Below are 53,317 nucleotides of genomic sequence, written 5' to 3'. Positions count from 1 at the left end.
GCTGATGCTTCCTGATGCCTGTCTCTGGATGAGTCTGATTCCGCCGTTCACCTAAACCTGGGACCCACCAGCTGAATGGGGATTGCAGAGCCACGTGGCCTGGGATGGCAGAGAAAAATCCCTCCATCTATCCACCTCTGTCCTTCTCCATCGTTAATTATTTAACGCAACATGTATTATTATAATAATGTCTTTTATTTTTTCTTAAAACCCATAGATAAGTGAGACTATTCTCTCTCTGTGTGTGACTTATTTCACTCAGCATAATAGTTTCCATGTCCATCTATGTGTAGGAAAATGATAACGACTTCATCTCTCTTGAGAGCTGCATAATATTCCATTGTGTATATATACCAGAGTTCCTTTAGCCATTCATCTATATAAGGGCTTCTGGGTTGTTTCCAGATATTGTAAATAGCACTTCAATGAATATAGGTGTGCAGAAGGCATTTTAGTGTTGCCTTTCTGAATTCCTAGGTTATATCCCTAGGATTGGTATAGCTGGATCATATGGGAGCTCAATTTTCAGTTTTTTGAGGAATTTTCATATTGTTTTCCATAAAGGCTGGACTGGATGGCATTCCCACCAACATGAATAAGTTCCTTTCTCTCCACATTCCCACCACCCTTGATTGTTCTTGTTCTTTGTGTTGTGTGCCAGTACCTATTCTTGCCTCTTTCTCAAAGTTTAATTGCTTGTATGTCTGGGGTCATTCTTTGAATATTCAAGTCTATTCCATTGATCTGAGGGTCTGTCTTTATTCAAATACCATGCTGTTTTTAATGGCTTTTGCTTTATAGTAAAACTTAAAGTTTAGGAAAGTGATGGCTTTCATCTTCTTTTTCCTAAGGATTGCTTTAGGTATTCATGAGCATTTATTTTTCCAAATTAATTTCAGGAGTGTTAGATCCACTTCTTTGAAAAATGTCATAGAGGGGGCTGGAGAGATAGCATGAAGGTAAGGCATTTGCCTTGCATGCAGAAGATTGGTGGTTTGAATCCCGGCATCCCTATGGTCCCCATGCTGCCAGGAGTGATTTCTGAGCATAGAGCCAGGAGTAACTCCTGAGCGCTGCGGGTGTGGCCCAAAAACCAAAGAAAAATATCATAGATATGCTTATAGGGGTCACATTAAATCTGTACAATGCTTTGGGGAGTATTGCCATTTTAATGATGTAAATCCTCCCAATCCTTGAGCAGGGTAGATGTTTCCATTTCCTTGTGACCTCTTTTTTTTTTCTTGAAGCATTTTCTTTTTGAGTTTCTTTTATATAGGTTTGTTTTTGTTTGTTTGTTTGTTTGTTTGTTTTGTATAGGTCTTTCACCTCTTTTGCTTTCTTTTTTTATTTTTTGGGGGGGTATTGGGTCACACCCTGCAGCGCTCAAGGGTTACTCCTGGCTCTACACTCAGAAATCACTCCTAGCAGGCTGGGGAACCATATGGGATGCCAGGATTCGAACCACCATCTTTCTGCATGCAAGGCAAATACCCTAACTCCATGCTATCTCTCCAGCCCTAGTCTTTCACCTCTTTAAGTTGTCTCCAAGGTATTTAATTTTCTGTGGCACAATTGTGAATGGAATTGCTTGCTTAATATTTAATTTTTTTCTCTTTCATTATTTTTATATAAAGCTTAGCAATGGATTTTTAATTTTGTAGCCTGCCACTTTACTATACAAATCTATTTTTTCTAGAAGCTTTTTGGAGTGGGACTTTCTGAATATATTAGCATGTAGTATACGAACAATAAGAGCTTGACTTCTTCTTTTCCTATCTGAGTGCCCTTGATATCTTTCTTAGTTATTCTCTTTCTTTCTTTTTCTTTTGTTTTTTTCTCTTTCGTTTTTTTTCTTTTTTTTTTCTTTTTTCTTCCTTTTTCTTTCTTTTTCTTCTTCCTTCTTTTTCTTTCTTTCTTTTCTTTTTTCTTTCTCTCTCTTTCTTCTTTCTCTCTCTTTTCTTTCTCTTTCTTTTCTTTCTTTCTTTCTTTCTTTCTTTCTCTTTCTTTCTTTCTTTCTTTCTTCTTTCTTTCTTTCTTTCTTTCTTTCTTTTTTTTCTTTCTTTCTTTTTCTTTCTTTCTTTCTTTCTTTCTTTCTTTCTTTCTTTTTTCTTTCTTTCTTTCTTTTTTCTTTCTTTCTTTCTTCTTAGCACCACTTCACTTTGTTATTGCTTCAGTCCTCTGCTGTGTTTTCTGCTGTTAAGCTTCATGAATAGGAAAAACACTTATTTTTTTTTATCTTCCTTTATGACTTTATGACATTATGTTTACATTTTTGTTGATCTTGTCAAGAGCTCCAAATCTTTTGAGAAATAAATTTTTTCTTTCTTTCTTTTTTTTTTTTTTTTTTTTTGCTTTTTGGGCCATACCCAGTGATGCTCAGGGGCTACTCCTAGCTATATGCTCAGAAATTGCTCCTGGCTTGGGGGGGACCATATGGGACACCGGCGGATCGAACCACAGTCCATCCTAGGTTAGGGCGTCCAAGGCAAACACCTTACTGCTTGTGCCACCACTCAGGCTCCAAGAAATAAGTTTCTTGACTATGTCCCAAGAGTCCATGTTATCCTTAGACCTACGCTGTCCACACATGGGAGTCAATTATTAAATTTTTAGGGATTTTGTGAGCTGACTATTCAAAGGTCAATAGAAATTAAATTGTGTAAATCTCTAACTTTTAATTAATTCTTTAAAAGTGTGGGTGAGGGTAGTGGCACAGGGAATATCATAGTGATTAATGGTGTCTGATATTGATTTTTACAGCCAGCACTGCAAAGCATACACCAAACATCCCTGGGGTGACCCTGGTGGCGGACCTTGGAACCACAAACCCATCTTTGTGTCCTCAGATCCTAGCAAAGAATTATGTACCCTTGCTGATTGAATATTGCAGAAAGATTTCCCCCAAAGAGACAAAAAGTGAATTATAGTTAATAATTCTGTGTTGCATTTCTGAAAATGGCTATAAAAATAAATCTTAAAAGTCTTTATTATTGGGGCCGGGCGGTGGCGCTGGAGGTAAGGTGCCTGCCTTGCCTGCGCTAGCCTAGGACGGACGGCGGTTCGATCCCCCGGCATCCCATATGGTCCCCCAAGAAGCCAGGAGCAACTTCTGAGCGCATAGCCAGGAGTAACCCCTGAGCGTCACAGGGTGTGGCCCAAAAACCAAAAAAAAAAAAAAAAAAGTTTTTATTACAAAAAAATTTCCTGTAATTCTATATGGCTATGGATAATAACTGAATTAACTGTAATGATTATTTTGCAATCATATATAGTCATTTTGTTATATGCCCCCAAACTAATTACAACTAATATAATGTTATTTTTGATTTTATATCAATAAAAACAAACAAAATCAAGAACAAAGGTAACCAAAATTGATAAATTGATTATTTGTAACTTATTTTACTGAAGTTTTTTTTATAATCTATAACCTTGAGGTTATTTATATCTATTGTATGGTAAAAGTCATAGAGGATGCTACGGAATACTATAGAAATGTATAGAATATCGATGCCAGAGTAGTGGCACAAGTGGTAGGGCTTTTGCTTTGCACATCTCTAACCTAAGACATACCGTGGTTCCTCCAGCATCCCATATGGTCCCTCAAACCAGGAGCAATTTCTTAGAGCATAGCCTGAGTGTCACAGGGTGTGGATCCTTCCAAAAACAAACAAAAAAACAAAGAAATGTATAGAAAACAGTAGAGATACTACAGAATAATGCTTTTAGTTTTTGATTTTGTGGTCACACTTGTGCTCAGAACATTCCTCTGGCTATGCACTCAGAGATCACTCCTGGTGATGCTCAGATGACCATTAATAAGAAAATTATGAGAAGGACAGAGAGATAGCATGGAGGTAGGGCATTTGCCTTGCTTGCAGAAGGTGGTGGTTGGATCCTGGCATCCCATATGGTCCTCCGAGTCTGCCAGGAGCAATTTCTAAGCGCAGAGCCAGGAGGAACCCCTGAGCACTGCCAGGTGTGACACAAAAACCAAAAATAAAATAAAATATGAGAAACATTACTATTGAAGATTAAAATGAAGTCTTCTTTTTACAGTTACATTATACATTGCTTAAAAGTCTTCTAGTATTAAGTATTAGTCTTCTAGTATTTAAAACTATCATTCAATTATACAGAAAAGTCATTTGTATGTCACAGACAAATGATTAAAGTCCTAACTTTTTTTTTACTGTTCTTTCTTATTATTGAAAATAAAGTATTAACAAATAATCTTATTAGAATTAAATATATACCATCAGTGGCAGAAATAACTATTTGTAACCATGCATATTAATCATGCATTTTTTTCTTTTTAAATAAAATCTTTATTTAAGCACCATAATTACAAGCATGATTGTAGTTGGGTTTTAGTCATAAACAGAACACCCCCCTTCACCAGTACAACATTCCCACCACCTAAGATATCCTCCCTTCTCTCCCACCCCTCTCTGTACTCAAGACAAGCATTCTTTTTCATTGCTGTTTTGTCAAAACATGGTTGAATGGCAGTTGTGAGTTAGCAATTAATACAAGAAATTTGCAAATATAAGCAAAAGGGGTGCTCAAGGGATAGAACAGTGGGTAAGGTGCTCTTGCTCACAGATGACCTGGGTTTGATCCCAATTACAATGATCCCCTAATGTAAGTCCTTAGTATTGCTGGGTATAGCCCCTAAGCAAAAAAATAAAAAAAAATATATAAGCAAATGACATTTTGGAAAATTAATTTTCTATATAATTTACAATAAAATATATTATATTATTAATAATATATTATATTATTAATTACAAATGTGCTGCATATCCCCTCATAGTTGTATATTATTATATTTAAACAATTCCTCTATGATATATAATACATGATCATAATATAAAATATTGTATATTACTCATGGATATTTTTCCTGGATTGTTTATTGTTAAACATTTGTTCACATGCCACTGATAATATGCTTAATACTTATTAACGTGGTTCAGATAGTACTAAAAATGCTTCTTTCATAACCAAAGTTGTACTTCAGAGAAATTATACTGTGAAAAACATCATATGCTACACTTAATTTCAAAGCCATCAAGTAGAGATCAAGTAGAGCTTATCATATCTGGGAAACAGGGTGGAGAGTTTAGGTGAGGACCCTGATGGAGGGCATTTTGTTGGAGCTATGTATACATCAAACTCTATTATTGATCATCCTGTAAATAATGGTACCTGAAATTAAAATTTTAATGTAATGCATCAATATACCAGAAGGTGTCACTGTGGTTTTAGGGTCACAGTCATAAGGTCTTTGAGGTTCCAGAGTATTATTGGAGCTGAATGCTTCCAATTGAGTTCTGCACTGAAGTAGGTTGTTTTGGAAGGACATGTCTTGTCCAGGTTTTTTGAGAACAGAAAACAGATGCATAAGATTTGGTTCTTTTAGTTATATCCTTTTGTATTTTTAACTGCTCTTATGCTGATGTTCATGGCCTAAAGTACCTTCTGTTAAGTAAAACTATTATAGTCCAGTTATACAAAGTGTGGTTCTTAGATCACTATCACAATCATTGCCAGGGACATTTAAAAAATGCAGGATCTGGGCCCGGAGAGATAGCACAGCGGCGTTTGCCTTGCAAGCAGCTGATCCAGGACCAAAGGTGGTTGGTTCGAATCCTGGTGTCCCATATGGTCCCCGTGCCTGCCAGGAGCTATTTCTGAGCAGACAGCCAGGAGCAACCCCTGAGCAATGCTCGGTGTGACCCAAGAAAACCAAAAAAAAAAAAAAAAAATGCAGGATCTTGAACTAGCATGAGTTCAGGAGTAGAACACTTACTTACCTTGTATGTAGGTGAAACTAGGTTTGAGCCCCAACACTTAAAAAAAAAAAGAAGGAAGAAAGTAAGGAAGGAAAGAAAGAAAGAAAGAAAGAAAGAAAGAAAGAAAGAAAGAAAGAAAGAAAGAAAGAAAGAAGAAAGAAAGAAAAGAAGAAAGAAAGAAAGAAAGAAAAAAGAAAGAAAGAAAGAAAGAAAGAAAGAAAGAAAGAAAGAAAGAAAAGAAAGAAAGAAGAAAGAAAGAAAGAAGAAAGAAAGAAAGAAAGAAAGAAAGAAAGAAAGAAAGAAAGAAAAGAAAGAAAGAAAGAAGAAGAAAGAAAGAAAGAAAGAAAGAAAGAAAGAAAGAAAGAAAGAAAAGAAAGAAGAAAGAAAAGAAAGAAAGAAAGAAAGAAAGAAAGAAAGAAGAAAGAAAGAAGAAAGAAGAAAGAAAGAAGAAAGAAAGAAAGAAAGAAAGAAAGAAAGAAAGAAAGAAAGAAAGAAAAAGAAAGAAAGAAAGAAAGAAAAGAAAGAAGAAAGAAAGAAAGAAAGAAAGAAAGAAAGAAAAAGAAAGAAAGAAAGAAAGAAAAGAAAGAAAGAAAGAAAGAGAAAGAAAGAAAGAAAGAAGAAAGAAAGAAGAAAGAAGAAAGAAAGAAAGAAAGAAAGAAAGAAAGAAAGAAAAGAAAGAAAGAAAGAAAGAAAGAAAGAAGAAAGAAAGAAGAAAGAAAGAAGAAGAGAAAGAAAGAAGAAAGAAAGAAAGAAAGAAAGAAGAAAAAGAAAAGAAAGAAAGAAAGAAAAGAAGAAAGAAAGAAAGAAAGAAAGAAAGAAAGAAAAGAAAGAAAGAAAGAAAGAAAGAGAAAGAAAGAAAGAAAGAAAGAAAAAGAAAGAAAGAAGAAAGAAAGAAAGAGAAAGAAAGAAAGAGAAGAAAAGAAAGAAAGAGAGAAAGAAAGAAAGAAAGAAAGAAAGAAAGAAAGAAAGAAAAGAAAAGAAGAAAAGTGCTAAATAGTATAGTGGATAAGGGACTTGCCTTACACACTGCTGACCAAGGTTGGATCTCTGGCATGCATAAGGTCCTTTGAGAACTTCCAGGACTTATCCTTAAGTATAGGTAAGAGTAAGCTCTGAGCACAGCTAGTGCGGAAGAGAGAGAGGGGGGAGAAGGAAGGAAGGAAGGAAGGAAGGAAGGAAGGAAGGAAGGAAGGAAGGAAGGAAGGAAGGAAGGAAGGAAGGAAGGAAGGAAGGAAGGAAGGAAGGAAGGAAGGAAGGAAGGGAGGGAGGGAGGGAGGAGGGAGGGAGGAGGGGAGGGAGGGAGGGAGAGAGGGAGGAGGGAGGGAGGGAGGGAGGGGGGGAGGGAGGGAGGGAGGGAGGGAGGGGGGGGAGGGGGAGGAAGAAGAGAGGGAGCGGGAGGAAAGCAAACATGGAAGGAGGGAAGGAAGGAAGGAGAGAGGGAAAGAATGAACTGGGGGTAGTCAGAGAGCTAGTACATGTGGTGAAGCACTTACTTGCCTTACATGTAGTTGACCCTGGTTCAATCCTCTGCAACACTATGGTCTCCTAAGTTGCATTAAGAGTAATTCATGAGCAAAAGCTAGGAGTAAGTTTGGAGCACTGATGGGTGTGGCAAAAAGAAAATAAATATAGAATCTCACATCCTGCCTTAGATCTGCTTAATCAAAGTGTGTGTATAATTATGTCATCAGTTGATTATTATGTATATTGAGTATGATACATATTAGTATTAGAAATGAAAAGGGGGATGGGGCCGGAGAGATAGCACAGCGGCGTTTGCCTTGCAAGAAGCCGATCCAGGATCTAAGGTGGTTGGTTCGAATCCAACCATGGTCCCCCATGCCTGCCAGGAGCTATTTCTGAGCAGATAGCCAGGAGTAACCCCTGAGCACTGCCAGGTGTGGCCCAAAAACAAACAAAAACCAAAAAAATGAAAAGAGGGAGATCACTACAGATATTGCAGAGATTAAAAGAGTAATCAGAGACTACTTTGAGAAACTCTATGCCAGTAAACATGAGAACCTGGAAGAAATGGATAAATTCTTGGACTCTTATAACCTTCCACAATAGAGTAAGGAAGATGTAGCATATCTAAACCCCATCACTATTAAGAAATTAAAATGGTAATCAAATGTCTGTCCAAAAAGAAAAAGCTCAGGCCCAGATGGATTTACTAATGAATTATTTCAAACCTTTCAAGAGGAACTACTACCAATCCTACCCAGGCTCTTCCATGAAATTGAAAAAATGGGAACACTTCCAAACAGCTTTTATGAAGCCAACATCACCTTGATACCAAGACCAGACAGAGATGCTGCCAAAAAAGAAAATTACAGACCAATATCCCTGATGAACACAGATGCAAAGATCCTCAACAAAATCTTTGCAAATAGGATCCAATGCCTCATCAAGAAGATCATTCACTACAATCAAGTAGGTTTCATCCCAGGAATGCAAAGATGGTTTAACATCAGTAAATCTATCAACATAATACACAACATCAACAACAAGAAAAATTAAAATCACATGATCATATCAATAGATGCAGAGAAAGCATTTGATAAGGGCCAACACCCTGCCTGTGAGTGAGTTCAATATCCGTCGCTTTCCTGGACCCAGACCCTCCAGTTAATGGGGGATGGAGCCACGTGGCCGGGGCCTAAGAACAAAGGCCTCCATCTACTATCCAAGCTCATCCTAAGGGCTGTTTCTCTACAGTTAGCCACTTGCAAAAAAGAGAACTTAGACCCCCAGCTAACATCATGTATGAAGGTAAAATCCAAATGAATTAAAGACCTTAAAATCAGACCTGAGACCATAGGTATATAGAACAATACATAAGTAAAAACACTCCATGACATTGAGACTAAAGGCATATTCAAGGAGAAAACTGCACTCTCCAAACAAGTGAAAGCAGAGATTAACAGATGAGAATATATTAAGCTGAGAAGCTTCTACACTTCAAAGGAAACAGTGCCCAGGATACAATAGCCACCCACTGAGTAGGGGAAACTATTCACCCAATACCCATCAGATAAGGGGCTAAATAAATATACAAGGCACTGACAGAACTTTACAAGAAAAAAAATCTAATCCCATCAAAAAATGGGGAGAAGAAATGAATAGATAATTTGACAAAAAAAGAAATACATTTGGCCAAAAATGCTCCTTATCACTAATCATCAGGGAGATGCAAATCAAAACAACTATGACAGGGGTGGTGAACACGTGGCTCCCGGCCAAAATGAATGCGGCTCTTTGCCTCTTCTCATTATTTTGTATACTGTTGCTCTTTGCCAAGTTTGGATTTTGTTCTGCTGCTTCTGAGGAGGGATCTCTGAGGAGAGATCTCCGAGCGCGTAGTCCCTCCCCCAGGCTAAGTCATCCTGTCTCCTATCCCTTGGAAACAACTGCCACAGGCCAGAGAGGGGGACCATGTGTCACATGTTGGGTCACATCTTGCCATTAGTTCTTTTTTTTTTTTTGGTTTTTTTTTTGGGGGGGGCACACCATTTGACGCTCAGGGTTACTCCTGGCTATGCGCTCAGAAATCGCCTCTGGCTTGGGGGGACCATATGGGACACCGGGGGATCGAACCGCGGTCTGTCTTACGCTGCGGTCCGTCCTACGCCAGCGCTTGCAAGGCAGACACCTTACCTCTAGCGCCACCTTCCCGGCCCCAACCATTAGTTCTTAGTGTGGAAGACCCAGCACACCCTCACCATCACTGCAGGATGGCAAAATGCAATATGTGTTTAATATATTATTGTTAAAATTATATACTTTTGTGTGAGTGTCTGTTTTGGCAGGTCACTGCATGGAGTGACTCACTGACTCTCACAATTTAAAATTTTAGCTCTTTGTGTCAAACTTGTTTGCCACCCCTGAACTATGAGTTACCATCTCACACCACAAAGATTGGCACACATCACAAAGAATGAGAAACAAGCGTGGTGGCTGGGATGTGGAAAGAAAGGAACTCTTATCCACTGCTGGTGGGAAAGCCATCTAGTCCAACCTTTATGGAAAGCTATATGGAGAATCCTCAAAAACTAGAAATTGAGCTTCCATATGATCCAGTTATACCACTCCTAGGGACCATAACTGACACTAAAATACAATACAAAAACCCTTCCTCACACCTATATTCATGCAGCACTATATACAATACCAGAATCTGTAGACAACCAAGATGCCCTTCAACAGATGAACGTCTAAAGAAACTGTGGTAACATATACACAATGGAATATTATGCAGCCATCAGAGAGATGATGTCATGAAATTTTCCTATACATAGATGTATATGGAATCTATCATGCTGAGTGAAATAAGTCAGGGAGAGATAGACACAGAATAGTCTCACTCATTTATGGGTTTTAAGAAAAATAAAAGTCATTTTTGCAACAATCCTCAGAGACAATGAGAGGAGGGCTGGAACTTACAGCTCACTTCATGAAGCTCACCACAAAGAGTGGTGAGTGCAGTTAGAGAAATAACTACATTGAGAACTATCATAACAATGTGAATAAATGAGGGAAATAGAAAGCCTGTCTAGAGTACAGGCGAAAGTGGGTGGGGAGGAAGGACATTTGCGACATTGGTGATGGGAATGTTGCACTGGTGAAGGGGGTGTTCTTTACATGACTGAAACCCAACCACAATCATGTTTGTAATCAAGGTGTTTAAATAAAGATATAATTAAAAATACAACTGTGAAAGACTTGTAATTCACATGGTCTTAATAATAATTACTTTATAAAAAATGCAGGTCTTAGGGTCAGAAAGATATAGTACAGGGCTTAAGGTATTTGTCTTTCATGTGATGGTGTCTGCTTTAATCTGGGCACCACATAATCCTGAGTACTGCCAGGAATGACCCCTGGGGACAGAACATGGAGTAAACCCTGAGTAATAATACTAGGTGTGCCCCCCCCCAACTAAAAGTTTGTCCTTTGGAACAGAATCCTCCATATGGAGGCAGAGAAATAGGGAGAGAGAAGCAGAGACAGAAGAGGAAGAGCCTGACAGTTTTTGATGTAAGTCAGATACAAAGAGATCAAATCAGACAGAACACCCAGGAATTGGGGTGTTGGACAATGGAGTGCTGAAGGAATGAATCCAAGGAAAGGTTGTATTTGGAAAGAACCAGTGCTCACACACATTTATTTTTTATTTTTTTTCATGCATGTGAATAATTTATTTTATTTTTTTTAATTTATTTAAACACCTTAATTACATACATGATTGTGTTTGGGTTTCAGTCATGTAAAGAACACCACCCATCACCAGTGCAACATTCCCATCACCAATGTCCCAAGTCTCCCTCCTCCCCACCCGACCCCCGCCTGTATTCTAGACAGGCTCTCCATTTTCCTCATACATTCTCATTATTAGGACAGTTCAAAATGTAGTTATTTCCCTAACTAAACTCATCACTATTTGTGGTGAGCTTCCTGAGGTGAGCTGGAACTTTCAGCTCTTTTCTCTTTTGTGTCTGAAAATTATTATTACAAGGGTGTCTTTCATTTTTCTTAAAACCCATAGATGAGTGAGACCATTCTGCGTTTTTCTCTCTCTCTCTGACTTATTTCACTCAGCATAATAGATTCCGTGTACATCCATATATAGGAAAATTTCATGACTTCATCTCTCCTGACAGCTGCATAATATTCCATTGTGTATATGTACCACAGTTTCTTTAGTCATTCGTCTGTTGAAGGGCATCTTGGTTGTTTCCAGAGTCTCTGCTATGGTAAATAGTGCTGCAATGAATATAGGTGTAAGGAAGGGGTTTTTGTATTGTATTTTTGTGTTCCTAGGGTATATTCCTAGGAGTGGTATAGCTGGATCGTATGGGAGCTCGATTTCCAGTTTTTGGAGGAATCTCCATATCGCTTTCCATAAGGTTGAACTAGACAGCATTCCCACCAGCAGTGGATAAGAGTTCCTTTCTCTCCACATCCCCGCCAACACTGCTAGTTCTCATTCTTTGTGATGTGTGCCATTCTCTGGGGTGTGAGGTGGTATCTCATCGTTGTTTTGATTTGCATCTCCCTGATGATTAGTGATGTGGAACATTTTTTCATGTGTCTTTTGGCCAAGTGTATTTCTTCTTGTGTCTGTTCATTTCTTCTCCCATTTTTTGATGGGGTTAGATGTTTTTTTCTTGTAAAGTTCTGTCAGTGCCTTGTATATTTTGGAGATTAGCCCCTTATCTGATGGGTATTGGGTGAATAGTTTCTCCCACTCAGTGGGGGGGCTCTTGTATCCTGGGCACTATTTCCTTTGAGGTGCAGAAGCTTCTCAGCTTAATATATTCCCATCTGTTAATCTCTGCTTTCACTTGCTTGGAGAATGCAGTTTCCTCCTTGAAGATGCCTGTAATGTCCTGGAGTGTTTTGCCTATGTGCTGTTCTATATATCTTATGGTTTTGGGGCTGATATCGAGGTCTTTAATCCATTTGGATTTTACCTTCGTACATGATGTTAGATGGGGGTCTAAGTTCAATTTTTTGCAAGTGGCTATCCAATTGTGCCAACACCACTTGTTGAAGAGGCTTTCCCTGCTCCATTTAGGATTTCCTGCTCCTTTATCAAAAATTAGGTGATTGTATGTCTGGGGAACATTTTCTGAGTATTCAAGCCTATTCCACTGATCTGAGGACCTGTCCTTATTCCAATACCATGCTGTTTTGATAACTATTGCTTTGTAGTACAGTTTAAAGTTGGGGAAAGTAATTCCTCCCATATTCTTTTTCCCAATGATTGCTTTAGCTATTCGAGGGTGTTTATTGTTCCAAATGAATTTCAAAAGTGTCTGATCCACTTCTTTGAAGAATGTCATGGGTATCTTTAGAGGGATGGCATTAAATCTGTATAATGCCTTGGGGAGTATTGCCATTTTGATGATGTTAATCCTGCCGATCCATGAGCAGGGTATGTGTTTCCATTTCCGTGTGTCCTCTCTTACTTCTTGGAGCAGAGTTTTATAGTTTTCCTTGTATAGGTCTTTCACATATTTAGTCAAGTTTATTCCAAGATATTTGAGTTTGTGTGGCACTATTGTGAATGGGGTTGTTTTCTTAATGTCCATTTCATCCTTATTACTATTGGTGTATAGAAAGGCCATTGATTTTTGTGTGTTAATTTTGTAGCCTGCCACCTTGCTATATGACTCTATTGTTTCTAGAAGCTTTTTGATAGAGTCTTTAGGGTTTTCTAAGTAGAGTATCATGTCATCTGCCAACAGTGAGAGCTTGACTTCTTCCTTTCCTATCTGGATTCCCTTGATATCCTTTTCTTGCCTAATCGCTATAGCAAGTACTTCCAGTGCTATGTTGAATAGGAGTGGGCTCACACACATTTATAAGCCACCATTCTTTCCTCTTTTAGAGGTGCTGGTCTCTAAAGATTGTCTCTCCTTAGAGAGAACTTGACACTTCTTTAACTTCACAGAACTGGAGCATAAATAGAAAAGCCCCTGGTGATTTGCTCCTCTCTTTCCATCTACTCTCCCAATTGGTGATCTACTGAGCACCTTTGAATCAAACACCCAGAACACTGGACTACGGATAAAGTATTCCAGACAGGGGAGGAAGGGGAGCACGTCAGACCTAGGGATTTAGGCTGATAGGAAAAAGAAATGAGCAAAGCTTAGAAAAAAACAACCTATTGGGAAATGGTTGAGGTTAGGGAATTTGGGGTGCAGGGAAACAGCTACTTAATCCACCTTCCTAATCATGTTTCCCTACAGTCCTAACAGGGGGCCCAGCTTGGCTAACCCAAGCAAACTGTGGAAATCTTTTGAAAGAGTAAAAAATGGCAAGCCAGCACAGAGAACTAGTTTTTTCACTCACGATACTGGCTGCTGTGTCAGATCAATACCCAGGAGAAAATGAACCAGTAGCCGCAGAACCAGCAGGACTGAGCAGGCTATCTAAGACTTGTGGGATGTCCATGGGTGGCCAAATCACGAAGTAAAGGGGATCAGGGGAAGGTGGCTAAGTCTACCATATAGACACAGGCTGCAGGCTCTGTCTATCTAGAGATGTTCCTAGTTCAGTTCTATTTTCTTTTTCACCCTCCATCCAGCCTTCCCCACTTCCAGTTTGTGTGTATAGTAAATTTCCATTTAATGTAGAAGGTTCTTGAATACTGGGATTTAAAGTAACATGACATTAAAGGAAACCCCAAATAATACTCTTTAGTTGGCTTGTCAGTTGGTATTTTCCCTCCTCTTTGATGTTAAACCTACCTGCACTGACAAAGGTATTTTTGTCCCGCATTATTCCAGGTCCTATTGTAATCCTGTGTTCTGTCTGAAGCACTGTTCCTTCCTAATCTGTTTAATTAGCAGCTCCGCAGCCAGTGCCAGAAGTTTTCATGGAAGTACCCTCTGGCTTCAGCCCAGAAGTTCTCCTCCCCCCAACTCCCTCTAGTATTTCTCAGAAGAAAAAAAAAAGCACAAGTTTGATGGTGTTCTTCTAGGTTTTCTTCCTTTTGTTTTGTTTTGACCTTCTGGATTACTCCAGAGCCTTGCTGGGGTTGCTCCAAGCAGTGCTCAAGAGACCACATGCTGCTGGGAATTGAATCTCAAGCAAAGTATGCAAAAGTACTCATCCTCCTACTTGCAAAGTATGTGTACTAGCACTTTATGCTATCTCTCCTCCTCTAACAATTTTTTTTTTTTTTTTGGTTTTTGGTTTTTGGGCCACACCCAGCGGTGCTCAGGGGTTACTCCTGGCTGTCTGCTCAGAAATAGCTCCTGGCAGGCACGGGGGACCATATGGGACACCAGGATTCGAACCAACCACCTTTGGTCCTGGATCGGCTGCTTGCAAGGCAAACGCCGCTGTGCTATCTCTCCAGGCCCTCCTCTAACAATTTGGGGGAGGGGGGTCCACACCCGGGGACGCTCAGAAGTTCCTCCTGGTTCTGGCGCTCAGAAATTGCTCCTTGGATGGCATAGAGGACAATATGGGATGCCAAGGATTCGAGCCACCATCCCTCCTGGATCGGCTGCATGCAAGGCAAAAATGCCCTACTGCTGCGCTATCGCTCCGGCCCCCACACATAACCAATTTTGAAAAGGAATTAAAATTCCGTGTATTCCCCCAGTGTCGTGCCGAGCAAAACAGTAGATGCTCAAAAAGTGTTCTGCGCCTCGGACCCCAGATTGGGGTGCTTCCCTTCCTCTCAGGACGGGCCTTTACCACTTCCTTCAAGCTGGCAGCTGGCTTTGCTCACTTGGGTCGGCCTCTCTTGGGTGCTCCGCCCAGCCTGCCTCTCCAGAGGCCACTGCACACACACCCCAGGCTTATCGCGCTGTCTGTCATGAGGGAGCCTCAGTCTCAGCGACTGGGGACCGAGAAAACCCCGTTGTTGTTGTTGTTGTTGTTTATACACAGTTGTTGTTTATACACAGTGGTTCTCAGGGCTTAATACTGGCTTTGTGCTCAGGGATCACTTCTGGTTGTGCTTGGGAGAACAATAGGGGTTCTGGAGATTGAATCCAGTAGGTCATTTGCAAGGCAGAGGCCACACCTGCTGTGTGATTTTACTCATCTAAAATCTTAGCAGTTTTTACATGAGTGCTTCATAATGTGCCTGGCATATTGCAAGATTATTTTGTTTGTTTTTTGATTCACAGATCTGTAGAAGTAGCTGATAAATTCTAGAAGACAATACTCTGTGTAAGCACTCTGAGGCTATTTTGATTTTTGGGGGGGCTCACATCGGTGCCGCTTGGGTTACCACCCCTCAGGAGTTCCTCAGCTGTGGGCACTTATGTAGTCTTGGTTAAGAAGTCATCAGTAGGGGACCAGAGAGATAGCACAGCGGCGTTTGCCTTGCAAGCAGCCGATCCAGGACCAAAGGTGGTTGGTTCGAATCCCGGTGTCCCATATGGTCCCCCGTGCCTGCCAGGAGCTATTTCTGAGCAGACAGCCAGGAGTAACCCCTGAGCACCGCCGGGTGTGGCCCAAAAACCAAAAGAAAAAACAAAAAAGTCATCAGTAAATAACTGACTATTAAAGGGAAAAAAATTGGCTGTCTTAAAACTCAATCCAAGTGGGCTAAAAAGTGCGGCTTTATTTTTTAATGGTTTCTCCCCTTTCATGATATTTTAAGAATGAAGAATTGGGTGGAAATTTTTATAAATTATTGTGATTGACTCTTTTAGACTATATTATTAATTTGTTTGCCCAGTTCATGGGAGTGCATGATATCCTTAAGGTAACTCAATTTCATGTCAATTTTGTCACCAGGTATTAAATTTAATGTTGGTCTTAAGATAGCTTTATAAAATGTGAAAATATCAATGAGTCATAATAATATTAGAAATGCTATCTAAATGTAATGTTTTTTGTTTTTTTTTAAATGTAATGTTTTTGATTTTCAATAACCAAAAGTGGTACATATATAGAACTGATTTAAAATCTTTTTTTGGGGGGGGCCATACCTGGTGGTGCTCAGGGGTTATTCCTGGCTGTCTGCCCAGAAATAGCTCCTGGCAGGCATGGGGGACCATATGGGACACCGGGATTCGAACCAACCACCTTTAGTCCTGGATCGGCTGCTTGCAAGGCAAACGCCGCTGTGCTATCTCTCCGGGCCCTTAAAATCTTTTTTTAGGTTTTCTTTTATATAAATCTTTATTTAGGCACCATGATTACAACCATGTTTGTAGTTGGGTTTCAGAACACCTTCCGTCACCAGTGCAACATTTCCACCACTAATGCCCCCCTCCTCACACACCTCTGATTTAAAGATTTTTTAATTTTTATTTATTTATTTATTTGATTTTTGGGTCACCTGGCAGTGCTCAGGGGTTACTCCTGGCTTTACACTCAGAAATTGTTCCTGGCAGGCTCGGGGGACCATATGGGACACTGGGATTTGAACCACCGTCCTGCATGCAAGGCAAGTGCACTACCTCCATGCTATCTCTCCGCCCCCTCCCCCTGATTTAAAGATTTTTAATAAGTACCATAAAGGACAAATTGGTCCTACTAGGTGTAAGCATGTCTAGCAATTTGTTTCCAAATTGACAATTTCAAGTTTCCCTTCTAGAGTTGCAATGCTGGTTTCTACCTTGCTAACTTGGGAAGCTGAAAGCCCTAGTCTAGGAGGAGAAAACAGGAAAGGCATGGAAGGAAGCCAGAGAATAGAGCCAAACATAGCCCTGTCCAGTGACCTGAGCTAGGTGCCAGTCGCAGAATGGCAGACCACCAAGTCAGAGGATAAAAAGAGAAGATTAAAAGGAACATAGCTGGGCCCGGAGAGATAGCACAGCGGTGTTTGCCTTGCAAGCAGCCAATCCAGGACCTAAGGTGGTTGGTTCGAATCCCGGTGTCCCATATGGTCCCCCGTGCCTGCCAGGAGCTATTTCTGAGCAGACAGCCAGGAGTAACTTCTGAGCACCGCCGGGTGTGGCCCAAAAACAAAAAAAAAAAAAAAAAAAAAAAAAAAGGAACATAGCTGTGTGATTTATGCAAAAAAGACAATGGATTTAAAGTGTGAGAATGAATATAAATGGGTGTGCAGAATGTTTGAGGTATGAGAACTAAGGAAAAAACTTCATGGTCAAACTGGATTGTTATTAGTATGTCTCGAAATTAGAAATGGTCTACTGTTTTTGTATAGAGAATTCTATGGAAAAGGAGCATTTATTCTCTAAACTCATGTTACAGTACTCTTAGAAAATTGGACCTTTAAAATGACAGGAAATAAAGGTTTTGCAAATTTAATTTAAAATTTATATGCATATTGTTTATTCTGTGTTCTGTAAATTTGAGAAAGATTTGCTTTTTCTCTTTTCGTGGCACCGACAGTATTTTTTATGCTTCATGGCATTACGTTGGTTTGCATACAGGCAGAAAGTTTTCCTCTCTGTAGTGGGAATTACTCTTCATGCAGACAGATATATTGAGTCAGATAGGAGACCCTAGAGCCTTCTTCCAGCAAAACAGTTGAAAGGAGTTGAGGTTAAATGACAGGAGCAGGTCCAGTAATAATTGGTTCTGTTACAAGTACTCTGAGGACCTTAGGGAGACAATAGAGGTGAATTGGCCTAGGCCCTACGGAAATTGGAGTCATCTAGGAGTGTCTAGATCTGTGCCAACTGACCACAGTGTGGGTCCTATTCTCAGCATTGAGAAAAGTTTTGGAGGTCAGAACCTCTTCGAGCCCTGGAGAGGGGTGGGATAGGCTCCCTCCAGGGCACTCCTACAGAAAGTGAGATGCCTAAGATCATCCTGATATGGATCTGACCTCATCTTTACATCGGCCAAGCCTGGGGAACCCTGATGTGTTGAGTATTAATGCCTTTATTGATAAATCACCTACTCTGTCTTGACCAATCACCATAAATTCTCTGTAAATAATTGTTTGCCCCAAATGAAGATTTCTTCAGTCCTACTGAGTTTGTACAAAGGAACAAGCCAAGATTATTCAACCATCTGGCAAGGTTCAATGTGAAAATGAAGAGAAAAACTATTTTTTGTAGCAGATTGAATGCAATGCATTCAGATGGGCTGAACTTAAAGCCCATTCCTCTTGGGTAACCTATATGAAAATGTACTTACTTGTTGGAATAGACTGATCATAAGGAACTAAAAACTGTACATGCTATCACTAGTCTGACTAGGATAGAGGATGCCAGAAATTTACCAGAGAGAACTTGGACTAAACAGGACAGTAGAAGTAACTCAGAGGGGCCGGAGAGATACCATGCATGCAGAAGGACGGAGGTTTGAATCACAACATCCCATATGGTCCTCCAAGCCTGCCAGGAGTAATTTCTGAGTGTAGAGACAGGAGTAACCCCTGAGTGCTGCCCCCCCCCAATAAAAGAAGTAACTCAGAGCTGTATTTTATATGCTAAACCTAGTATTAGTCCTCCTCTCCCTGCAATAACTGTATTGCATTAGAGAGCTTTTCCTGAGGAAGACTGGCAGTGTGTTTTCACACTGACACCTAAAGGCTCAAAGAACAGGTATAAACTATAATACTTTAGTTTCTGTTGCTTAACTTCTGTGGCACTCTTCCAGAGCTCTGTCCTCCCAAGTATAGAGACGATCATTTACTGCTCCAGGGCCTGATCATTTCAAGTAATATTCTCCTCTCTAAATTGATCTAATCTTTTTGCAGATGTTGGAATTGCGGAACCCAAATAATCAATTAGCTCATAAAGAGCTAAAGTAACATGAGATTTCATCCCCTCTTATAGATAGAATCTATAGTTCCTTGCCAAACTGAAGAAGTTACAGAAAATGGCCATTCACCCACACTTCCCTTTAATGACTTCTAAGGCGGGGAAATCTCTAGGGAAACTATGGAACAGGAAGGTCAGCAGGAAGGCTGCCAGGGAAATAAGGACAAGAGGGACCTTAGGGTGGATTCTCCTGGTATTGTTAAGGGTAAAAGAATTACCACCAGGAATAGGAGGCATATCTCTTATATCCAGAGCAGGAAAGGCAGAGGTCCTCATGGCAATAGGCTAACAGCTATTTAAGTTGCAGGATTAAAGAAGACTAAGTAACCTCCTTTTTAATCATGGTGGAGTTAAAGAACTCCCTGAAGATTTGGCTGACTGAAATCACAGGACCAAAATCAAATGCAGATCATCCTGCTATGCCTGCTGATGACCATGTCTATGGAATGACCAGAAAGAATGAACACTATATTTCATTTCAAAGAATGAACTATATTTAAACTCTTACCAAGACTGTGAATGGAGGGTAAACTTATGTGATTTGTTTGGGGTTTCTGATTATTCTCCATAATATTTCCCATTACGGAGGTATAAATATTAAGCAAAGAAAGGTACCACTTCATGGATGTGGGTTCTGGGATAGGAAAGTTGCCCTGAGAGCATTCTTATTTTATTTATTCTTATTTATTATTCAAAAGGGATTCTTCCCCCCCCCCCCCGAAATTTGTGGGAGGGGAGGACTTTCTCTGCGGTGTATAGGAATGTATCAGAAAAGAAATTACAGAAGGAGCTAGACACTGAGGCTAAGGTTGGAGGTCTCAGGCAGAGTTTTGGGAGTGCTATTTTGACCCAAGTAAATTAGAAGGAGGAGGGAGCCAGCAGTTCATCACTGCCTTAATGTGCCAGTGTAAGCCCCACCATCAAGCATGGAATAGAAGAAAGCCTAGGAACAGAAGTAGTGCTCCAGAACAGAAGGGGGCTAGACCTTGTTACTCTTCAGCTGAAAGGGTTCTGTGTTGCTTTAGGCCAGTGGTCCTCAAGCTTTTTAAACAGGGGGCCAGTTCACTGTCCCTCAGACCATTGGAGGGCTGGATTTTTGTAAAAACAAAAACTATGAACAAATTCCTATGCACACTGCATGTATCTTATTTTGAAGCGAAGAAACAAAGCAAGAACAAATACAATATGTGAAGGGCTGGAAAGATAGCATGGAGGCAGGGTGTTTGTCTTGCATACAGAAGAACGGTGGTTCGAATCCCGGCATCCCAAATGGTCCCCGAGCCTGCCAGGAGCAATTTCTGAATGTAGAGCCAGGTGTAACCCCTGAGCGCTGCCAGGTGTGATCCCCCCCAAAAAAACTGTTATATATGCTTATTTAAGCACCATGATCACAAGCATGTTTGTAGTTGGGTTTCATTTTCAAGAAGATAAATAAAAGCACACTCCCCGTCACCAGTGCGATGTTTCCACCACCAATGCCCTTCATCTCCCTTTTCCCCCACCCCTTGCCTTCAAGACAGACATTCTATTTCTCTCGCTCACTACCATTGTCATGATAGTTGTCAGTGTACTCATTTCTCTAACTGGACTCACCACTCATGTCATGGGCCGGACCTTCCAGTCCTCATCTCTATTGTCTCTGTGTATTAATACAACAATGTTTAAGGCTGAGTTTTTTACTTCAATGTGGGGTTGGGGTTCAGTGAGAGCCCAGGGTGAAAAGCCCCACCCCTCAGGGTTCACCTTAGGACAGAACAAATAAAACAGCATCAGACTGCTCAGCAAAAGAAAGCACCAATTTAATAACAGAGAAAGATACAATGTTTATGCAGGACTCAAAGTCCATAAAAAGGGAGGAGCTATACATCAGTAGTTGGGGTGTCAAAGAGAAAAAGGGAGGAATTATTATAAGACCGGGAAGGGCGGCATCTGTTCTGGGAGTCAAGTCAAGGTTCTTGGACCAAGAGGGCTCGTGTACCTATAAACACACATGTTCAGAGGTAGTTCCCTCTGAACAGTCTTCTCAGCTATAAAAGGGGCCACAATTGTGACTTCAATTTGAGAAGAATAAGAGTTCAGGGAATGACAAGCTCTGCTTTGATGAGGGGATGGAAAAGGGCTAAGGCCACAGAAAATACACATTCTGGGAATCTGTGGGCAATCTATGTAGGTATCCTTGGTTCCTCAGTTCTCCATCACAGGGCAGCTCCATTTGCTTAGCTTGGTCCTTCTTCCAAAGGGACAGCCAAGCTTTGGGCATGACAGCTGGTTTCCCCAAAAGAGCAGAAGTGCCCACAGCCTGCACACCCCCAAAAGAGCACATAGGCCCAGGGTCCTGCTGGCACCTCCTCATGGCTGAAGCAGGTCACAAAGTCATCCTAGACTCAAAGGCACAAGATGGTACCGGGGATCAATGGCACAAAGCAGGAGTCTCTGGGACCAAGTGAGAGTCTCATGGCATCTTAAGATCAAATAATTCATCATTTCAAACACTCAGAATTCAAACAGAAACAAAGAACTTCATAGAGGGCTCAAATCTGGAGCCAGTAATCAACATTATCCCTTTACCTTTCAGCAAGCTAGTAAGTGGAAATGAACAGATAGTACAGTGAGTAGGCACTTGCCTTGCACACAGCCCACCTGGGTTCAATCTCTGGCATCTCATATGGTCCCCTGAGCACCCCTGTTTGTGATAGTGCCACCCTACCATCACAGCTCCAACTTCAAAATGGTCCCACAAAAACCTGGTTTTTGCCCAGATCTGGAGCCCTTTCTGCCTCCTGCCACCTTAATTTTTTCTGGGACACACCTTACTGCCTGCCCATTCTCTGCTTCATTGTGATCTGGTTTTGTTTCTGAGATTCTGGTTCTCAGAATGGCACTGAATTCCCTTTGTAGCATGTATGACTTGCTCAGGTATTCCACAAAATTAAAAATATAAGTGAGGGCAGGAATGTAGCTCAGTGAGAGAGCACCTTGCTTAAAAAATGTGAGACTCTGGTTTGACCCTCTGTATCCCACACACACGGAGACCTTAAAATGAAATAGCTTTTCTTCCAAGCCTCAGTCATTTTTAGGAAATCAAATTCAAAGATAAAAAGAACAAATCTGAGGGCTGAAATGATAGCACAGTTATAGGGCATTTGCTTTGCATGCAGCCAACTCAGGATGGACCTGGGTTTGATCCCCAGCATCCCATGTGGCTATGTAGTCCCCTGAGCCTGCCATAAGTGATTTCTGAGTGCAAAGCCAGAAGTGACCCCTAAGCACCACTGGCTGTGGCTAAAAAAAAAATAAAAAACAAAACAAACAAAATAAAACTAAACTGGCTTAAAGGAAAAACTGAGCACTAGGCGCTGAGCCTATGTTTACTTTAAATCAAGGAAGTATGTACCTTGTCATCAGATCTTTATGAGGAGAGAAGAAGATATCTGAGAGGAATTTAGAATTGACTCTGCATGTCCTTACCCAGCACCACCCATGACATTCCCTTTTCTAGAACGGCCCTCCTCCCAAAGCAAGCAGAAGTATTGGCAATGTTAAAAGGAGGGGTCTGGGCCCCCCAGGATGTGCTCACATGAAACCATTCCCACTGCTCTGTGTTCACAGAATTTTATTGGCATAGAAGAACTGCAGGAGCTCAGGATGATAGTGGCTCTGAAAGAAATTAGCAAAGACACAGGTGAGGGCGGATCACCTGCCCCTGGATTTTGAAGGAGGAGGGTGACTGTCAAATGCAGACAGATAAGCACGTGGACAAATGACCTGGGCCACCCTGATGACAACTGATGCTGCCAATACATTCTCTGCAGAGGCCGCCAGCATTTTGCCCCTTACTAATATTCCTTGTAACTATTCTTAGGGTTTCTTTACCATCCTAAGGGAATGGGCCAGTTGTTTTCCACCCCAGCATGGTAGGGTGGGAGGGTGGGGAGATGGACAAGCTGTCCACCCTCTCACTCACTCACCAGCTGCCTGCTGAGTTTAGGGTTCCTTTGATCTTCTTCATTTTGAAAGCTATGCTCCTTCTTTTGTTTTAGATATGGAGAACAGGCTCGAAACGTTGTTTTGCAAGCCTGAGGAAAAGCCATAAAACCATTAAAAAATAATATATAGTGTACAAACACATGCTGAAGAATATTTTATAATCCTGAGCCAGGATGGCCATCCCAGAGGCACATGGCTAATCTGTGGGCTGCAGAGTATGTGAACATAGCTGTCAGCAAATTTGAAAACATCATTACAAAGGATTTAAACTGATGAACAATCATGCCTTGCATTTCATGGCTTCCTAGTATATACCAGGGTCCTTGTTATTGGTCCCTTAAAATTAGCACTGATTCCTAAAAGCAATCACTAACACAAAGTGGATCCATAAGAGCTTTTGCTTCTGAATAGTTTTAAACACACATGAAGCCCACTTCAAAGGAGACTTGAGTTGCTTGATACAAGCCTGGAGCATGCAGTTCTCTAAGAATTAAACAAGAACACAGTGGGAAGGCAGGCAAAGTCTTTGTGCAGGCACAGAAATTAAAGCTAAAGGGAACAGAGGCTGGAGCTGTAGTACAGTGTGTAAGGCACTTGCTTTGCATGAGGCCAATCTAGGTTTGATCCATGGCATGTTATTGTCCTCTGAGCACCATAAGAAGTAATTCCTGAGTGTGGAGCCAGGAGTAATTCCTGAGCATTGCCAATTGTCACTCAAAAACAAAACAATAAACAAGGGCGGGCGGGCGGTGGCGCTAAAGGTAAGGTGCCTGCCTTACCCGTGCTAGCCTAGGACAGACCGCGGTTCGATCCCCGGCGTCCCATATGGTCCCCCAAGCCAGGAGCAACTTCTGAGCGCATAGCCAGGAGTAACCCTGAGCGTCACCGGGTGTGGCCCAAAAACCGAAAAAAAAAAAAAACAATAACAACAACAATAACAAAAGGAGGGGTCCAGAGCTATAGGACATTTGCTTTGCACATAGTTGACTTGGGTTCGATCTCCGGCACTCCAAATGGTCCCCTGAGCACCATCAGGAGAGATTGCTGAGCACAGAGCCAGAAGTAATCCCTGTGCACCACCAAATGTGGCCCAAAAAAATAATAAAAAAGGGGGGAGCAGGGGTACAAGTGGTAAGGCTGCCTTGCATACGCTAGCTTAGGACAGACTGCAGTTCAATCCTCTGGTGTCCCATATGGTCCCCCAAGCCAGGAACAATTTCTGAGTGCTTAGCCAGGAGTAACCCCTGACCATCACCAGGTGTAGCCCAAAAACCCAAAAAGGGGGGGGGGGACAGGAGCCAGACACAAAATGATCTTGCTCATATGCAAAATATAAAGAAATGAAGTGGGGGAATAACAAACAACCAAAGGCAACAGCAAGTAAGACCTAGTTTTCATTTCCTAGAAAGCTATCACAAAAAAGGAGATATATAGGATAGGGAAAGGATGAAGGGAAGCAGAGATTCTGTGCTGGACTCATTTGTGCAAGAAACCCTACCATTATGAATAATGTAAACTACAGTGTCTAAAATTAAATCATAAAATATAAAATAATCCATAGCAAACACACACACACACACACACACACACACACAAATCAAATGGGACTAAACCAAGATCCTGGCTATGTTGTCTGCTGCCCTTTCCACTAAGTCTTCCTGCACCAACAGGGACCATGACTAAGTGGGACAGGAGCAAATGGAAATCGGACTCTTACTGGAGCTCAGGGCTGGAGTACTTGCCTCCCTTATGGGAGTCCCTGGGTTCATCCCCAGCACCAGAAAAGGATTAAAAAAAATGCTTATTCGCTGGCCGGAGAGATAGCATGGAGGTAGGGCATTTGCCTTGCATGCAGAAGGACGGTGGTTCGAATCCCGGCATCCCATATGGTCCCCAGAACCTGCCAGGAGCGATTTCTGAGCATAGAGCCAGGAGTAACCCCTGAGCGCTGCCGGGTGTGACCCAAAAACAAAACAGAACAAAATGCTTATCTGGGGCTGGAGCAATAGCACAGTGGTAGGGTGTTTGCCTTGCAAGCCAGTGTCTTGTCCCAGGTGGTCCCCCAAGCCAGGAGCAATTTCTGAGCACCACTGGGTGTGGCCCAAAAACAAACAATCAAAAAGAAAACTTATTCAGGGCCTGGAGAGATAGTACAGCAGGTAGGGCACTTGTCTTGTAAAGGAAGCGAACCCAGATTTGATCTCCAGCATCCCATTTGGTCCCCAAAGCCCCAGTAGCAGTGATATCTGAGCACAGAGCAAGGAGTAAGTCTGGAGCATCACATGGTTGATCTCTCAAGAGAAAAGACTTTGAGGTAGATTCCACCTTGAGAAGTCACTTTTTGGGAGTTCACATAGTGCCCTGGGAGCCTTCTCCATGCACACCCCACCCACACATCTCTGCTCCCTCTAAGATAGCCCAAAGAGCCCAGTGAATACTGGGAAAGACTCACCTTGGCAACCTGGGGGTTCCGGTCCTGCAAATGGCTCAGGAGGGAATCCTGAGTCTGCTTCACCTGGCTGGTGAAGAACTTCTTCCATTTGTGCCCTGCAAAGCCAGCCAGTTGCCCAAACAAGACGAACGCAGAGTATCTCAGGCTGTCGTTCTCCTGCGGGGTTCCAAGAGCAGAAGAGAACAACCCAGTTTTGCTGGCTCCTCCCCTGCATTGTTCGGGGCCATTTGTAAAGCCCTGAGCCTGATCCCCACTTTCATAGGGTCCAAGAGCATACCAATGCCCTCGTGTCTGCCCACCTCTACCCCCAGAACTGCTGAGAGTGGACCTTGTAGGCATTAGATCAGGATTTTCCACCGGTGAAAGGGTGAAAAGAGAAAGAGAGGGAGGAAGGTGAGGGAAAAGAGAGGGAGAAGGTGAGAAATAGAGAGGAGAAGAGTGAGAGAAAGACAAGGAAAGAGAAAGAAGGAGCAAGGAAGGGAAAGAGGGAGGAGGGAAAAAGGAGAGATGGACTGTTGCTAATCCTATAGTCAACACCCACTAACTGGTTAGTTTAGAGGACAATGTCTCAGCCTCCCCAGTTCTGACTTCGGTCATGTACCAAAGCACTTTTTGATCAGCCTGCCTCATTACCTGATAATCAGGAGTTTATTAACCTACTGGCTGCAAATTCACTTAGTCCCTGACCTTCAGCACTTTGGTTTCCTCATCCACAGACATACATTACACAAGATTCCCATGCTCCACGCCTCTCCCTATGCCTTGCTCAAGGTTCGTTATTACTATAGTTGCATTTATGAGAGAGCATCAGCTAACACTAGTAGCCAATAAACACAGTGGTTGAGGTGAGGGTGGGCACAACACAGGGTATATCATGGGTATGAGTCTACTTTATTACACAACACTCTTGAAGGACTGGTGATGGGAACCTATGATTCTTGATGCCACCCAGGACCCCCAGCATAGTGAAACTTGTGCAGAAACAAGTGAATAACCTTGCTCCATGAGCAATGCACCAACTCTCACATTTCTGATCCTATGGGGATGTCAATAGCCCAGACCCTTCCTGTGTTGTTTCACTTACATCATCTAATAAAGTCCGGGTCTGCAGAGTGATGTCTATGAAGAAGGAGCCCAGGCCTTTGCCCTGGATCTTGCTCAGGATGATGCTCAGTGTCTTCATGCTCTCATGGATAACTTCGGGACTCATGGGATCATACAGTCCATGCACCAATAGGTCTAGAATAATTTTCTTATACTTCTTCACCTGTGCCCAGGGTTTTTAAAGATTAGAAACACATAACTTGCTCTAGATCAGTTGAAAAGCAACTTCACAGGGAATATCTCAGGATTTCATCCAACAAGACTTATCAAATGACAAATGCTTCCACCAGCCAGGAGCATGATTCAGTATGAGGATTGCAGAATGAGTGACTTGGAACTTGGCCAGTGGGTGGACAAGGCTGGGTAAGGCTTTTTTTGGAGGCTCATGGACCTGAGTGAGCTAGGTGCTTTTATCAGACAAGTATAAGTAATTAGAAAATTAAATCCACAAAAAGAATAAAGTCCAGTTGGATATTAAGCCTGCCTACAACTCTACTTTCCAAAGCTGATAATACCAAGGTGTGATAAGCTGATGAAAAGCCCTACAAGAAGCATTGCCTTGTCCAGTTTTCTCTACTGAATGTGGGAAGAACCAGGGATGTGTTCCAGACTAGAGAATCTACCAACAGTGATGTTACTCCAACGGTGACTCTATATAACATAATCAGACATGCATGGAGTCTTGGAAGAAGTCAGCTGCTGTACTGTGAGAAAGTAATGACTAGAAAAATAGTGGAAGTGTGAAACTCTTCCAATACCAAATACCTTAGATGAACTCCCAAGCTTTGGAGAGGAATTAACTTTAACTGCATCTATTTTAGAGCTCAGCAGAGGACCTTCCTCGACCATACTGGACTTCTCAGCCCAGAAAACAGTAAGGGAACATATTCCATGGACACAACTGCCTCAAGCATGGAGTTCTGCTACCCAGCACCCACCCACTAATTAGCACATGAGTTTCCATATCCCAGTCCTAGAGAGGTGTCTGTCACTGCCCTTCTTCCTACCTTGTTGGGGGTCTCTGAGGCCATGGTCCCCAGGCCCTTCATTGCCAGGTGACGCTTTTTAGCACTGGGGTCTCGGGCTTTTTCTGCCAAGATGAAAAACACATTCTTCAGAGATTCCCGCTTCTGGGTCTTCAGTTTCCAAGAGACCTGCACAAGAGTCAGCCAGGAGTCAATGTGGAGCATTCATGGTCAATACAACTCCTCACTCAAAAGAAAATCCTGCACTTCCCCTGATCTGCCTTGCCCTTTATTTCTCTGACTAAAGAAACCAAGTTTCACGTAGTCTAAATGAGAACAATAAATTTGCCAAATAGTAGGGGAAGAAAGAGGAAGACTAGAAGTGACATAAAGTGAGTGGTGAAAGGTTTGGGACATTTATTTGGTGGTGATAAAAATCAAGTAGTCTAGTACAACAAAGCCACAAAAGTTGTCACTACCATAACCATATTTCCTAAAAATAAAGCACCATTAAAAAAAATGAATGTGGGGCCCGGAGAGATAGCACAGCGGTGTTTGTCTTGCAAGCAGCCGATCCAGGACCAAAGGTGGTTGATTCGAATCCCGGTGTTCCATATGGTCCCCCGTGCCTGCCAGGAGCTATTTCTGAGCAGACAGCCAGGAGTAACCCCTGAGCACTGCCGGGTGTGACCCCCCCAAAAAAATGAATGTGGGCAAGAGAGATAGCATGGAGGTAAGGCATTTGGTCATTGGTTCAAATCCCGATATCCCATATGGTCCCCCGAGCCTGACAGGAGCGATTTCTGGCATGGAGCCAGGAGTAACCCCTGAGCGCTGCCGAGTGTGACCCAAAACCCAAAATCCCCCGCCCAAAAAAGAATTAGATTTTTGTTAGAAACACATGCATTAGATTTACACAGGAAAGAGATTGATGGAGGAAGAGGGAATGTGGGGAAAAATAAACAATGTGGGGCTGTCGTTGAGGTTGGGGAATTTTAGAGACAAACGCTCTAAGGTGTTTGTGCACTGTGGTGGCAGAAGAGAAGGGATCTTTTCAGAGTGAATAGGCTCTAAGAACATAGACCCCTTCCCAATCCAACACACGGTGTTATATTTCCCATTCCCAAGAAAGTTTCCTCTACCCTCTTTCCTCCTCTGGCTCCTCCCCCTTTGCTATTTTTCATTTTTTCAGCAAAATGCCTTAAAAACACACATCCAGAATATTCTCTTTCAGATGAAGATTATAACTAAGCATAGTAGAGGAGTAGCAAATGCCCCAAAACAGTAGAAATGAAGAACATGAAAACTGATCTTTTTTGAAAAGAAGCTTCCCACTGGGTGGAAATAGGTCCTGGAAAAGAGCACAATGACAATGACAGCCATAGAGGGCAGTGGTCATTCTAGAGGAGAGAGGAAGATGCTAAAACCTGGTAAAGTTTTGTAGGTGAGACCCTATTAGGAACAGTATTGTAAACCTCAGGGCTTAAAATTCACTTTAAAGTGAGAAGGAGAGACACACTGGGGATATTGGTGTAGAAAAGTGAACGTGGGTGAAGGGATTAGTGTTGGAATGTTGTATGCCTAAAACCCACCCATGAATAACTTCTTAATTTATGGTGAAAAAAAGTAAACCATGTGACCTTGCCTCTTTTAATTCATTTCCTCTCACTTTCTTGAACCTTCTGCCATGAGATTGATTTTTCTTCCTCATCTACGCAACTCCACCCCCAGGGTACACAAGTCTAAGGGTCTGTCTTAGTATTAATCTTCCTTAGCATTCCATTAACAGCATTTAATCCAAGAGCAGAGCACAAATACAGGCCCTTGAAAGATGATCCACACAGGATGTCTACAGACTGAGAAGCCACTATTAGGAAGAGGAACTCAGACAATGAAGGTTAGGACCCACTGTGTTGCTGATGCAGATATACTCCTGTGATTTATGGAGCAGTTACTGAGTTACTGCTGGATAAGTGAAGACAAATACACCCAAGTATTTGAGTCCCCAACAACACAAGAATCAAACAAGAGACAAGAAAATACCACAACCCCGCCACTCTTTGTACTCTATCCTAAAACCAGATTCATTGACCTATTTATAATTCTGAATCCATTAAGTCTTATTATTATTAGTCATTGCAGCTAATTCTATTTTTTATTAATTAGCAACAAGTTCAATTATCTTGCACACATATTTTTGTCATCCTAATAAATATCCTAACCATATTTAGAGAACTGACATCAATATATTTTCAGTAGGAACCCCAGGGGAACACAAAGAAGACAAACCACATGGGTTAAATAGTAGCTGATGGGAAAAGATATCCGTTCAAAAGCATTGATCAGACCTTGGAAAAGAAAGACATAACTGATGTCCTTTTCTTCTCAGGCGGGGATGTGGGCATGGGAAGGGGATGCTCTGAAATTGTCTGTACTTGGTCCATGGTGCTGGAAAAAAAAAATAATCATGTAAGCCACAAATATGCTGAGAAGCAACAAACATTGTGTTGAATAAGCAGTTACACAAAGCACATGGGCAGGGTGTAAAATCTAAAGAGGCAGTATCCCCAAGGCCTGTCCTGAAGAGCCTGTCAGAATGAAGAGATGAAACAGCCACTTTAAAAGAAAAGAACAACTTAGGACTAGAGAGAAAATTCAAGAGTAAAGCACTTGCTTTGCAGGCAGATGATTCAGGTTTAATCTCCAGTATTGTATATGGAAAGAAAGAAGAAAGAAAGAAAGAAAGAAAGAAAGAAAGAAAGAAAGAAAGAAAGAAAGAACGAAAGAAAGAAAGAAAGAAAGAAAGAAAGAAAGAAAGAAAGAAAGAAAGAAGAAAGAAAGAAAGAAAGAAAGAAAAAGAAAGAAAGAAAGAAAAGAAAGAAAGAAAAGAAAGAAAGAAAGAAAGAAAGAAAGAAAAGAAGAAAGAAAGAAAGAAAGAAAGAAAGAAAAAGAAAGAAAGAAAAAAGAAAGAAAGAAAGAAAGAAAGAAAGAAAGAAAGAAAGAAAGAAAGAAAGAAAGAAAGAAAGAAAGAGAGAAGAGAGAGAAAGAGAGAGAAAGAGAGAAGAAAGAAAGAAAGAAAGAAAAGAAAGAAAGAAAGAAAGAAAGAAAGAAAGAAAGAAAGAAAGAAAGAAAGAAAGAAAGAAAGAAAGACAGAAGAAAGAAAAAGAGAAAGAAAGAGAAGAAAGGAGGGAGGGAGGGAGGGAGGGAGGGGGAGGGAGGGAGGGAGGAAGGAGGAAGGGAGGAAGGAAGGAAGGAAGGAAGGAAGGAAGGCAGGAAGGAAGGAAGGAAGGAAGGAAGGAAGGAAGGAAGGAAGAAGGAAGGAGAAAGGAGGGAGGGAGGGAGGAAGGAAGGAAAGAAGGAAGGAAGGAAGGAAGGAAGGAAGGAAGGAAGGAAGGAGGAAGGAAGGAAGGAAGGAAGGAAGGAAGGAAGGAAGGAAGGAAGGAAGGAAGGAAGGAAGGAAGGAAGGAAGGAAGGAAGAAAAGAAAAAAAGAAAAAGAAAGGTCAGAAGAGGGAAAGAAATAAAAGAAAAAGAAAAAAGAAAGATGAGCAAAAGAATGAATTATTATGTGTTGATTTTGTAGCATGCTATTCTATCATTTAATCATTTCTTTAAAAAATTGTGTGTGTGGAGTCTTTTAGTTTTAAGGCCACATCTGGTGTGTTCAGGACTTTCTCCAGTCTCTGAATTCGGGAAATACTTCTGATGGAGTTCAAGAGATTGTATGTGGTTCCAGGAATTGAACTGAACAAGCAACATGTGAGGCAAGTGCCTGCCTACTGTGCAATCTCTCTAGTCCCATGTGTAAGTCCTTAGATCTTCATTGTATATTATCATATCATTTTCAAAAAGTGAGAATTCTTTCTTTTCTAATCTATCTGCCTTTGATTTGATTTCCTTGCCTAATTGTTATGGCAAGGCCTTACAGTACTTAAAATACAATAGTGAAAAAGTGATCATCCAAAAAAAAAGAAAAAGTGATCATCCTTGCCTTGTGCCTGAGTCTAGAGGGAGGCTTTCTGACTTTTTCCATTAAGTATGATATTTGTTGTGGGTTTGTTATGTATAAGCTTTTGTTTTGTTTTGGAGTAATTTTTTATTATTTTTATATTTTTATTTTTATTTCTGGGACACTCCAGGTAGGTGCACAGGGGTTACTCCTGGCTCTCTGCTTAAGGACCAATCCCAGTGGTCTTGGAGACCATATGGGGTTCTGGGAATTGAACCTCTGCATGAGTTCTAAATAAGACAAGCACCCTTTCCATTATACTATCTCTCTCGTAGCTCCATATAGCTTCTATGGAAAAAAAGTATGGAAACTTCTAAAAAAAATAATTTAAAATAGAATTCACATATGATACAGAAATTTCATTACTTGGCATCTATTCAAGAACACAAAATTATTAGCCCTAAAAGATCTATGCACACCTATGTATTTATATTAGCCAAGATTCGGAAACAATTCAGCACTCAAGTGCCCCATGATAGATGAGAAAATAGAGAAGCTACTGTGGACACACAATAATTTTATGAACATCAACAACGACAGATGAATCAATGTAATTTGCTGCAACATTAGATGGAACAATAGTGGTCATGTTGAGCAAAATAAGTCAGAAGAAAGACAGATACTGGATAATCTCATTCAAATGTAGTAGACAGAGAAACAATCAGGGTATGGAAATACCTCATGATAACAAATGTTGGACTTTGACTAAAGAACTGAGGGTGGCTGGGGTCAGGGAGGAGCAGGAAGTATCAGACAAGATGTGACACAAGAGAGTGGTCTTGGCACTTTGGTAGTAGTGGAGGTACAAAACAAATATTAACACTATTGTAATAATGTTACCTCAACTACAATAAAAATATTTCTATTTGACTCCATTTTGGTTTGGGGATTACCTTTGGTGGTGCTTGAAAGACTTCTCCAAGCTCAATGCTCAGGGGTCCTCCTGGAAGTGCTCAGCAGGTCATGCAGTGCCAGGGATCAAACTTAGAGCTCCTATGTGCAAAGCCTGCACTCAATCACTGAGATCTCTTCCCAACAGAAAATTGGTGATTGTTGGGGAGGATGGTTTCCAGGATCAAACCAAAATTTTTGTGCATGAAATGTGTTTGAGCAGCATTCCAGGGAAGATAGGAGAAAGGCAAGAAAGGGAAGGAAGGGAAGAAAGAGAAAGGAGGGACAGAGGGAAGGAAGGAAGGAAGGAAGGAAGGAAGGAAGGAAGGAAGGAAGAAGGAAGGAAGGAAGGAAGGAAGGAAGGAAGGAAGGAAGGAAGGAAGGAAGGAAGGAAGGAAGGAAGGAAGGAAGGAAGGAAGGAAGGAAGGAAGGAAGGAAGGAAGGAAGGAAGGAAGGTTTTATATACAAATATAATTTAGAAAACTCTGTAATAATATCTTGGGTACATGCATAAAATTAAAAAAATACCAAAGAAACTTTCACACCATCAACTTTGGGGTAGAAATATGAGCCACTGAGGTAGGAAGGATGCCCTCTTTTTGTTTATTTTGACCTTTAGCTACCAATGCTTACTCCTGCCTCTGGACTCCTGGTGGGGTTTAAGGGACCAAACACAGATCAGCTGCATGCAAGAGCAGTAATTGCTGTACTCTCGATCCTCACTTTAAATACATAATATGCTATATGTAAATATCATTGATGATATCTATTCGTGCCATTCACACAGCTTCCCATCAGAGCCTGGAGTAGAGTGGGTCTGAGACAGGAGCCTCAGTGTCAGCCCCTCATCAACTCCCCGGGAACACCACGGCCATGTTTCTGGTCCAAGACTTAGAGGTCTGGGGTAAAATGTGAAGAGATTTAGAAGTCCAGAGGAGAAGGATGGGATGAGTGGTAGAAAGCCACCCCCAGCACCCCATAGCACAAGAGTCAGAGCTTTAGAGGAGATACTGAACTTATCTGACAGGGAAACACCCCTGGACTTGTTTGCAGTTAGTGAGAAGGCAGTGGTGGTAAGAAAGAGTCAGATAGGAAAACAAAGAAGATAAGACTACAGAAAGTAGTTAAGGTCAATAGTCAAGGACTTTGCGCTTATCTTTAATTATATTTTGTAGATAAGAGTGAGACATTGATCTTTATTTTAATTGAGGTGACAGGCACATATCACACAATGAACGGTGCAACCACCTAATCTCACACATTCAGGGTACTTAAAGAAGTTCCCTCCCTCTATGTTGCTCTCCCCGAGTCCCTGGTAATCATTAATCTCCCAGTTTCTAGGATGGTCTTCAATTTTGGAAAGATTTTATACTGAGTCGTCCACTACTCTGATCTCTCATGTCTGGCTTCTTCTCTGACCTGTTTTCAAAGTTTGTTCATGCTATAATAATGTATATAGTAAAATGTACTATATTTACATAGTGAATATACATAGTAAGTCTTATATTAGTGCTTCCTTCTTTTGGGGTGGGTAGAATGGTGCTCTGTGATGAGGATAGGCCACAGTGGTTCATTTATTCCTCAACTGACAGAATCCCTAATAGCAGAATTGCTGAATTCTGTGGTAATTCTATACTAATTTTTTGTAAGCCCCACCAAACTATTTTTTACATGGCTGTAAGGTTTTACATTCCCACCAGAAGCATGTGAGGGATCCAATTTCTCCACGTCACCAGCATCTGCTCTCTTTCATTATTATTTTGATTATTATACCTATTCCTTGTAGGTCTAAAGCAGTGCTTCTCAATTATTTTCTGTCATGCCCCCCAGGAAGAAGAAAACATTTTTTGTGCCCCCCGCGTGACTGTAAATAGTATCTTTATTTCTTCATATTTCCTGAGTACTAGACACTATCTGATATATACTACAACAATATCCCTTCCTTTCTCAAATCCTGTGGATTGTCTCTTCACCTTATTTTTTTTTTTTTTTTTTTTTTTTGGTTTTTGGGTCACACCTGGCAGCGCTCAGGTGTTACTCCTACTCCTGGCTCTATGCTCAGAAATCATCCCTGGCAGGCACAGGGGACCATATGGGATGCCAGAATTTGAACCACCGACCTTCTGCATGCAAGGCAAACGCCTTACCTCCATGCTATCTCTCCGGCCCCATTTCACCTTATTCTTTTGATTTTTTTTTTTTTTTGGTTTTTCGGGCCACACCCATTTGATGCTCAGGGGTTACTCCTGGCTAAGCACTCAGAAATTGTCCTTGGCTTGGCAGGGGGGGGGGGGACCATATGGGACACCAGGGGATAGAATTGTGGTCCTTCCTTGGCTACCGCTTGCAAGGAAGACACCTTACCTCTAGCACCACCTCGCCAGCCCCCATTTCACCTTATTCTTAATGCCCTTTGAAGTGTTACAGTTTATAATTTTAACAACTTAATCTATTCATTCTTCTGTTGTTGCCTGTGTTTTTCATGTTATATCTAAGAGTCTCTTGCCAAGTCCAAAGTTATGAAGATGGAAACCTAGTTCTCACATAACACATAACTCAGTCTTTCTTTTCTTTTTTGTTCTTTTTTTTTTTTCTCTCATTTAGGTTATTTAGTTAAACTGACTCTATTGTGTATACATTGTGTACATGTATGGGGAAGGAGATTTTTATTTCAACAGAACTGTTGACTCAGAATTTAATGTTGGTCTTGTTTGTTTATTTGTTTTGGGTTCTTTTTGTTTTTGTTTGTTACTCGGGGTTTGTTACTCAGGATTACTCCTGGCTCTGTGTTCAGAAATCGCTCCTGGCCAGCTCTGGGACCATATGGGATGCCAGGACTGAAACCTATGTTAGCTGAATGCAAAGCAAACGCCCTACCCACTGTGCTATCGCTCCAGTCCCTAATTGTGTCTTAAAAATAGAAGAAATGCCAGACAGGTTGTCACATATGCTTCTATACCCTAGATACATTGAGTCCTTGGAAATATTTTTAATCCCCTTAGAAGCTCTGGCAGTACCCCAGACAAGGTCTCTCCTGATTTCTATGGAGGGCCCAGGAATCAAAGCACCAAGTAATTCTATTAGGTAGGTGCTTGGAGTAATCAGCATGCCTACCCAGCTCCCAGGGAATCCTGGAGTGCCACTGGTCCAGGAACCCCACCTGAGACACTTTACACTAAGAAAAAGAAGAAAGAAGAAGAAGAAGAAGAAGAAGAGAAGAAGAAGAAGAAGAAGAAGAAGAAGAAGAAGAGAAGAAGAAGAAGAGAAGAAGAAGAAGAAGAAGAAGAAGAGAAGAGAAGAAGAAGAGAAGAAGAAGAAGAGAAGGAGAAGAGAAGAAGAAGAAGAGAAGAAGAAGAAGAGAAGAAGAAGAAGAAGAAGAAGAAGAGAAGAGAAGAAGAAGAAGAAGAAGAAGAAGAAGAAGAAGAAGAAGAAGAAGAAGAAGAAGAAGAAGAAGAAGAAGAAGAAGAAGAAGAAGAAGAAGAAGAAGAAGAAGAAGAAAAGTTACTATGCCATGTCTTTCCAGAATAATAGGATGGCAAATGCCACGGTGAGGGCAAGAGACATAATACTGGGGTGAAGGCTCTTGCTTTGCATGGGGCCAACCTGTTTGATCGCTGGCATTGACTAGTCCCCTGAGCTTCACACACACACACACACACACACACACACACACACACACACACACACACACACACACACAAATGCACAAATAAAAATAAAATGTCACGGAACGCCCGGGGCAGCCCAGTGGAGCGTGGTTCTGCCCTCTGAGCTGACCGAGGCCACTTACCTGCTTGCCGCTTACCTGGCTCAGCGGCTGCACGTGGAGGTGCGGCCAGTTCTGTCCGGCCTCAAGTCCGGGGAGACTCCGAGGGCTGCGGTTCCTGGCGAGAACCCCGATTTCCCCAGCCCCGGTTTCCTACATAGAAGGGGGATGAAGGAGGATGAATGAGTAGGTGAAGTACAAACAGATCAGAAGAAGGAGAAAGGATTATTAGCCTTGCGTGTCGGGAAGTGCGCATCTTAGGTGGGCATGGGGTGGGCAGGGAATAAAATACAAGTTACCCCCCAAGTTTACAGAGTATTGGGATGGGGGTGGGAGTTGTTTTGCAACACCAAGTCTGCAAGCAACACCACTCATGCCCTTCTCCTCCCCCAGCCAAGTGGAGTCGTTTTCCTCCTCCCACTTACTGTGCTCCCCCTGTCTCTCTTCCCCCATCCAAACAAAGTTGCACCCCCACTTGGCAAAGAAAGGCTTCCTATTTGGAGATTCCAGCAACTTAGAAAGAGGCTCAGTGCAGCGGCCTACCCCGTATGACCGCTAGGTGGCGGCATCACTCAGTGGACCGGTGCCCGGCCTGGCGCTCCCAGCCACAGCTGTGCGCTGGCTTCCAGGCCCTGTGAGGGAGCCGCATTCAGTCCAGGATGGGACATTTTGTTCCAGTCCCAGCAGCCTTACTGTGGCTAATTGGTTTGCAGACAAGGAGTGCTTTAACCATTGGTCCCCCTTCCTGATCAACGACCTGAAAGGACAGACTGAAAAGATGTATTGGTTGAGAGCCAGAAGATAGTACAGGGGGAAGGCTCTTGCATGGCATCCATCCCTAGCTGGTACCATGTAGGTACCACCAGGAGCTGATCTCTGAACACAGAGCCAGGAATAAGCTCTTAGCACAGCGAGTATGCCCCCAAAATAATAAATACACTTTAAATAATTAATAAATATATATATATTTAAAGAAAACAAAAGATTTAGTGGTCCAAGTAATGCAGAAACCCGGCTACAACAGTACTTTTGCAGAATTTGGAAGCTTCCAATCTCTGGTCCTCCACATTATTCTTCCCTCCCTGAATATTTTCACCACACAGAATAAGTCAATAACTATTTATTGGCCCTGTTAGGTATCATGGGAAATATAACCTACACGGAAGAAGGGGGAAAAAGGCTCTCTTTCAAAGAGCTAGGACCTTGTTATGATCATTAATAACATGATTGAATATTTCTATGCATCAGATACTGGGCATATTACACAGACAATTTCTTGGATTCTTGCATGTGTGATGTGAGGGAGGAAACCAGGTCTCTTGAATGCAAGTCATTATCTTACACCTTGGCTATTTAGTTTGATTCTTACTACACACAAGAGTTAAGTCCTCGTGTTATGGTCCCCATTTTAAGAATGGGAAAGCTGAGGCTCAGAGATGCCTTTGCCAAAGAATGTGCAGTTCATTAGTGGCAGAGTTAGGCTTAATGGCAGGCAGGCCCAGGAGTGAGCAGAGTCTCAAGCTGAGAACTATCCAATGAGCTAGTTTTGGGAATCTAAATTTAGGGGCCACATGTGTAGAGATAAGTCAGAGACAGGCATGAGCAGAAGGTAGAAACAAGTGTGGGAAGGCAACAGAGATTCCAGGGCCAAAGAGATAGCATAGTGAGTAGTGCGTTTGCCTTGCATGTGGCTGCCCCAGGTTCAATCTCCGGCTTTTCATATGGTCCCCAGAGACTGTCAGGAGTAATTTCTGAGTTCAGAGCCAGGAGTAACTCCTGAGTGTCACCAGGTGTGGTCCACAAACAAACAAAAAAGCCCACATAGAGTCCATGGAATGTCTAAGCCAAAAATGAATAACTGTGGGCTCCCCAGTAACTATATGCAATTGGAAAGAAGGGGAAACACACAGAAACTCCTGAGAAAAATACCAATTAGGCTAAAACAAAAGTCTCTCTAGTCAGGACGCACAAGGACATGGCCATGACCTCTGATGCTGCAGTTTCCACTGAGGTGGGGAAGGAAGGCTAGATGAAGCCTAGATGGCAAAGCCGTGGGACTCTGGAGAGGAAATTGAGAAGTATTACAGCAAAAGGAAAGCAATAAATAGCCTAGATATGCAGCAAGGTCACACAAAGGCATTTCAGTTTTCTTGTGAGCTTTCAAAAACAAAGTGAAGTTGGGGCGTGTTTGAAAGCAATTGCAAGGAAGCGCTCGGAGCTGGGTGGCACAAGAGTTTAAAAGCAAGCTCAGAAGGGGGCAAGAAAATTGGGGAGAACAGGAAAAGGAGGAGCTCTGGGGAGAAGAGAAGTTCTCTTCTGAAAGTCTGAAAGTTTGAAAGTGGGAGACAACCTCAGGGAAGCTCTCTCTTTCAGGGAGAGAGACTGAAAAAATTCAATTCTTCCAAATTAGCCTGAGCACTAGAATTAAGGCTGGAATTAAGATGTATGCCTTTCACCTGATTGGTCCTAGTTGGATCCCCTACTACTGAATATGGGCTCCCCTGGCACTCCCAGGAGGAGCCCCTGAGCACAGAATCACATGTAAGCCTTAAGCACCGCTGCATATGCCCCCGAAACCAAACCAAACAAATAAAAACAGAGTAGGGTGATCTGCCAGGAATTAAGAATGAGGCAGACGGGACAGGGCCTAGTCTAACACTGAACTAGCTAATCCATACAGAGCTCAGACGGCCAAAAGCAAGCAGTGCCTTGTGCCACTCCGAAAGGGGACAGGAGAGGGCGCTCTAAGCTAAAGCCGTGCAATCCTCCTGGTAAATCAGGGCCAAAGAGAACCCAATTGTGTGAACACAAACACAATGACTCACAATAACTAGCCCTCAAGTCTACAGTTTTTAAGATAGTTGGCAGTGGAATGATAGCTTCCTCCTTTGCCAAAAGGGAAAATGGAAGTGTAAGCCAGTTTTCCCTTTTGGCTGAAAGCCACAAAGAAAATCGTGGCCAGCACCAGAATGGCTACCCAGAAACCTTTTCATGGGAATATTAGCTTCACTGAAGATCTGACAGGGCCAATGGCCTCTGACTCCAGAAAGGCCACATGGCAGAAAACTGACACACATCCAGAGTGTGTTTGTGTGATGCCTAGAAGGTTTAAGACTTTCCTGAGTTAGCCTTGAGTAACAACACCTTCTGGAAACTGAAAGAGACCATTTCTTGGATCATCTGATGGCAATAGATTGATATATTCATAGCATAATTCCTTCACACTAAATTTTGAAGGTAGGGGGTCATGTCCAGCAGTGCCCAGGGATACTCTCAGCAGCTCCATTTTCAGGGGGTCACTCCCACAGGCCCTCAGCATGCTAAGCACACTGAGCCTTGCATGCTCAGTCCATTGAGCAAGCAGTCAACCATATTGCTTAACTGCTAGATGTCCCTTCTGCTAATATTTTCTATTGTCAGAGGGACATGGTGACTGATCCCAGCAGAGACCAGAGGGTAATTATTTCCTCTCATGATACTGACTGGCCAAAACCACAGTCCTGCTTTCTCCTTCCTCCAATCACAATCCCTATCAACTTGTGAAATGAAAAGGAGGCATCAAAATAACTTCCCTACAGTGTCCACATTTGCAACATCTAGTCTAAAAAGGAGAGTTTTGTGTTTCCTCCCTCTGGTCTTCATTTACAAAATACTTGAAAGATAGGTCAAGTCTTCTCTTGATTTTTCACTGCCTCAGAAATTTTGATGTCAGAATTTATCCAGGCATATTGGTTCATTCTTTAACTAGTATTTAAGATATTTTATTGTTATTGTTGTTTTCTTGGCATTTAGTGATAGTTGGCTTAGAAGGCCAGAAATGGGTGTTTGTAAAAATACTAAGCCACTTATACAAAAATGACTATTTGGAACAATTTCACTTAATTTCAATTATGACCATTATTATTCTTTCTTAGCAGAGATAAAACAGTTTTTCTCAAAAATGTCTTAACAATTTATTATATATACCACTAACTAGTTTGATAAATTTCTCAGTAAGTTAAACAAAAAGGTAAGACATCCCAACAAAAAGTCAAATAAATAAGTTTCATACAAATAAAATAATCTGGGGCCCGAGAGATAGCATGGAGATAAGGTATTTGCCTCACATGCAGAAGGACAGTGGTTCGAATCCGGGCATTCCATATGGTCCCCTGAGCCTGTCAGGAGCGATTTCTGAGTGTAAAGCCAGGAGTAATCCTGAGTGCTGCCAGGTGTGACCCCAAAACAAAACAAAAGAAAACAAATAAAATACTTTTCTCCATATTTTTTTGTTGTTTGTTTTTGGGCCACACCCAGCAATACTCAGAGGTTACCCTTGGCTCTGCACTCAGAAATTGCTCCTGGCAGGCTCGAGGAACCATATGGGATGCCAGAAATTGAGCCCAGGTCTGTCCCTGGTCAGCTGCATGCAAGTCAAGTGCCCTACTGCTGTGCTATCACTCTGGCCCCATAAATTTTATTTTTTAATTAATTTAATTTGGCAGTCATAGAAAGACTTTTACAATTAATTAGACACTTGGCACATTGGTGGAGGAATTGTATAGTTCTCTGCAATTGTAAAACAATGGCTTCAATAGTGTTATAAATTGGCTGGAGCAGTAATACAGCAGATAGGGGCCTTGCCTTGCACACTGCCAACATGGGTTCCATTTCCAGCATCCATATGGTTCACTGAGCCCACTAGGAGTGACTCCTCAGTATCAAAGCCCAGGGTAACCCCTGAGCATCGCCAGGTATGATCCAAAACAATAAAATTATAAACTATGTTACCTCAGTTTAAAAAAAACTTAGGGTGAAAAACAAATTAGGGACTTTTTCAAATTTTTGATATTTAATGATCAGTGGAAAGATTCCTTTCTAGGTCTTTGGTCCTCTAATCTTTCTTGGGGTCAAAAACTAAGTACAGGGTAAAGGCAGTGGCCTGTGTACAGCTGGTCAAAATTTCATACCCAACATGGCATGTGTCCAAAAACTATAAAATAAAAATTTAAAAAAATTTTTTTGTTTGTTTTTGGGCCATACCTGGTGATACTCAGGGCTTACTCCTGGCTATGCATGCACTCAGAAATTGCTCCTGGCTCTGGGGACTATATGAGACACTGGGGATCTAACTGAGGTCCATCCATATGCAAGGCAAATACCTTACCACTGTGCTCACTCCGGCCCCTAAAAAACCCTTTTTTAATATTTGATCATCTCCATTCTCTTCCTGTATCCTTTCAACTCTGCTCCCAAATATTTATAGACTTTTTTCACCTTAAAAACTTTAATCTTTGAAAAGCCCCAAATCACTGGATATGACACTAACTCCATTGACTGTGTGCTTAAACTGCTTCACACAGATCCACAGTTAGGCAAGCAAACCGCAATCTCCCTTTCCAACATTTCCCAGCTCTCCAGTTCAGTGGAAATGTACTGGCTTTGGAGGATAATTTTCCAAAGCTAATAGTATTAAGTTTCAATTAAGCACACACCAAGTAAAACACAAATATAGAATATGTAAAAAAATTATATTCTCTGAAAATAGGTAACACCTTCCTTATGACAAGACAGAGCATGCCACAGTCAGGCCAGCCTCTCTGACAGAAGGGATTGGGAGAGGAGCACAGGCTTAGGGGCCTGAGGACTCAAGAAATCCCACAAAGAGGAATAAAAGAACACTCACTAAAGTTAGTTAGGAAACTGAAGACTCCTCATCAGCATGTGGACTCAGAGTTTAACACAAAGGGCAGGCAAGGGGCATAGGAGCCCAAGGCCCAGCAGAACGGCCCCCTGAGCCAGGTCACCTGACACTTCTCAAACTCTTCACAAGCCACCTGCCACTATGGCAGAGCCTGGATTACCCTTTGTCAGACTCAGGCTTTCGGCCTCCCACATAACTACACCTCTGACTCGCTCTGATATGAGAACAATGATTTTGTTTTTGTTTGTTTGTTTTGTTTTGGTTGTTGTTGTTTTTTGGGTTTTGGGCCACACCCGGAGATGCTCAGGGATTACTCCTGGCTGTCTGCTCAGAAATAGCTCCTGGCAGGCACGGGGGACCATATGGGACACCGGGATTCGAACCAACCACCTTTGGTCCTGGATTGGCTGCTTGCAAGGCAAATGCCGCTGTGCTATCTCTCCAGGCCCAGAACAATGATTTTGATATCTCCAGTTGATAGCTCCAATAAAGTTCTCCCTGAGAAGCTTCAAAGACTCCCTTTGACTCAGGGAAGTAGGAATCTCCTAGCTTTGGTTTCTTGATGCCTCACAGAATGGGCCCAGGAACAGAAAACTGTTCCCCACGCCCACCCAGTCGAATGTTAGATGCCCCCATATCCTGTTTTCCTAACTTTTCCCTGAACAATCCCTGGTAAGTCTCAGTATACAGAAAAAAAATTCAAGAACTGAGCCGCTTGAGATCACCTCAGGGATGTCTGCTGCTCATTAGCTTCAGAAGACTCCAAAGGGCCTGAGAAAGGGTGAAAGGGCTGAATCATCGCTTTCTCCATAGGAACCTCAGGTTTCATCTCCAACACCTCATGGTCCTCAGAGCACAGCTGGCACCCCCTCACCCCACTGAAAATCAATAATAACAGGAGTTCCACAAAATCATGCCAACCAAGAAGTTCACATCATTTGTGTTCACTTAAGAAGCCTTGGTGACATCTGAAATCTGCATCTCTGAAACACCACCATGTCTCCTAGTAGGAAGGTTCAGGGTGTCCCTATCTAGCAGAGGAGTCCCCAGCCAGATGGTGGGACTAGATACAGATCTCACACCCAGCCTTAAAAAAGTACCAAGTTCTTTACGCACATGCTTGGCTAGAGTGGGCATGCCTGAGTGAAAAATATTCTCCAAAAGAGGCACAGAGCTACTGGTGTCATGGTTGGGCTACCAGTGGTCCTCAAACTTTTTAAACAGGGGCCAGTTTACTGTCCCTCAGATCGTTGGCAGGCCGGACTATAGTAAAAACAAAAACTATGAACAAATTCCTCTGCACACTGCATCTATCTTATTTTGAAGTGAAGAAACAAAACAGGAACAAATACAATATGTGGCCCATGGGCCATAGTTTGAAGACCCCTGGTCCATCCCAGAGCTCTAACTGCCACAAGGAGAGGAAGGAACAGGTGTCGATCAATCCTAAACCCGAAGATGAGAAACCAGAAGCCATGAAGAAAGAGAAAAAGATGGTGGAAATAAATTCAGGGTGAGTAGTGCGAATTGGGAGATGTCAATTGATCCCACCTAATTACCCCCATACCACCCCAGTGCCCCTATTTAAAAAAAAAGAGAGAGACACATATATGAACCTTTCCTAGACCAACTGTTTACACCTGCAGCAATAAATTGCTTTGAATGCAATGTTGAGGAGAATTAGTGGGATCCAGAAACCATTTGGTCCGTCTTACCTGAGTCAGGGTCTTACCTGAGCCGGGTCCTCCCTGGGCTGGGATCCCCTCCTCCCCGAGCCAGGGTCCCCCCTGAGCTAGGAGAGGAGCACAGCCCTGCTTTTGTCTGTGCTCAGGCCCCTGCTGACAGAAGGCGACTATGACTAAGCCTGGGAGCAGAGCTGTCCTTTAAGTAACCACACCTCCCTCTGTCCTTGAAGGGGAACACAGAACAGATTAGCTGTTTTTTGAGTTTTTTTGTTTGTTTGTTTGTTTGTTTGTTTTTCAGGAGCAGGGAATACATCCTAAAACTTTTTCAGGCTATCTGCCCCTGATAATTGCTAGAGATGATAGGCGAGGCCATTTTTGCAAACTTAATGAAATTATCGCATTGGTTTTTCTGTTTCTCTAAGGGTCTGGTAAGAAAACTGCATGCTCCAGGCATCCCAAGCCGGATAAGTCATACAAAAGTGGCTGTCGGCAATCCTAGTGCTGCTTTCCACATTCCAGTGCATTTTGCACACTGTCATTTTGTCCGTCCAGTCTTGAGTGGGTGAGGGATTGCATGAAAGGGCTAGGTTCCAGTCTAATTCCTCTTTGACCTAGAGGCATGGAGGATCTTACTCCAAGTCTCAAAAGATAGTTGATGATAGGGGTATCTTCCAGCTGGGCTTTCTTCCCATTTTAATCAGCAATAGTCATCCCAAGAGCCCCTTTGTTTTTAGAGAAAGAGAAAAAGCGACTTATAAGGCACGTGAGCATCTCTTGCACACATGAGAGACAGACCTAGGAAAATTGGTCTTAGGTGGTCTGAGACTTACTGTAAACACAAGAGCACAGGATTAGGTTCTAAAAAGGAACCAATAAAGACTGATTTTACTCTCTGGCCATCCTTTCTTTCATCTGTTTTCTTCTCTCCTGTTTTTTTTCTCTCCTCCTCTTTCTCTACCACCTTCATGTCTATTTGAAGTTGGCTATGAATAGTGTTAGACTCAAAAAGTTCTTTCTCCTAAACAAACCATCGTGTCAGGGCCACACATGCTTTTCCTGTTCCGTTTACACTAGATTCCTACTGAGTGACAAATGTGACATTTTAGGCATCAGGCATAATTAGATCAGTGGGGCAGTTTAGCCAAATCCAAAAGTACATTACCATGAGGCTGCTGTAATAAAAATCTAACCTTTTAGGGGATTTTAATCAGTACAAAGACTGAGTATCACAGGGATCCTCTGGACACTATTTAGAAGGTCACCCCAACCCTTTAAGCGACTCTGTGTTTTCCTCCTCACAGACCGACTGGTGCAGTCTGATGGAAACCATGTTTCCAGACCCTGGTTCAAGAACTTGTCCTGGACAGTTACAAATCAAATAATGGAAAAAGTGAGGGCTTAACAGATGAATTTGTGAGTTTAGAATTACTTAGTTTAATAAATGCATGTTTGACTTTAGTTTCAAATCTCCCCAAGCTACCTAAATTGAAAAACCTTGAGCACAGTGAAAATAAGGTATTTGGAAGTCAGAACATGTTAGCATAAAAATTTCCAAATCTTACACATTTAAACTTAAGTGAAAATAAGCTGAAAGATATCAGTACCTTAGAAACTTTGAAAAAGTTGGGATATCTGAGAAGCCTAGATTTGTTTAGCTGTGAAATTACTAACTTGAATGACTACCAAAAGTGTCTTCAAACTCTTTCCCCAGCTGACCTACCTAGATTGTATGACAGAGATGATAGAGAAGTTCCTGGTTTAGACACTGAGATGGTGCAGATGAAGAAGAGGGAGATTAAGAGGGAGAAGATGAGGAGGATGAAGAGGATGAGGATGGTGAGGAGGAAGAGTTTGATGATGAAGATGTAGAAGGGAAAGAAGATGAAGATGAAGTCAATGGGGAGGAAAAAGATTTTGGCCAGAATGGAGAAGTTGATGAAGAAGATAAAGAGGAGGAGGAAGAAGAGAAGGAAGAAAGCGGAAAAGGTGAAAAGAGGAAGAGAGAAACAGATGATGAAGGAGAAGATGACTAAGGTCCGATATAAACTGCAAAAACAGAACTGTTCGGTATTGGTTGGACTGCTCAGGATTTTTAGTAACTATTTAAAAAAGAAAAGAAAAGAAAAGTAGCTGTGATCAAAAAGTAATAAAAAGGGCCCGAGAGATAGCACAGCGGTGTTTGCCTTACAAGCAGCCGATCCAGGACCAAAGGTGGTTGGTTCGAATCCCGGTGTCCCATATGGTCCCTCGTGCCTCCCAGGAGCTATTTCTGAGCAGACAGCCAGGAGTAACCCCTGAGCACCGCCGGGTGTGACCCAAAAAAAAGTAATAAAAACAGTTTTAAATACCCAAATACCCACCTACCCAAAGAGTCAAAGAATAGTTCCTGTGACATTCCTCCTTCCTTCACTTACTCTCTTGGAAATCCACAACGAGGTTTGGGGATTTCATCCCAACAAAATTGTCATAAACATTGTTAGGTTTTGTGTAATATTATTTCTGTAACATGGCTAGCTGTGTGTATGGGGCATCTACCTATGGTTGCCAGTTACATAGAGATATTAGCAGCATTTTGTAGGGGCCAGAGCAGTAGCATGGCGGTAGGGCATTTGCCTTGCACATGGCTGACCCAGGATGGGCCTAGGTTCGATCCCCGGCATCACATATGGTCCCCCGAGCCAAGAGCTATTTCTGAGCACATAGCCAGAAGTAACATCTGAGTGTCACTAGGTGTGGCCCAAAAAACAAAGTTTGTAAATATTTGTAAATAAAATCTTAACATTTTGGGGAAAGGGTCACCCCAAAATAAATAGACATAATTTGCTTCTAATTCAAGTTCTTTTATTTTTAAGCTTTTTTTTTTTTTTTTTGGTTTTGGATTTTGGGTCACACATAGCGGCACACTCAGAAGTTGCTCCTGGCAGACTCCAGGGACCATATGGGATGCTGGGATTCGAAACAACCAGGGTCCAGTCCTGTGTTGGCCGAGTGCAAGGCAAATGCCTTACCGCTGTGCTATATCGCTCCAGCCCCTCGAGTTCTTTTAAGTAGTAATTCTGCAGCTAGTCATTGACCCAGTGCCAAGAAAATGTTGCACCAGTTAGAAGGAGGAAGCTCTTCTCTGACATACTCTATCACTATCTGCTATAAAATTCTCATAATAAAGATTTTAAATTCTGGTGTAAACAAAGTGAGATATCAGTCAGTCCATGACTGAGGAGTCTAGAGCAGAAGGTAGTAGAGGAGCCCAAGGCTCCAAAACAAGGATATGGTGAGACGTAGGTCTGAAGTCAAACATTGATGCAGGAAATAATCTACACAGTGAAAAGGTACAAGAAAGGGTTCAGAAAAATCCAGCACTCAAACAAGAAATCCAACCACACAAGCTTTCTACTCCTAAGAATTCCTCCTAGTGAAGGAAGACCGAAGAATGAGCACCTGCCATCCTCAGACACCTGCTATTATTGACAAAATCCAGGCCACACACTAGCGTAGGAAAAGAATACCAAGTAGGGAATAATCCAATAATCTCATCACCAGATCACACCCTATGGTGGAATATAAATATCACTTAGGATAGGAGCAGTAATCCAACAAGAAAAGACTTGGGGCTGGAGAGATAGCATAGAAGTAGGGCATCTGCCTTTCATGCAGAAGAACAGTGGTTCGAATCCTGGCATACCATATGGTCCCCCATGCCTGCCAGGAGTGATTTCTGAGCATAGAGCCAGGAGTAACCCCTGAGAGCTGCTGGGTGTGACCCAAAAAAATAAACAAACAAAAATATCTAAGAAGAGACTTTATTTTGTAGACCCAGTGTTAAGGGCTCCATTTTCTGTTTATAGGCTAAGTTTCCATTTGCAAAAATCTCATGGGCTCTCCCATGGCTCTCAAAGCAGTTAAAAATCATAAACACTGTTCCAGAACACCTCGCCATAGCAGATATTTTTGTTAGGCCTAAAATAGCAGGAACTGTGGAAGGTCACCCCTGGACACCAGCCTATCAGTTTAAAGGTCAGCAAGATGAAACAGACCTTGCATATACCCTACATAACTGGGCTTGAAGCTCACAGGGGTGGGGAGGTTGCCTTTTGCAAGATGTGGCCCTGAATGGTCAGTTTGGAGCTGACTGAATGAATAGTAGATGAAATAAAGCCTGGCTTCACTTCATTTCAATTGGTTGGCCTTCTCCTTCAACTCCAGACCCTAATACAACCTATATACTGTACACTTTGGCTCCAGCTCCCTTACAAATTTATATGTGAAAGATGATAGATGTGAAAAGTCTATGAAAATACTATATAAAATAAATTTTGCAAGTTGAAATGATTGCCTATGTCCATCAGCAGAGGATAGATTAAGAAAATTAATTAGGATAACTGTATAGTGGAATACTTCAAGAGCAATATAAAAATGAACAGAGTAGTTATGCATGCCCATGTAGGGTGATGTTTGAGGCATATTATTAACTGAAAAGAGCTAGGTGCAGAGGGGACAATATTACAAACTGATGTCTATTAGTCTTTAGAAAAAAAAAAAAGATGCTGGCAAAGCTCTTTTCTGTTCAGAAAGATGATCAAGAAATTATTAACAAGAGTCACCTGGACTGTGAGGAATTGGGTGGGAAGAAAAGCATTTGATCAAATGTATATTTGTCTCAACTGTCTGAATTTTTTCCAAAAGTAATTTGGACATTACATTTTAAGAGATCAATAGGCTTTATTACTGTTCCTCCTTTACACTATGAAGCACATACAGAGAAAATAGGTAAAAAAAAAAATATATTTTTTTTTTAGGCTAATCAAGTGAAGCAGTGGGAGTGGAGAAGGAACAAAGAAATCTGTAACGGGCTGTGATTAATTAATTGTAAACACCACTGCACTCGGACCAGCCAAAAAGTATTTTTGTATTGTTGTGCACATCCTCCAATAGAAGAAAGAAAATAAATCAGCATTAGGGGTGCGTGCCTGAGTGTGTGTGTGTGTGTGTGTGTGTGTGTGTGTGTATTTGTGTGTGTGTGTGTACCTGTGAGCCTCACCTGAGTGCTTGGAAGTGTGTGTATAGATGAATGGTAAGTGTGAATATGTGTGTGGGCAAGAGCATGAGTTTGTAAATGTATGTGTGTGAAAAAATATGTAAATGCATATGAGAGGTGTGAATCTGTGTATGTATGTATGTGTGTGTGTGCATGGGGTAAGGGAGCTGATGGGTTTTGAGTGGCATCTGGGCCGCAGAGTGAGAGGAGGGAGAAGGCTGGGGTGAAGCTGGAAAGAACTGTTTCTGGCTTCCTATTCTCTTCGGGCATTTTTATCACTCAGTTTTTTCTCCTGACACACAATTGACTGGCTCATCTAACACACCCATAGCTCTGAAATCCTAGCCCTGCACCTCATTAGAACTCTTCCTCCTCCAGCTAACCAGTGAACCTGAAGAAAACAGGGCCTCCACAGTAGTCCATTGAGGTTAAACCAGGGGCCAGCGAGCAACCCTGCATTGGGGTGCCCCTCCTTTGACCATCTAATTGGGAGTGGGAGAATGGTAACTGTTATTTCTCTCTTTGAACCTGGCCCCTAGAGAAAAAAGAGTTCTAGCTGTTTTTGTGTCCCTGACATTTAAACTCCTCTGGAAGCCAAGGAAAACTGGATTCACAAAGGCTGCTGAAAAATTCCCTCCTCCCCAAAGGAGGACTTACTGAGGCGCCCTGTGCGTTATGCCTCCCACCCGCCCCCATAAGATGATAAAGAGAAAGACTTCTCTGATGGGCAGAAAGGATAGTTTTAACATGATTAAGTAGCATAGCAACCTCAAATCTAACAAGAGAGTGACATTTATCTCTTCAAAAAGGAAGAAAAATTAACTTAATTGTATGTCTTTGGAAAGATTCTATTCAGGAGGTTAGTGGACTGTTCAACATTTCACAAAACATTCCCTGCTTCGGCAATTTTGCATTTTGAATCAGGCTTTTGTTCCTGTGGCAAGAATATCAGACCTTGGCTTTAGTTACAAGTGTCCCTGTTTTGTTTAGAAGCAACATAGTTTGATCTTGCACACGTCAAGACGTGAAGCTTCAAGGCTAACTCGGTGCAGACCAAGTCTGCTTGGGCACAAGATTCTCACCACCTCTTTTCCAAGGTTTGTTGAACTCCTGTGCAGAGGCAGATTACCTGGAACCCCGCATCTGTTGACCTTTGGTTGGGTTGCCCTGACTGTGTCTTTAAACAAATATTTATTCACTTAATTAATATATGTTGAGTTCCTTTGGTGCTAAGCTCTTAACCCAACTCTTGGGTCAGGGACAGGAATTGTCAGTGCAACTAGAAATCAATGGTGCCAGGGGAGGCCTTCTTGTAATCAGGCCAATTTTTTTTCCTATTTCCCCCATATTTTCTGGGCCTACGCAAACAACGGCGATTGCCACTGTCACATCTTTTTGTTAACACTTACCCTTTAAGAAAAAAAAAAAAAACAGTTACTGAACTTAAAAACAAATAACTGTAGTAGAATGCCTGTCTCGAAAACAGGCAGGAGATGAGAAGGGGGGGAGGGGGGAATGTTACACTGTTGAAAGGGGATGTTCTGTTTGTGACTGTAACCCAACTACAATCATGTTTGTAATCATGGTACTTAAATAAAAAATTAAAAAAAGAAAAAGAAAAGAGGGGCCCGGAGAGATAGCACAGCGGCGTTTGCCTTGCAAACAGCTGATCCAGGACCAAAGGTGGTTGGTTCGAATCCCGGTGTCCCATATGGTCCCCTGTGCCTGCCAAGAGCTATTTCTGAGCAGACAGCCAGGAGTAACCCCTGAGCAACGCCGGGTGTGGCCCAAAAACCAAAAAAAAAGAAAAGAAAAGAAAAGAAATCAATGGTGCCTGCTTCAGAGCAGGCACAAACTGGCAGCCATGACCCTACTGTACAGTGTCCACTGTAGTGTTGGTTCTGTACAAGCAGAACTGAGAGAGACACAGGGAAAGCCCTTCAGGGGATATTTACATGAGACTTGTGCAAACATGAGTGGGCTCCTGTAGACAATGGTCTCAGCATTCTGTGGGAGAGCAGGAGGGGACCACAACAGAGGTACTCAAGGGCAATTTCTAGTTCTGTCCTTGTTGGTGCTCAGGCCATAAGGAACACTGGGGACTGAACCAACAGCATTTTAGGCAAGTGCCTCACCTCCAGCCCTGCAAACTTTGACTTTTAGGAATCCTAACTTCAGCTCGGTCCTGGGCACACAAAGCAAGATCATTTTATATCATTTTACATAAGGTCAAGCAGAGACATAAAATCAGATTACAGAGATATTAAGTGACAGAAGCAGAACCTCAGCCTAACATGAAGGTTCCCAGATGTTTGAATGATGGTTTATGGCTTAGAACTCACCAATAAAGCAGAATACAACAGAACATGTGTACTAATTTTCATAATTTTATGATCCAGTTCCTTAAAATCCATGAATGATTTTAAGGAATTGGATGTCACAATTATGGCAACTGTAAAATTATAAATCAATGAGGAAGAGCCAGATGGCATGAGAGTCTGTGAAAGGCATAGCTGAAGGATAATGTTCTGGCAGAATTCCTCTGGCTCTAGGTCATTCCTCAACTCACTGAATGATGACATTCATGAAGGTAATATGCCTTACTCAAAGTCCACTGATTTATTTTTTATATCTTTATTTAAGCACCATGGTTACAAAAATGTTTGTAGTTTGGTTTTAGTCATAAAAAGTACACTCCCCTTCACCAGTGCAATCTTCCCACCACCAATGTCCCCCAACTCCCCCCCCACCATCCTGCCTGTCTTCAAGACAGTCATTCTTTTTCTTTCACTATCATTGTCATGATAGTTGTTAATGTAGTTAATTCTCTAACTGCACTCACCACTTTTTTTTTTTTTTTTTTTTTTTTTTTTGCTTTTTGGGTCACATCTGGCAGTGCTCAGTGGATACTCCTGGATGTAGGCTCAGAAATTGCTCCTGGCAGGCTTTGGGGACCATATGGGATGCCAGGATTCGAACCACTGTCCTCCATGCAAGGCGAATGCTCTACCTTTATGCTATCACTACGGCTCCAACACTCACCATTTTTTGGGTAAGCTTCATATCATGGACTGGTCCTTGCAGCCCTCATCTCTATTGTCTTTGGGTATTATTACCATATTGTCATTTATTTTTCTTAAATTTCACAAATGAGTGAGACTATTCTGAGTCTATTCTGACTCATTTCACTCAGCATAATAGTTTCCATGCCCATCGTGTATAGGAAAATTTCATGACTTCATTTATCCTGACAGCTGCATAGTATTTCATTGTGTATATGTACTACAATTTCTTTAACCACTCATCTGTTGGCAGGCATCTGGGTTGTTTTCAGATTCTGGCTATGTTTTTTAAATCTTATTTAAGCACCATGATTACAAACATGATTGTAGTTGGGTTTCAGTCATAAACAGAACATCCTCGTTCACCAGTGCAACATTCCCACCACCAATAAATTCTGGCTGTTGTAAATAGTACTGCAATGAACATATGCATGCAGAGAGCAATTTTGTATTGTTTTTGTGCTCCTATGAGTAGTGTTGTTGGATCATATGGAAATTCAATTTCCAGTTTTTTGAGGACTATTCATATTGTTTTCCAGAAGGCTGGACTGGACAGCATTCCCATCAGCAGTGAATGAAAATTCCTTTCTCCTCATATCCCTGCCAATATTGATTGTTCCTGTTCTGTGTGATGTGTGCCATGAGATGGTACCTCATTGTTCTTTTGATTTGCTTTTCCATGATGACTAGGGATGTGGAGCATTTTTTCATGTGCCTTTTAACCATCTGTATTTCTTCTTTGATGAAGTGTCTGATCATTTCTTCTCCCCAGTTTTTGAAGGGGTTAGAATATTTTTTCTAATTAAGTTCTGTCAATACTGTGTATATCTTAGATATTAGCCCTTTATCTGATGGGTATTGGGTAAATAGTTTCTCCCATTCCTTGGATGGTCTTTGAATCCAAGTCACTGTTTCCTTTGAGGTGCAGTTTAATGTAGTCCCATTTGTCTATCTCTGATTTCATTTGTTTGGACAGTGGTGTTTCCTTCTTGAAAAATGCCTTTATTCTCAATGTCATGGAGTGTTTTAGCTATATTTTCTTCTATATACTATATTGTTCTAGGTTTGATATCAAGGTCTTTTTTATTTTGTTTTGGTTTTGGGGTCACTCCCAGTGATGCTCAGGGGTTATTCCTAGCTCTGCACTTAGAAATAGTTCCTGACTCGAAGAAGCATATGGAACTCCGGGGATAGAACCCAGGTCCATACTGAGTCAGCCACATGCAAGGCCTTACCACTGCACCATCATTCTGGCCCCGATATTAAGGTCTTTAATACATTTGGTTTTGACCCTTGTGCATGGTGTTAGATGGAGGTCTGAGTTCATTTTTTTACATGTGGCTGACCAGTTGTCCCAACATCACTTGTTGAAGAGGCTCTCCTTGCTCCATTTTGCATTTCTTGCCCCATTATCAAAGATTAATTATGTCTGGAACATTCTCTGAATACTTAAGTCTATTCCATTGATCTAAGGGTCTGTCTTTATTCCAATGTCATGCTATTTTAATGACTATTGCTTTGTTTTTTTAAATATCTTTATTTAAATACGGTGATTACAAATATGATTGTAGTTGTATGATTACAGTCATGTATAGAACACCCCCCTTCACCAGTGCAAGATTCCCACCACCAATTTCCCAGATCTCCCTCCTCCCCACCCCACCTACA

The 53,317-nt window shown here is 41.8% G+C and overlaps 1 protein-coding gene and 1 pseudogene across 2 annotated transcripts; one reads left to right on the top strand and one right to left on the bottom strand.

Annotated features, from left to right (window-relative positions):
- Positions 1-22,608: 22,608 nt before the first annotated feature.
- Positions 22,609-36,500, bottom strand: MRO (maestro). 2 transcript variants are annotated; one of them, XM_049781572.1, is made up of 7 exons: positions 36,209-36,500; positions 29,869-29,968; positions 27,563-27,709; positions 26,536-26,718; positions 25,452-25,607; positions 22,981-23,088; positions 22,609-22,669 (listed from the first exon to the last, which is right to left on the bottom strand). In XM_049781572.1, the coding sequence occupies exons 2-7, from the start codon at positions 29,962-29,964 to the stop codon at positions 22,616-22,618; spliced, it is 744 nt and encodes a 247-aa protein (XP_049637529.1). In that variant the 5' UTR covers positions 29,965-29,968; positions 36,209-36,500; the 3' UTR covers positions 22,609-22,615. The 2 variants fall into 2 exon arrangements, with proteins under 2 accessions (XP_049637529.1, XP_049637530.1); XM_049781573.1 differs by lacking the exon at positions 36,209-36,500 and having other exon boundaries at positions 29,869-30,047.
- Positions 36,501-39,610: 3,110 nt separating this feature from the next.
- On the top strand, positions 39,611-45,585 carry LOC126020228 (acidic leucine-rich nuclear phosphoprotein 32 family member B-like; annotated as a pseudogene).
- The last annotated feature ends 7,732 nt before the right edge of the window (positions 45,586-53,317 follow it).

This window comes from Suncus etruscus, chromosome 10, assembly GCF_024139225.1.
Source record: "Suncus etruscus isolate mSunEtr1 chromosome 10, mSunEtr1.pri.cur, whole genome shotgun sequence".
Lineage (NCBI taxonomy): Eukaryota > Metazoa > Chordata > Mammalia > Eulipotyphla > Soricidae > Suncus > Suncus etruscus.
Note: the sequence above shows the minus strand (reverse complement) of the source record. Positions and strands in the feature narration are given on the sequence as shown.

Bases quoted from the DNA above. Each gene is read 5' to 3' on its own strand.
- MRO (XM_049781572.1), bottom strand. From the start codon at position 29,964: ATGGACCAAGTACAGACAATTTCAGAGCATCCCCTTCCCATGCCCACA. The intron at 26,719-27,562 runs GTAGGAAGAAGG...CCCTGGGCACAG, and splicing joins CCTCAGAGACCCCCAACAAG to GTGAAGAAGTATAAGAAAAT. The intron at 22,670-22,980 runs GTGAGTGAGTGA...AATTTCTTTCAG, and splicing joins CTAAACTCAGCAGGCAGCTG to AGCCACTATCATCCTGAGCT.